At 44.7% G+C, this 72,089-nt stretch overlaps 1 protein-coding gene across 2 annotated transcripts; it reads right to left on the bottom strand.

Annotated features, from left to right (window-relative positions):
* Window positions 1-28,634: 28,634 nt before the first annotated feature.
* On the bottom strand, window positions 28,635-61,913 carry gars1 (glycyl-tRNA synthetase 1). Of its 2 annotated transcripts, none has more exons than XM_060899899.1 (17): window positions 61,635-61,913; window positions 54,227-54,328; window positions 53,812-53,914; window positions 53,505-53,646; window positions 52,553-52,641; window positions 47,670-47,746; window positions 42,602-42,747; window positions 42,279-42,428; window positions 42,021-42,183; window positions 41,515-41,679; window positions 41,321-41,427; window positions 40,634-40,780; window positions 40,432-40,517; window positions 33,415-33,524; window positions 33,221-33,314; window positions 32,929-33,119; window positions 28,635-28,955 (listed from the first exon to the last, which is right to left on the bottom strand). In XM_060899899.1, the coding sequence occupies exons 1-17, from the start codon at window positions 61,887-61,889 to the stop codon at window positions 28,830-28,832; spliced, it is 2,253 nt and encodes a 750-aa protein (XP_060755882.1). In that variant the 5' UTR covers window positions 61,890-61,913; the 3' UTR covers window positions 28,635-28,829. The 2 variants fall into 2 exon arrangements, with proteins under 2 accessions (XP_060755882.1, XP_060755883.1); XM_060899900.1 differs by having other exon boundaries at window positions 61,654-61,742.
* Between the last annotated feature and the right edge of the window lie 10,176 nt (window positions 61,914-72,089).

Below are 72,089 nucleotides of genomic sequence, written 5' to 3'. Positions count from 1 at the left end.
TGTCTGGTATTTGTTCATTGGGGGTTCGGTGTGAACGGGTGGGTGGATGTGTGAGTGCGTGTTTGGGGATGGTTTCGTCGGGCCAATAGTGGGCTGGTCCAGAGGAAAAATGCCAGGGCCGAAATTTGTTCCCAGTCTGACCCTGCTTCAGAGAGAACCAAACTTGGTCATTGTGATGTTTCTGTAATTCCTTTACCCCCCCCCGGTCACTAAAACAAACAGCTGATCACACTGAGGTGCTTGCTGACCGCCAATATTAGTTTAGCCCTGCATTTCCATTCCTTCACAACATAACATTCTTCTCACTTCCTGTTACTGTAGTCAGTCTTTCACATTTCATTTGCACACTCATGTCTTCCATTTTTCTCTCCTGTTTCAAATTTGTATCACAATGCCTTGCACAAATGGGGAAAGCCCACCACATTATGCATGACATAGTATCTTGAATTGGGTCATGATGAAGCGGGGGGGGATTTAGGGCCATGTGGCCCCAAATACATTTTTTTTTTTTTTTAAATGGAGAGTCAGATTTGAATTCTGTAGCTTTCGATCCACTAAACAAATAACTGGGTGTCAGGGAAGATTATGACCTAAACTTGAAAAATATGAAAAAAAGGCAGTCTACCTTTAAGAAGGCTGTAGGTCAGCCTGTGAGCACCCAAATACAGCCCATCTACAAAGTCATGACCAGCCACAAAGGTTTATCATGGCCAGAGACCTGCCAGCATCCAACAAACTTTGAAGATATTTAAGCACTTGACACAGGACAAGACTGTGGGTCCAAGGACTGATCTGAACACCATGCAGAAGAAAGAATGAAACCTAGCTTCCATCTGTTGTCCTATATGCTGTTTTGATGGGACACATTCAGAACAGTGTCCTGAACCCCTTGTGAACGATTCATAAGCTGTCGCTCCACCCCGGAGGCCATACACAGTTTCAACCTCTGGGTGGGAATGCCAGATGGAAGCACAGCACCAACCTAACCCCCCCCACATCGTGCATGTGGAGAGGGTCCACACCTTCCGGTTTCTCTGCGTCCTCATCTCCGCCGACATTTCCTGGTCAGTAAACATCACAGTCATTAAGAAGGCTCAGCAGCAGCTACACTTCCTGAGAGTCCTCAGGAAGTACAGCCTAAACTCCAACCTGCTGCCGACCTTCTACAGCTCATCCATCGAGAGCCTGCTGACGTACTGTATTACAGTATGGTACAGCAGCTGCACTGCTGTAGACAGGGAGAGGCTCCAGAGGGTAGTTAAGGCAGCAAAGATGATCATTGGCTGCCCTCTCCCCTCCCTGATGGACATTTACACCTCCCACTGCCTTAGCAGAGCTAAGAACATTATCAAGGACAGCTCCCACCCTGGCTTTGATCTGTTCGACCTGTTGCCCTCAGGGAGGTGCTACAGGTGCATCAGGACAAAGACAAACTGATTCAAAAACAGCTTCTTTCCAAAAGCCATAACCTCCCTGAACTATTATGCTCTGACTTTATAGTCTATTTTACTATGTGACTTTCCTTGTGCAATAATTTATAGTGTGCAGTACTTTATAAGGGACTCACTCTGTGCAATACCTCACTCCATAATGTGAAACACATTCACCTCACCTCAGGACTGTGCACCTTACATACAGCACATGCACCTCAGGACTGTGCATCTACCTTACAATACTTCGTAAATGTGTAACCATTTTATAATGTGACCCTGTGCAATAATTTATGTGCAATGAGCAATACCTCACTCCATAATGTGCAACACCTACACCTCAGGACTGTGCACCTTACCCCCCCCTTCTCTCTCCACGCTGTTTGCACTGTTATTGGAGATACTTTAATCTCATTGTACATGTGTATAGTGACAATAAAGGCATTCTATCCTATTGCAAAGGACAGTGTCAAGTTGTTAGCAGGGACCACGGCTTGGATGGTAAGCGAGAGGCAATTAACAGGACTCAGCAGCCCATTTCCTGGATGCAAGTGAGAGTCATCCAGATGAGAGCAGGAGGAGGAAAGGCATAAAGCAGGCAGTTTGGCCATTCCGGAGCCAGGGTGTCCTGGCCCAGGCTCGTCCATCTCCGCAAACCAAGATGGGCACTGTGACAAGTGCTGGGCAGCAAACAGATCTACCTCTGCTTTGCCATACATACTCCACAACATCTGAGTCACTTCCTTGTTGAGACACCAGTCTCCTGCATGTAGACCTCCCCAAAAGAGGATGCCTGCTGTGCTGCTCTGAGAGAGCAGGTGCCTGTCTGCCCAGATGAGAAACTTCCATGTCAGGGCCAGACTGTCTGGGTCCTGTGCCCCCACTGAAGTGTTGTCAGTCTGAAAGCAACATGCCTCCCCTTCAGGCTGGCTTGAAGTGACAAAGTATCAAGCACACAGCCATCAACTCCAGCAGATTTGTGCTGCAAGCAGAATTCCAGCCCTCAGCTAGCCCATACATCACCCCATCCTATTACAGAGATGTCAGTCATCATTTCCCACCATATTGGTGGTGGGGTGGGGTCTAGTGGCACTCCATGCAGCAAAAGACTGATGCCATGGCAGTAGTGCCCTGATGCTACTCTGAAATACAGACAAGCGTATACCTGTGCCATGCTGGTGAGAGCCACTTGGGTTTTAGCCAGTGCTGAAGAGGACACCGATGCAGAAGCCCAAGTTTCCCAACTGATTTTGCTATAGCTAGAATCCTTGCAAGGTGAAGTAGGGTCAAGTAAGGCAAGTGATAACCCCTGCAAACCAGTGCAAGGGTGCCTCTGGTGGCAAGCTCTCTGGCTGGAGTTAGAGAGACCAAGATCTGCCTGGAATCTAGGTTCATGCCTATAAAATTCCACTGACAGGAGTGAGGGAACCCTTTGCCCAGTTGATGCCCCAAGGCAGTCACATGATTTAATAGTTTGGGAGGAGTATCCATCATCTGTTCTGGAGAGTGTGCAATCAGCAGCCAGTCATCAAGGTACAGTAATACTAGTTTATCCTTGACACTGCAAGGGAACAAGGGCACTCTGCATGCAGCAAGGGCAATCTGCACACATGAGCTAGAGAGAGGCCAAATGGGAAGATGTAATACTGATGTACTCTCCTCCTGAAAGGCAAACCTGAGAAAGAGCTGATGTTTTTGGGCAATAGGCATGTGAAAGTATGCATCCTTCAGGCCCACTAAAGTGAACCATACAGGAGGTGTAACTGCTTGCAGGACATCCTTAAAATGCACAGCATGCAAAAGGGTAGGCATTTGAGGCAACAATTCAATCCCTTCAAGCCTGAAACACTGCCACAATCCTTCCTTACAGGGAAATAGGTTTTACTCTTCCTATCTGGGTGAACCTGGATCTATGTGTTCTATTGCACTCTTCTATAAGAGCTTGAGGATTTCAAATGTGTCTGTCTGGGGTTGTGGACCACTATGCTTTTTTTTTTTTGGGGGGGGGGGGGGGGGGGGGGTCGTCAACAGCAGAACTGGGCCCTGTACTATGAAGCGGGTTTTCTGGCTTACCAGGGTAACTTCGAGAGTAACTTGATCACGTGCAGCCTAACTTCCCGATTAAGCCAACTTTCGTAGTATGGGTATGTTCAAACCGAGGTATGCTGCCATGGCAACTTACGCTGCATCTCAAACCTGCTCGTCTCAGGTTATGTTCTTGGTTAACCTGAGGTTTCTGATTAACCACACCCTTTTTAAACACCACCTCTCCACCGACATTTCCTCTAGAGACAATGCCAGCGTACCTGGATGACCCGTGCGATATCGGAGCGCAGATTAGAGATGGGATTTATGGCTCTTTGATGGGATCCGCATCTTTGTGATCCGTTCTTTGAAAAGAGCCGTTCAAAAGACTGGCTCATTTGGCTCTTTTTAAATATTTATTCAGTTTTAAGAAGACAGCGTCTAAAGAAGCCAGATCCCTCTGCTTAGACAGTGACATCAATATTTCTGGACATACCTTTTATATAAAGCAACCTAGACTTGCATTATTGTAACCCCTAAACGCTCATAAATAACCATTAAAAAACAATGAGGGCTTCAATGAATGTCCATGCAGAACGGCTTTTCTGTAAAAAAAAAAAAAAAGAACCCACTCAAGAACATAGTTATCAAGAACGCAAGAATATTTTATAGAAAAACACTTGTTTTACAAAAACATTTAAGTCTGAGATACAAAATAGATACAAAAATATAACACAAGAACTAGTTATCACACAAGAACATTTTAATAGAAAAAAAACAAACTTTCTATATTAAAAATATTGAAATTGTAATAAAAATAGATACAACTAGACAAACAAATAAAATACACAAAAATAGAACAAACAAAACGACGATAGAATAAATTAAATGAACGTCCGTGCAAAGTAGTTTTCCCACAATATTATCATTAATATCACACATTATAAACTATATACAAAACAATTTGAACTATTAGGCAAACAGATAAAACTTGAATAAATAAAAGGCAAATGAATGCTTGCTTGCACGCGCGCACACACACACCCTATTATGAATGATGTTTTTATATTTCATTTTCACCTGTTGCCAGGTGCGTTTGGCACTGCTGTTGCCTCTGAAATGTTCACAGGACATACACCAACTTAGTCAAAGGGACTGAACAGTCAGTCATCCTAATTCATGTGACTCTGTGCACATCAGCTTAAGTAGGTTACTCCATGAATTTACCATACCAAATTTTATTCAGGATTTTTCGGACATTAAACAAGCTATATATGACTGGGGCCCCGTCGAAGGACCATTTTCTGTGACTTGTGATTGATCATGAAGCTTTCTCTCATCCTATACTTCTGTTCTGGAACATGTAGAAGGGAGAATGTACTTGCGCATTTACCCGATCGGCAATTCGTTGCCAACATGCTTGCCGCTCCTTATTGGCAGCTGCTGTGTTAGATTTTGCTCTTAATGTTTTGAACTCCTCGTAGCTTTGCATTATGACAGCGCATTCTTCCTCCGTGAAGTACGGCGACCGTGCCATTGTGAACAGTGGTGATTTGCGCTGATAACCTCCCCTTTAACGTGAACGCGCATTAACCCTGATTAGGTTAACACAGGTTCAACAAATCAACTTCATAACTGGCGTCGTAGTACTGTTTAACCCCAAACAAGATAACCAGGTTTTGTCAACCCCGGTTTAGCGGGGGAACCCTGGGTTGCTTCTGGGTAGGTTAACCTCCGTTCGTAGTACAGGGCCCTGGAAGCAATATCCCGAGAGAATTGTATTGGAGCCTGGGTCTAGCCCAGCTAAGCACAGGCAGCAACAGCTCCAACGACATCATGATACCGGCTGGGCATGGGCTGGTCAGTGTTTCATGCAGATGGTCAACACCCTGAGAGGATGGGCAACAGTCATGGCCATCCAACACATCCATGGTGCTGAGACACTGTACACACCAGACAGACTCCATGATAGAGTAACCTGAACTGAATCTACAAGGAGTAGCTAGCAAGTATAGCACCACTGAAGTTAATCAACTGTAGAGCAGTATTGATACTGCTAGCCGTGAGAGCAAAGCCGGTCAAACAATCCAGGGTTTCCCATACATAGACCATTGTGTGGTGCTGCGCAAGGTCCTGTTGCAAGTCAATTGACAATGTGCATTTCAGTTTTGTTCATCTTGGAGCACCCCACACACCTACCAGTTTTGACACCGATAGGTGAAACTATATACTGGGCAGAAGTCTCAATGACATGTGGAGGTACTATGGACCCCAGCTGTGTCCAGTGGACTCAAGCCTCCATCCCCAAATAGCAGTGGCCAAGACTGATATGAGTACCAAACTTCAAGAGTCAAAGTTTAGGCAATGAAATCATTACTGTCCAGGTCCAAATGGTGCTATACCAGAGGGTCAAATTGGGCATGTGGATATCAGAACCATCGTACCCTACAACCTGTGAATTTTTAGCCAGATCAGGAAACACATAATGAATTTGAAATGCTTCCTGTTCGTGTGGCATAAGTTTATTGGTTTGCCATTTCAGCATCTTGCAAATTTAACATCAGCAACATCGACATGACATACCAAATATGGCATGGATCCAACAAATCACCTAGGAGTTTGTCAAAACATGACACGTCTCAATGCAGCAAAAGCAAAAAAAAAAAAAAACCCATCTCACTTCCTGTTGAGTATGGCTGATGCAATGTATATGCAATTTTGTTTGTCTGGGGCACACCACACCTACCAAATTTGACATGGATAGGTGAAACTAACCTCCTGAGAACCAAGAAAAATCTCAATTTCTCTTTTGTTGCGATTTCCTTACTAGGAATTTCCCAGCAACCCTCCTAGTCACATGCTACATTATTGGAAAGCTCAGGATGTACTCTTTACAACACACCAGGATTCAAGTGAATAGCTTGAAAGAGTAAGAGGGTGTGCTCGTAAAACAAATGTCAGCTACAGAGGACACAGGTCTATGGGTTGGTTCTCAGGAGGATATACTGGGCAGGAGTTGCCATGACATATGGGATGCTATGGAGTAGGGCTGTGCGATACATCTCCGAAAATTGTATGAGATACATAAATTATATGGTAACTATCAAGTACTTTATGGTCCTCTGCCGACTTGCGTTTGTTTAAAACATTTTCCGGTGGTTCACTGTGGTCCCTGTCCCTCAAGCAGTAATGTGAGCCTAAGGGTTTATAAAAAACAAACAAAAAAAACCCTCGCTTGCCAATCCTGGGCGACACCTAGGTGCTGAAAGGAACTTGCGGGAAGGTTTTCTAGTTTCAGTTTACAGCACTGACTCAGTTCGTGCAATCGCTGGTGTTGCATAGGCTACCGTGTAAGCTCTGTCAATTTCAGCAACAAATTGGTTCCTAAAAGAACTAGTAAGGGGTCAGTCACTTGGCATTTTTTTTTGGATATTGCAAGGACGTGGAACAGCAAATGCCAATTTGTAAAGTGTGGAAAAAAAAAGCGCCATCACAAAAGGCAGCAACACTACAAATATGTTCCATCACCTGAAAACTCACCCAGTACAGTCTGAAGAGTCTCTTAAACTCCAAGCTACTTGCCCACGAGCTAACCCACCCAAGCTAAACAAATGACCATAGCGGCCTTGTTCTCCAAAGCCACCCCATATGTTGCAATTTTCAAGACTGTTTTTGCAGTTTGTGCTACATCTTTGTTGAATAAAAATGAAGTCTTATTTCAACTCAATTGTGATTAATCACTAACACGAAAAATTTTAAATGTGTTGTTGAAAGCCACCTGTAAAGTTAACCAAGAATGTTTAGTCTGCAGGGATTGTAGTGAAAACAGTAAAAAGTTAAATTTCATGGGGTCCTTTAGAGATGATATATCGTATATTGTGAAATGGATAAAATGTATCAGGATATTCATCCCCCCAATATCGCACAGCCCTACTATGGAGTCCCCCAGACACACCTGGGGTTAAACCCCTAAGGCAGAGTTCCAGTGTGCATGACTGATGAGTACCAAATTTCATGAGTTTTCGAATATGACGCGGTACGCGGTGGTCCGGACTACCGTTGTGGTCCGGACCACCAAGTTCAGAAGACAAATAAATTTTAAATTTTCAGCTACTTCTTCCCCTAATTTAGAATAAATTCTTTCCTTTGCCCTTTCTTCTGTTGCTTTGTAGTCTCTAGCACATTTTTTCTTATTCCTTAGAAGCTGTTCATAACCACCCTGAGACATAATGACGAAAGTTGGTAAAATTATTTTTCACTTCCCTCGTGGCAGCTCCCGCTTTTTTACATGCGTTAGAACTGGTATCTTTTATTGCGCGTGTGTTTTACGCATGCATTTCTCTTCCGGTTTGAGAAAAAATAAATGTACGACTTTGTAAAAAAACTCGTATTAAATGACAAACACAGTATGATTTTGGTAAGTTTTTATTTATATCGTAATATAATACAGCATACGGTGAACCGGACCACAATCCAGGAAAAATAATTAATTAATGCCCTCGTTTTGTATGGAAAATACGGTGATCCGGACCACCGCGTACCGCGTCATATGTACAAGGTACCATATCTGTATTTTTGAACTAGGTGGTGCTAGGAAGTTAATGAAGCTCACTAATTTACCATATTACCTCAAATTATATCATAGGACAAATGTACACGTGCAAAATTTCATGAGTTTTTAATCCATCATAAGCCCCTCAGAACAGGGCAGGAAAATTTCAAAAAATCCCACATTCCGTCCAACATGGCTGACTTCCTGGTGGGCAGAGAGTCAAATACAACCAAGTGAACTTTATCCTGGATCACAAGAGCATCGATCACACCAAAGCTCATGCTGATCAGAGCAACTTCATCTGGGGTGGCACAGTGGTGTAGTAGTTAGCGCTGTCGCCTCACAGCAAGAAGGTTCTGGGTTCGAGCCTGGCCGGCGAGGGCCTCTGTGTGGAGTTTGCATGTTCTCCCCGTGTCTGTGTGGGTTTCCCCCAGGTGCTCCGGTTTCCCCCACAGTCCAAAGACATGCAGTTAGGTTAACGTGGGGCAGCCTTGGGCTGAAGTGCCCTTGAGCAAGGTACATATCACGGGTAAATTCAGGAGCAAGATCAATGTAATTCTCCTATTTTATAGGAAACTTTGGTCAAATATTTGTAACATTCTGCAGTTTGTTTGTTTTTTTTAACCTTGTGCAATACCAGAAGAATTCAGTTGAAATCAAGCCATTTGAGGCGAATTGGTCCGCCTCTGAAAAAACTTGCCATTTGGATTTCCTGGAAAACATTGATTTGTGACATCGCGTGTGGGACGCCTCCTTCTGAATCCTACGTCAGCGCTGGTTTGTTTATGAGAAAACGACCTGGTGGTTTTCTGCAAATTTCTTCAACGTTATCGTGTAATTATTAAAATGGTTAACAGATGTATTGTAGGAGGGTGTAGCAACGCCAGCCATGATGGGATTAGTACCCATCGTTTCCCAAAAGACCGGACAATGAGAGAGAAATGGGAGCGCTTGGTCTACACAGGCTGTGCACTGAAACTGTACAAGCTCTCAGCCTGCTGGCGCTTCCGCAGATAACGTCACGAATCTGGCTCCAGACTCCCTTGGGATTTTTCCAGATGATGCATTGTATTTTTTTTTCTGCTGTAGACAGATGGCTTTGTGCAAAATTACCTTTCGGGATGAGTGTGTAAAGGGACATACTTTCATTTAAAAAAAAAAAAAGCCACACGAAATTGGTCCAGAATATGCACTTTAACCCCTGACTGCTCCCCGGGCACTCTAGTGTGGCTGCCCACTGCTCTGGGTGTGTGCGTGTTTCACTGCTTCAGATGGGTTAAATGCAGAGGATGAATTTCACTGTGCTTGAAGCGCGCATGTGACAAATAAAGGCTTCTTCATCATCATCATCATCTTAGCCACAGCCTGTTGAGTATGCTCGGGCCCTGATTACTGTAACCCACGGGGGGAGGGGAGGAGGACTCAGGCTACTTAGCTTAGCTTCCCTTCAGTCCAGTCAGCGTAGGTAAGGTCCGTTATTACCGTGAGAGCGCCTCAGACCCAGGCGCTGGGCAGACAGTCCAAACTGCAGTAATAAAAACACTGACAGTCCTGAGAGACTCGACAGCAGGGCGGCTCCGGGGTTACCCAGGCAACTGGGAGTGGAGCCGAGCAACACACGGGCTGGAACTCAAAACGTAAACAGGAGAAATGCTATCAGTGAGTGGGGCGGCACTCAAACGTTCCCACTGGGAATGTTCCCCCACTGGGAATGTCCCAGGTAAACTGAAAGTAGCCTCATTAGGCTAAACCAGGGCTTTTCAAAGTGTGGGGCGCGCCTCCTCTAGGGGGTGCCAGAGTTCTTCAGGGGGGCCGCAACGTGAGGAAAAATAAACCAGAATAAGTTACTATAGAGTGCTTTGAGGTCAGCGCAAACCCAGCGGCGGCCATATTGGAAGTCAAAGGTCACTGTATCAGTGCATCGTTCAGCGAAGCAAAAAGGGGTGACAATGCCGAATACGTGCGTCATTGTTGGCTGTAGTAGCCGGGGGGAAAAGGGTGGCAAAAGCTTCCACAGACTCCCTAAAGTCGTGACTAACCAGGGAATTGCAGCACAGGAGAAAAGCGAGCGGAGGAGACGACAGTGGCTGGCTGCCATCAACCGATCAAATTTAGGACAACTTGACTGTATCTGGATTTGTTCTGATCACTTTGTGACAGGTAGGTTAATATTGTCTTGAATTTCATAGTTACTAAAATAAATGTGATACAAACTTATCTTTTCTATGTACTTTCAGCAATGATTAATGGATATGTGTCACATTAGGTAGCTTATGTCTACTGCAGTGCATTGTTGCATCAAATGGCATTTAAGATCTAGGCTAGTAATGTTTATGTACACATGCTGTTAGTACAAGTTACATACTAGGCGTACATTTTATTCACTGACTAAAATAATTGATAATTATAATAGTTTTTCAAACATTATTTAGATTTTGGCTTCCATACTCTTGTAGTTCTGGAAATCCTTTAGTTCACAAAATGGACTTGGGTGAAACACTAGATAGTTCACAAGATCGATGTATGTCACATGTGGCAACAAGCTGGGGTCAGTTTTCCATTCCTTCTCACTAATGCCGCTTTTCCACTACAAACGCGGCTGAGTCGGGCTGAGCCGTGCCGTGCTGAGTCGAGCTGAGTGGGGCTGTTGGAGTTGCATTTCGACTACAACCGCACTGAACCGTGCTGGCTGGAAGTGGGTGGACACAATGGGTGGAGTTAGCGAAAGTGGGTGGACGTCAGGTGATGTCGTTAAGCAGCGCAAACAGTGACAGTGATCTTTTAAGCGGTAGTCTCACGACCCGAATAGTAAACAATAAACATGGAGGACATGGAGTCGTTAGTGTTGCTGGTCTTGGTGCTGTGGCTTGTTGTCACCGACAACGCCAACAGATACTGGCAAGAGCGTATAGATGAGGCGAGGCGCATAAGGCTTCAGAAATTCTCGTAATTCTTCTCCTTCCGGGTTTGCGGTGTTTACAGATCCCAGCGCGCTCGCGGGGCATGTGAGGACACTCCTCCTCACCAATCAGTGCACAGGGGAGTGTCTGCTCACGCCCCCAGCCTCACTCGGCACGCTTTGGCTCGCTTCAGCCCCACTCCAAAACGGTGCGAGTTTTAGGGGCTAAGCAGGGCTGAAGCGAGCTGAGTCGTGCTGGTTTTTGGTAGTCGAAACGCGAGCCGTGTCGGGCTGAAGTGAGCTGAAGTGAGCTGAAAAAGGGTAGTGGAAAAGGGTCATGACAGTGTATGGATCTACATTCCCAATGAAACGGACCTTCTCAGCATAACGCTCCCGTGCCTGCTTATCCAAACTTTCACAGTAGTGCTCCATCACTTCAGATGTCCAAGTTCTTAAAAAAATCCAAGCTTCTAAGCCCTCTAACGCGGAAACGAATCGGTGAATGTGTACTCTATGATGTGTACTCTATGAGCGCTCTGGAGCGAGTGACTTCCAAGATGGCCGCGCAGACCGCAGTGTTACTATTTTAGGCATCATCTCGGAGCACTCTATTGTGGACATTTAGCGAACTTCAGCTAGCCTTTGCCAGAGACAAAATGGATCGATTTTTAGTGCCTAAAGCTACAGTGAGTGAGGAGACAGTCTGGGACAAGCAAAAAAAAAAAGGAGGAAGTATGACCACGATTATTTAAAGTTTGGATTTTCATGGACTGGATCTGAAGATGCTCCACGATGGAATCAATTTTGTGCCAAACTGTTCATACAATACTTTTGAAATATAAAAAAAAAACAACAAATCAAAATACAAAAAAAAAAAAAGTCAATTTTTTTAGACTGGCAAACAAATTATTCGTGTAATCGTGCAAAATATCAGCCTATTGCTCTTCAGAAACCTTTTATTTTTGTTCCGCGTCTTTCTCAGTTTTGTTTGACGTAATTTATTTTGGTTGCGATTCCAGCTTTCTCGTTTGCGCTCCCCGACTTTTTACTTGCAGTTTTGGTACAAACTTCACGTGTGGGCGGGCTGTCCAGGAACGCATTCCCATTGGCTAACTTGTGTTTGACTGACATACTTTGTTGAATTAATTCAATATCATAGTCGCCACTGAAGTCCACTCGATCCTTGTGTACCGTCAATGGATCGGTCACTCGTCAAACAGTCCGCCAGAATCCGAGTAGGGAATGGCTGAGCGTAGCTGTCAGTCAAACACAAGTTAGCCAATGGGAATGCGTTCCTGGACAGCCCGCCCACACGTGAAGTGTGCGCCAAAACTGCAAGTAAAAAGTCAGGGAGCGCAAACGAGAAAGCTGGAATCGCAACCAAAATAAATTACGGCAAACAAAACGAGGGTTATGTATATAACCGCGGTTCTATGAGTTTCGGATGACCGCCAGAGGCGGTGCTTTCAGCACATGGATATCCATCACACGAACGTGCAGGTCGAGTAATAGTAACAACAAAGTCACGTGTGACCTGGGTGACGTCACCCCGTGACCCCGGCATAAAAGACCGGTAAACCCAGGAAGTGACCTCTTGGCAAATCTTCTCGTGTACACTCCGAGTGACTGCCAAGCTCTGGCGGTCATCCGAAACTCATAGAACCGCGGTTATATACATAACCCTCGTTCTATTTCGTTTCTACTGACCGCCAGAGGCGGTGCTTTCAGCACATGGATGACTAATACCAACCAGGTCATGAGGAGTGCCTACCCGTACCCAGTGCTGCTGCGACGGGCCTGGAATGACAGCCGTCGCCACAGGATTATGTGGGACGACATTAAGACGGTAAAACCTGGTGAAGGTGCAGCTGGAAGCCCAGGAGGCTGCGCTGCATATGTCTGAAAGGGGCACGCCCTTCAGTGATGCCCATGAGGCCACCACGCCCCGTGCAGAGTGCGCCCTGACAGCCGGAGGAATCGGGAAGCCACTGTGCCTGTAGGCATGTAATATGGCCTTGACTATCCACTTGGATAGCCTCTGCTAAGAGAGCGCCAGACCCCTCGTCGGTCCTGTGTGGCACAGAAACAGGGCGTCACTCCTACGGAAGCCCTCTGTACGTGACACGTACACCCTGAGGGCGCGAACTGGGCACAAAAGTTCCGACCTCTCACCATGGCCCGCCTCGAACGCCGCAAGGCTAAGGGGCTGGTTGACGAAGGTAGCAGAGAGGGTCTTCGGGAGGAAGAGGGGTTAGGCCACAGGGTGACCCCACTGTCGCCGGAGTGCCACTGCAGGCACTCCCCACTGACTGACAACGCGTGTAGTTCCCCGACGCGCCTCGTTGATGTAATGGCCAGAAGAAAGGCAGTCTTCAGGGAGAGCCCTGAAACGTCTGCCGTGAGCAGGGGCTCAAAACGGTGCGTCGCAGAGAGCCTGCAGCACCAAGTGAAGGTCCCATGTGGGTACCCGGCTCCGTCGGGGGGGTCTCAACCGGAGAGCACCCTTCAAGAAACGTGCCACCAAGGCGTGGGACCCCACGGTCCTTCCCCCAACTCTGGCATGCTGAGCAGAGATGGCAGCTGCATAGACCTTGATGGTGGCAGGGGTAAGACCCTTATCAAAGCAGAGACTGGCGGAACAGTCGAATGGTCGGCAGGGGGCAGCATGTAGGCTCCTCCCCCCGAGTTAAGCACCAGTTGGAGAAAAGCCTCCATCTGTTGGCATAGAGGGCATTGGTGGGGGGTGCCCGAGAGCTTGCAATGGTATTGACCACTGCCGGCTCACAAGGACCTCGCAGGGGGTCCGGCCCTTCAGCGGCCATACCCAGAGCTGCAGACGGGCTGGATCCGGGTGCCAGATCTGCCCTCCCAGCTGTGATAGCAGGTCAGTCCTCACTGGCAGGCACCAGGGGTCGCTGTTCAGAAGTTGCAGCAACTTGGGAACCACACTCGGCCCGGCCACCGGGGGGGTGACAAGCAGCAGCCCGTGGTGGTCCATCGCAACCCTGTGTAGGGTTGGCACGATCAGCAGCAGAGGGGGGGAGGCATACAGCAGTTGCCTCGGCCAAGCATGCGCCAGCGCATCCTGGCCCAGGGGACTGGGGCCGTGGAGGCTGAACCACAGAGGGCAGTGTGTCGACTCCTGGCAGGCAAAGAGGCCCACCTCTGCCCTGCCAAAACGTTCCCAGATGGCGAGAACCACCGCTGGGTTGAGTCTCCATTCTCCGGGATCGGGGTCCCGGCGGGACAGCAGATCTGCTGCCCTGTTGGCAGTGCCTGGCAAGTACATGGCACGCAGGCTCAAGAGATGTCGATGGGCCCACCGCAGAAGTTGGCCAGCCACTTCCAAGCACTGGAGGGACTTTGTGCCTCCCTGGTGGTTGATGTAGTACACTACCGTGGCGTTGTCCGTCCGCACCAGAACGTGTCTGCCGGTCAGGCCTGGGAGGAAGTGCTGTAGGCCGAGGAACACAGCCCGTAGCTCCAGCACGTTGATGTGCTGCGCCCGTGCAGCACCGGGTGGAGGTGGAGACCGTTGAACCACCTCTGAAGCGGCGTAAGTCCAGAAGTCCCAGCGGGACCAGAGAGGAGGCTGCCGTAAGCATGCCCAGCAGGCGCTGAAAGGTCTTCAGGGCGAGTGACCTACCCCGTCCGAAGCGGCCAAGCAGTAGGCGGATGTTGTGGATCCTGGTCTGGGAGGGAGTTACCATCAACGACCTCGAATCCAGGTGCATGCCCAAGAAAGTCGTCTCCTGGCTGGGCACCAGCGAGCTCTTCTTGTAATTCACCCTGAGCCCCAGCTCTACGACATGCGGGAGCACAGTCGCAATGTTGGTGCGGGCCTGAGCTGCTGACCGTGAACAGACAAGCCAGTTGTCCAGGTAAGGCAGGACACGCAAACCCCTTGCCTGAAGTAGTGCCGATGCCGCACACCCGGTGAACACACGGGGTGCCAGCGATATCCCAAAGGGCAGAACATTGAACTCGAAAGCCTGGCCCTCGAAGGCAAACCGCAGGAACTGCCTGTGGTGTGGCACAATGGGAGCATGGAAGTAGGCGTCTTTCAGGTCGAAGGTGACAAACCAGTCGCCCGCCTGGATGTGGTGTAAGACATCCACTGTACGCAGCATGCGGAATCTCATGGTCCTCAAGTGGGAATTGAGGGACCTCAGGTCGAGGATCGGGCGGATACCACCATCCTTCGGAACCAGAAAATACCTGGAGTAGAACCCACCTTGCTGTCTCTGCCTGTCGACGGGAGAGACTGCTCCTTTCTCCAGGAGGGTGGCGATTTCCTGCCGGGGGACGAGGGACTTCCCCGGATGGCTCACGGTGGTGTGTTTGACCCCATGAAACGTGGTGGACGGCGGCAGAACTGGATGCGGTAACCCTCGGTGAGGGTCACCAGCACCCAGGGGTCAACGCTCTCCAGCTTTGGAGCTGTTCGCTGGAAAAGCGGCCGACCGCCGGCGCGCTGATGTCAGCGCCGTCCAGAGCGCCCCCGTCGGTCACCATGGGGCGACGAGGAGTGGACTGGGTGTAGGGGGCGGCACCGCGGGTCCGGGAGGTGGTGGGGCGGCGAAAGTCATCAACCCGTCTGGTCTCCTGGCGGGTGCGTGGCCGAGACAGAGTCGGTGTGGGCCCCCTGAAGGACTGGGCAGCATTGCCATGGTGGTGGGCCTGGCGGGGGCCAGCGAACTGCTGTTACGCCTAGATGACCTGGGCACTCCGATCCAGGGCTTGCTGAGTGGCTTCGCCAAACAGCTCCCCAGGGACAACAGGGAGAGAGTGCAGCACACGCCGGTCGGGCTCGGCCAGAGGGGACTGTGCCCGCCATATCTGCTGGCGGCCGAGGGTGAGATACGACATCAGCCGGCCCAGTTCCCGCGACGAGTAGGCAAAGGCCTGGAGCCGCGTCACACAGCTCCCGTGATGCCGCGCTCGTCCCCTCCAGCGTCTGGGGGTCCATGACACCTGGCTGGCAGAAGGGAACTTAAATAGGGCGAGAACGCTCCAAGTAAGTAGCCCAAAATAAACTATCAGGCGGAAATAAAAAATAAACGACCGGGCGAACACACCCGTGGTCGGGAATATTAACAAGGATGGCGCCGTGCGCTACAGAACTGATAAACAGCGGCGAGAAACACCGCTTTAATTTAAATGAATGAAGACCGCTTACCTGAGCGACAACAAACCGGCCTCCAGCAGCGAGGACACGCCTCGGAGGGCTAGTCAGCTAACTCCACCGAGCGAGAGCGCTCAGCTTAACGGAGTAACAACCAATACGAATATAACACACAAGACAGCCGGCCTGTGAGCAGGCCGGAGACAAGGCTACACAAAACAAGCGGTTGATAATATTAACAAGGATAGGCACTGTGCGCCACAGAACTGATAAACAGCGGTGAGAAACACCGCTTTAATTTAAATGAATGAAAGCCGCTTCTCAATGTTGGGCATCTGCAGGAGGCCATAGGTAGGGGTGTCCTGCATTGCCGCCAGGGCCCTGCAGTCACTAGGGAGGTGGGAAGGCATCTAGGGTCCGCCCAACACCTCTGTAACTCCTCGATGTATGAGGCCGAGGGCGGAACAGACAACGAGGAAGGCTATGTGGGACCTCTGAAGAAAGCGCTCTGATGCTGGGCCACCGGGGCGTGTCCAACCCCAGACGGGCCAATGCAGCCCTCAGCGTTGGCTGGATGGATGAGCATCCGCCTTCCGACGCTGCCACGGTGCCATGGCTGGTGACCTGGGAACCGGCCGGAGAGGTGGAGCCGTGACCATCGGACCCACCGCAGTCAAAGCTCTCCGAAGCCCGGATCGACAGTTCATCCAGGCCGCGTGCATCAACGGCCGGTGACAGAAGCGGTGGTGATGGTGAACAGTCGGGCTGCCAGGCAGAAGGGGTGGCTGCGGGAACACTGCCCCCTGTGGCGGAGGCTGAAGATTCGCCAGCAGGGCCTTCATCTCCTCCAGCTCGGTGGACATCACCTCCACCTTCTGAGCCAAATCGCCCGAGCGCTTCTTTTTCGCCTTAGAAGCGAAGACGTGTGGGGGAACCCACGGCGCTTGCTGGGCCCCGCTGCTGCAGCCGACACCGTGTCCTGTCCCCCCGAGGCCCGGGGGATGTCAGACGGAGAATCCGGCCGAGCCAGCCTGGCGGTCCGCGCAGCCACGCTCAGGCACATGCAGTCTGCGCAGGCCATGTCCGTCAGCCCCTGCCGCAGGTGATCAATACCCAGGCATGAGGGGCACTCGCGGTGGCCGTCCTCCGGTTCGAGGGGGACCGGCAGTTGGCGCAGCGAGAGAAGAGGTCCATGACGCCTGGCTGGCAGAAGGGAACTTAAAAAATAGGGCGAGAACACCCCAAGTAAGCAGCCCAAAGTAAACAATCAGGCGGTAATGAAAAACGACCGGGCGAACACACCCGTGGTCGGGAATATTAACAAGGATAGGCGCCGTGCGCCACAGCACTGATAAGCAGCGGCGAGAAACACCGTTTTAATTTAGATGAATGAAAACCGCTTACCTGGGCGACAACAAGCCAGCCTCCAGCGGCGAGGACACCGCCCCGGAGGGCTAGTCAGCTAACTCCACCGAGCGAGGGCGCTCAGCTTAACGGAGTAACAATACGAATACAACCCACAAGACCGCCGGCCTGTGAGCAGGCCGGAGACAAGGCTACACAAAATAAGGCGGTTAATAATATTAACAAAGATAGGCGCAGTGCGCCACAGAACTGATAAACAGCGGCGAGGAACACCGCTTTAAATTAAATAAATGAAAACCGCTTACCTGAATGAGGACAAGCCGGCCTCCAGCGGTGAGGACACCGCCCCGGAGGGCTAATCAGCTAACTCCACCGAGCGAGAGCGCTCAGCTTAACGGAGTAACAAACAATACAACACACAAGACCACCGGCCTGTGAGCAGGCCGGAGACAAGGCTACACAAAATAAGGCGGTTAATAATATTAACAAGATAGGCGCAGTGCGCCACAGAACTGATAAACAGCGGCGAGAAACACCGCTTTAAATTAAATGAATGAAAACCGCTTACCTGAATGAAGACAAGCCGGCCTCCAGCGGTGAGGACACCGCCCTGGAGGACTAATCAGCTAACTCCACCGAGCGAGAGCGCTCAGCTTAACGGAGTAATAAATCAATACGAATACAACACACAAGACAGCCGGCCTGTGAACAGGCCGGCGGCGAGGCTACACAAAACAAGGTGGTTAATAATATTAACAAGGATAGGCGCCGAGCGCCGCAGAACTGATAAACAGCGGCGAGAGGAACGCCGCTTTAATTTAAATAAATGAAACCCGCTTACCTGAAGCGAAAACAAGCCGGCCTCCAGCGGTGAGGACACCGCCCCGGAGGGCTAATCAGCTAACTCCATCGAGCGAGAGCGCTCAGCTTACGGAGTAATAAATCAATACGAATATAACGACAAGAAGAAAGGAGTTGGTGGACTTAGCGCAGTTTCTTGGAGGGTGCATAAGCACAGCCCCAACCCTACGGGTAACGAAACTACCACAGCGCTTTGTCCAAATTTCAATCCAACTCGCAACCTGCAAACGCGAGAAGATGTAAGAGGTCACTTCCTGGGTTTACCGGTCTTTTATGCCGGGGTCACGGGGTGACGTCACCCAGGTCACACGTGACTTTGTTGTTACTATTACTCGACCTGCACGTTCGTGTGATGGATATCCATGTGCTGAAAGCACCGCCTCTGGCGGTCAGTAGAAACGAAATAGAACTGAGAAAGACGCGGAACAAAAATAAAAGGCTTCTGAAGAGTAATAGACTGATATTTTGCACGATTACACAAATAATTTGCCAGTCTAAAAAAAATTGACTTTGTTCTTTTTTTGTATTTTGATTTGTCGTTTTCGTTTGATATTTCAAAAGTATTGTATGAACATTTTGGCACAAAATTGCTTCCATACTCCACTGCCACAGTGTGTTGTCTGCCAAGAGGTGCTAGCTAACGATGCTATGAGATGTTTAAAATGTGTAAAACAAGATGTTTTCGAAAAGCACAGATGTTTAAAATGTGTAAAAGAAAAAATTAAGTGTACAACAACCATTTTTTAAAAAATACGAATGGAACATTAATTATAGCAACAACAAAAATTGTAAGGGGGCGCTGTTTATTTGCTCTCTGAGGGTGGGCTGACTCTCCCACACTTGGGAAACCCCTGGGCTAAACAACTCGAGCAACACTGAAAGCAATGCTAGAACACTCTCAAACAAAATAATAATGATGATGATGCGCGAGTGGAGCCGATCAACACACGGGCTGAAACTCAACTCACCCGGTTTGTGCGGCTCCCCACTCCAGCGGGCTGACCCCGCCCCTCCACAGCCCTGCACACCTCACAACCCAATGAAGCCGCCAGACCGCGATTTATACTGTCTTGAGGTCACGTGACGACAGAAGTTTCTACCTGTTTCTAGACCAATGAAGAATTCCACTAGTCTGTAGATTATCGCCCCTGGCGGTCTGAAATAGAACTGCATATCAGTCCATCCATAGATATCCCAGCTGACTATGGGTGAGAGATGAGGTACACCCTGGACAAGTCTCCAGGTCATCACAGGGCTGATACATACAGTAGAGACAAACAACCATTCACACTCAATCATCAATTTAGCAGGGGTCACCAAACTACGGCCCGCGGGCCAGATCCGGCCCGCCACCCCCCTTTGACCGGCCCCCCAGCCCCTCTGCCCCCCATCACTTGAACCGGCCCTATGAGGCAATCCCCAAAAGTGGTCATGGCCTATTTTTTTAAATTGCTTTTTGGCAAATAATAACATGTCTGCATCTTGTATTTTGTTGATTTTATCAATTAAAATTGATATTTAGTTATAAAATGAACTATTCATATTTTCCGAATTTTCGTCATATGCTCGCGATCAAGCAGTGACAGGCAGCGCACGCGCAGAGAACTGTCAGTGTTCAGGACAGCAAAATGGCTAGCGGTCAGCGAAAAGCTGACAGAGAGTGCAGAGTTTTTAAAGAACAGTGGACCACCGATTATTTTTTCGTTCAGTGTAAGGACCGTGCAGTTTATCTTGTATGTAAAGAAAGTGTGCCGGTTTTCAAAGAATATAATCTGCGTCGTCACTATGAAACCCGCCACAAAGAGTATGCTAGTTTGCGAGGGCAAACAAGAGAAGACAGGATTCAGAGGATGAAATGCGGACTGGCTGCACAACAGAATGTATTCCTTCGCCAAACCCAGATCAACCAGGCTGCTGTCCGAGCTGGCTATAAGGTAGCTCACCTACTAGCTACCCATGTAAAGCCGTTTACTGATGGGGACTTTGTTAAAGTATGCATGCTTGCTGTGGCCGAGGAGGCGTGTCCCGACAAGAAGGATGCGCTCAACGCGGTGAGTCTCTCCGCACCTACTGTGACCAGGCGAACCGAAGATTTGGGGGACAACGTGTATGACCAGCTGAATGAGAAAGCGTCAGAATTCGAGTTTTTTGCTTTGGCCATGGATGAGAGCAATGACGTGCAGGACACAGCACAGCTGCTGTGATCTATTGATCTATTGCTCATATTATTATAATTTCACTGTTTTTTTAAAATGTATTTATTTTATAGGCCTATTTATTTGACCTTTATTAAGTGCTGCATACAATTATTATTTATATTATTAATAATATCAACAGGCTTACCTACAATTTATAATTTTCCACTCACCTTTGCCAGTGTCAATCACCTCAAATAGACAGATGTTTCTTACCTTGACAGCTTTGATATTATTTTTATTAGAAAATAAATAAATGGAATATCAGTGGTATTTCAAATTAAAACAAAGTATGAAGACTAGATTACTACTTTTGCAAACCACTAGTAAAGATAAACAAATATGTGCCAGGAATCAAGTGTTGATATAGTAGTGTGGATACAGTAGTGGGGATGGCCGTGCCAGGCTAGTAATCTCTACTACACAATGAGGCCTGCTGGTGGTCATATTTGTCTGGGTCATACAATTCTATGTGATATAGCTGACCCGACCCCGGCCCCCATCACAGTCAGGAACGACAATGTGGCCCCCAGAGAAAAAAGTTTAGTGACCCCTGATTTAGAGCCACCAATTAGCCTAACCTACATGTCTGATTTGATTTATTAGCTTTGCCATAGCAATATATGGGCGGCACGGTGGTGTAGTGGTTAGCGCTGTCACCTCACAGCAAGAAGGTCCGGGTTTGAGCCCTGTGGCTGACGAGGGCCTTTCTGTGTGGAGTTTGCATGTTCTCCCCGTGTCCGCGTGGGTTTCCTCCGGGTGCTCCGGTTTCCCCCACAGTCCAAAGACATGCAGGTTAGGTTAACTGGTGACTCTAAATTGACCGTAGGTGTGAATGTGAGTGTGAATGGTTGTCTGTGTCTATGTGTCAGCCCTGTGATGACCTGGCGACTTGTCCAGGGTGTCTCAGCTGACTATGGTGAGATATAGTCACCATATGGGTGAGAGATGAGGTACACCCTGGACAAGTCACCAGGCCATCACAGGTCATACATACAGTATGCCATAGCAATATATATCTCATCTCATTTCATTATCTCTAGCCGCTTTATCCTGTTCTACAGGGTCGCAGGCAAGCTGGAGCCTATCCCAGCTGACTACGGGCGACGAAAGGCGGGGTACACCCTGGACAAGTCGCCAGGTCATCACAGGGCTGACACATAGACACAGACAACCATTCACACTCACATTCACACCTACGGTCAATTTAGAGTCACCAGTTAACCTAACCTGCATGTCTTTGGACTGTGGGGGAAACCGGAGCACCCGGAGGAAACCCACGCAGACACGGGGAGAACATGCAAACTCCGCACAGAAAGGCCCTCGCCGGCCCCGGGGCTCGAACCCAGACCTTCTTGCTGTGAGGCGACAGCGCTAACCACTACACCACCGTGACGCCATGTTAAATAATTGACAGTGAATTTTTTTTTTTTTAAAGGGGGAGTATAGACAGTAGACATTGTGAAAACTGTAAGGATGTTTACAAAAAGAATAAGAATTACCCTGGTGAAAAATAAATGTACTTTATTGTATTTAAAGTATATTCATATTTTCAATAGTATATTGAAAATGTACTTACACAAATTGTATTTTTTGTAAATATATAAAAAGTATACTAACATCACGCTTTCACGCTAACACTTTTAACACACTTTAAAATAATTATACTATATTACAGTTTATAGAAATATATTATGCTAAAATATACTTTAAGTGAAAGTTATGTGTAATTTAGCACATAAAAGTACACTAAATACACTTCAAGTTGCACTTTTCTACAATTTAATTACAATTAAAATATATTTAGTACAAAATTAGTTGTTCCAAAATAGCATGCCTCAAGTTAACTAATCATAAACACACTTGAAGTATATTGATGATTAGTGTGGCTTCAAGTACACAAAAGTATGCTAAATTTTAGTACACTTAGCACATTTATTTTTCACCAGGGTAATTACATAAATTAGGCAGGAAGTGTCAATGACACAAATATTTAGACTCTGGTGAACTTCAATACAAGTGTAATACATAACTAAGTATATCATAATTTTAGAAATGAATATTACATAAATACATGTAAACATTTTAATCATCAGGGCGGCACGGTGGTGTAGTGGTTAGCGCTGTCGCCTCACAGCAAGAAGGTCCGGGCTCGATCCCCGTGGCCGGCGAGGGCCTTTCTGTGCGGAGTTTGCATGTTCTCCCCGTGTCCGCGTGGGTTTCCTCCGGGTGCTCCGGTTTCCCCCACAGTCCAAAGACATGCAGGTTAGGTTAACTGGTGACTCTAAATTGACCGTAGGTGTGAATGTGAGTGTGAATGGTTGTCTGTGTCTATGTGTCAGCCCTGTGATGAGCTGGCGACTTGTCCAGGGTGTACCCCGCCTTTCGCCCGAAGTCAGCTGGGATAGGCTCCAGCTTGCCTGCGACCCTGTAGAACAGGATAAAGCAGCTACAGATAAGGAGATGAGATGAGATGAAGCGTATTGCTTTCTTTTGCAATTTGAAAATCCTACTGATATTAAAGCCCCAGCTCAGAAGTCCATACATTACGTGTGGCTGAACAAGAGCATTGTAGATAGTAAATAATGTTTCCTCAGGCAACATTGTTTTTAACCTATTTAGTACACCAATGGTTCTGGAAATTTTATTTAACACTTTGTGTACATGAGCATTCCATTTCATACATCTGTCTGAAGTCACGCCCAAAAAATTGAAGCTTTCAACCCATTCTATAACTGTGCCATACAAAGCAACATTAGGAACATGAACTGTGCATGAACAACATCAATTTTGTTTTACCTATATTTAAAGACAGCTTACTGACTTCCAACCAAATACTTATTTTATGCAATTATTTATTACTTTAGTGCTTTCTGAGAAGGCTGAGGAAGTTTGGTATGTCGCCCAAGATCCTCAGCAACTTCTACAGCTGCGTGACTGAGAGCGTCCTGACCAACTGCATCACTGTGTGGTACGGCAGCGCTATAGCTATGGACTGTAAACGCATGCAGAGGGTGGTGAAGACTGCTGAGAGGATCACCAAAACTCCACTGCCCTCTCTGCAGAGCATCTACCACCACAGAGTCCACAGGAGAGCTGCCTCCATCCTCAAAGACCCCGCCCACCCCCAGCATGGACTGTTCACACTTCTACCCTCAGGCTGGAGGTACAGAAGTGTGAAATAATAATAATAATAATAATAAGTTAAATTTATATAGCGCCTTTCAAAAAACCCAAGGACGCTTTACAATTATAAACAAGGAAAGAAAAAAAAATAAATAAATATAATAAAAAATAAATAAAATAAAAAATAAAAAGTCCACCAAGTAGGGGTCAGGATGTAATTCCCGTGGTGTAGCAGCCACAGTCCCACCAAAAGGCGCACGAAAACAAGTCCCACATCTCCAGCACCGCCGCCACGACGCCGTCAGCAACATCGCTCGAACACCACGCCGTGGATCCACAAAGCGAGCAGAGAAGCTCCGCCACGCAGATTGCTGGTGTGTCCCAAACTGCCTGCACAGCCGCCGCGACACCACCGAGCAATATCGCTCGGAACATCACGCCAAGCGTTAAAGAACAGAGCGCTGGACAACTACGATGTAAAATGAGCAACGAGCTCACTGCAGTGCACAGCTGGGAGCACAGGCATCACCCACAGCGAACCAAGGCCTGGAGGGAACCGACGCCCAAAACTGGGTCCGGAGCTACACCACAACCGGCAGACAAAACACTCAAACATCAAACTACACAAACACAGGAAAAAAAAAATAGAAAAAAGAAATAAAAGAAAAAAAAAGCTCTGGTGAGAAGTGGCAACCAGAACGCGCACGACGTACTCTCAACCGGAAATGGAAATGAAAAAAAAACTACTGAAATGTAAGACTGTCAGACTAAACTCTTTCTTTCCCACTGCCATCAGACTCCTGAACAGCTGACCGGAGTCTATAACCATGGACTACCTCCCTGTAAACTGTCCTTGACTGTTTACATCTGTTTGTGTTTGTTTGCACATATTTGCACATTAGTGCCCTTTTTTTTGCTGCTACGTCCGATCATTGCCTTATTTTTGTATTATACTGCCTATTTTGCACTACATTTACCTTTATTTTGTACTATACTGGGTTCTTTTTGGCCTTTACTTTGTATTATTTCTTCTGCCTATTTATTTATTTGTGTTTGTAATTGGCATTCATGGTGGACAGCAAACTAAGAATTTCATTGTGCAAGAGGACATGCCCTTACTGTGCATATGACAATAAACACTTTGAACTTGAATTAATGTGTGCCTATTTTGGGTTGTATCATCAACATATAAAATAAAGTTGAAAATATCACTCGCTGTCGAAATATCATTCATATAAATGATGAAGAGAAGTGGGCCCAGAACAGACCCTTGAGGAACCCCAGTAGTTATATCAGCCATACATGATTTACAATTAGCAAAATCAACAAACTGTTTCCTGTTTGTAAGATAACTTCTTGTCAGATCATTTGCAGTCCCTGTAACACCATAGAAAGATAATTTTTCTAAAAGAATAGTGTGATCAAGAGTGTCAAACGCCTTGCATAAATCCAAAACGATGGCTATGATCCCAATATCCATATCTCCCTTATCCATATTATATTGAATCCTATCAATTATTTCTAGTGATGCCATTTCTGTAGAATGTTCATAACAAAATCCGTATTGGCTTTTATATAAAAGCAGTTTTAATTTGAAGTCATTGTACATTTGGTTAAACATTATCTTCTCAAAGACTTTTGATATAGCAGGTACAAGAGAGATGGGTCTATAATCATCTGCAGCTGTATTGTCACCTTTTTTTGAATACAGCTATTACTCTAGCGATTTTCAGTAGGACAAGCTGAAGGCCACTATCAAAGCAACCTGGGCTTTAGTAACACCTCAGCGGTGCCACAGGCTGATCGCCTCCATGCCACACCACACTGATGCAGTAATTTGTGGTAAAGGAGCCCCAACCAAGTATTGAGTGTATAAATGAACATACTTTTCAGAAGTTGGACATTTCTGTATTGTAAGTCTTTCTTTGATTGATCTTAGGAAATATTCTAATAATTTGAGATACTGGATTTCTGATTTTTATAAGCTATAAGCCATAATCATCAAAGTCATTACATGTAATGAATATAGAAAATATGAAAGTTTACCGGCGGCACGGTGGTGTAGTGGTTAGCGCTGTCGCCTCACAGCAAGAAGGTCCTGGGTTCGAGCCCCGGGGCCGGCGAGGGCCTTTCTGTGTGGAGTTTGCATGTTCTCCCCGTGTCCGCGTGGGTTTCCTCCGGGTGCTCCGGTTTCCCCCACAGTCCAAAGACATGCAGGTTAGGTTAACTGGTGACTCTAAATTGACCGTAGGTGTGAATGGTTGTCTGTGTCTATGTGTCAGCCCTGTGATGACCTGGCGACTTGTCCAGGGTGTACCCCGCCTTTCGCCCGTAGTCAGCTGGGATAGGCTCCAGCTTGCCTGCGACCCTGTAGAAGGATAAAGCGGCTAGAGATGATGAGATGATGATGATGAAAGTTTACCTTTTGAATGAAATTATGAAAAAAAAAAACCTTATGATATTCTAATTGTTTGAGATGCACTAGTTCCACTGATCCCCTACCATGGTGGGGGATGGCTGATCTTAAAGGAATTAGAAAAAACACCTCCTGTTCTACTTGATGAGGTTCAGGAATCAAGAATCTCTCCTGACTCTGGATCTTATCAACAAACAAACGTTTCTTCTTTCTAGCAAGTTTGTCCCTCATCCTTCAAACATTCCCAGCTCAAATAGTCCTTATCTTTATTTCAATTTTCTGCTGTCTCAGTGGGTCCCCCTGTCTACATAGTCTTTACCCATCCAAGGGGTCAGTGTGGATGTGGTAGAGGAATACAAGTACCTGGGCATGTACTTGGATAATAAACTGTACTGGACCAAAAACGTGGGCGTCGTATACAAAAAGGGCCAGAGCCGTCTCTATTTTCTGAGACGGCTGAGGTCCTTCAACATCTGCCGAACGATGCTGCGGATGTTCTATGAGTCTGTGGTGGCCAGTGCCATCCTGTATGCTGTCGTCTGCTGGGGCAGCGGCTTGAAAGTGAAGGACACTAACAGACTCAATAAGATCATCAGGAAGGCCGGCCATGTTGTAGGCGTAGAACTAGACTCTCTGACAGTGGTGCTGGAGAACACTGTCCAAAATTAAAACAATCTTAGACTGTCCTTCCCACCCTCTACATGAGGAGCTGATCAGCCACAGGAGCACATTCAGTAAACGGCTGATTCTTCCACGCTGCACAACTGAGAGACGCAGGAAATCATTCCTACCTGTTGCAGTCAAGCTGTACAATGCCACTGTATAACTGTGGTACACTGTCTTACCATGTATGCTGTACCCTTCACTCAGGTGCAATATATGTATATAGGAATCATTGTATATAAAATCACTTCTTTTTGCTTTTTACTTAAATTATTGAACTTATTTAATTTTATTTATTCTTTTTTCAGACGATTTTATCTTCTTTTTTAAAGAGATGTTTACTACTCTGATTCAGGAGCTTGGTAGCAAATTTGAATTTCCCTCTGGGGATTAATAAAGTAATTCTGATTCTTAGAGCTGCATGATGAACATGAGTCTCTCTCAACAATAAATGAATAGCAGGAGAATTCACACTTTATGGGTTTTTGGGAGGTTGGAGGAAACTGGAGGATCCAAAGGGAACCCAGATGCATGAGAACATCATCTGAAGTGCTGCCTGATTACTTTATTTTTCCAACTTTTCTGAACCCCCATGTCAACATGATCTTAGTTTTGTATGATGAAGTATAGCAAACATTAGTTTGCTGGGAACAAAACAAGTTTGAGCGTGTAGCTTGACAACTACTTGTTGGACTCTGAGGCACAGAGTTCTTGAGTCTTATGCATGCCAGTGACCTATCACTTATCCACCTGATCTAACTGACTTAGCTGACGTACAGGGTGGAATTAAAATGTTAACATTTACATAGACGACACTACAAAACTAACTGTCATGTGAACACTAATAAAACACAAGGAGGTTAGTTTACTAATTAACAGAATATAAAAAGGTAACAGCAATAATAGTACCGTAAGGAAGAGAAAACTAAAGAAAAATGCTGCCGGTTAGTTTATCACCCTGTATTTTTCTTTGCGATTTGAAATTTTGCTCAATTTTATTCCAAACACAATAGCTATACATTTATTAGGGGGAAAAAAAAAGATAAAAGACAATACTACAAAATCATCTACATAGAGTGACAAAGGAAAAGAAGATGCACTCTATCAGCCTCCGAGTCCAATAGTAAGCATCATTCTAGAAAACTGATACAAAATCAACTGCCAAATTTATATTTCTACAACTTACACAATATGCACAAGGAAATTGATAAATATTGATAGAAATATGGGCAGCACGGTGGTGTAGTGGTTAGCGCTGTCGCCTCACAGCAAGAAGGTCCTGGGTTCGAGCCCCGGGGCCGGCGAGGGCCTTTCTGTGCGGAGTTTGCATGTTGTCCGCGTGGGTTTCCTCCGGGTGGTCCGGTTTCCCCCACAGTCCAAAGACATGCAGGTTAGGTTAACTGGTGACTCTAAATTGACCGTAGGTGTGAGTGTGAATGGTTGTCTGTGTCTATGTGTCAGCCCTGTGATGACCTGGCGACTTGTCCAGGGTGTACCCCGCCTTTCGCCCGTAGTCAGCTGGGATAGGCTCCAGCTTGCCTGCGACCCTGTAGGACAGGATAAAGCGGCTAGAGATAATAGAAGTATAAATATTTTTATACTATCTCAAGAGAACAACATTTTTAATTAGAAGCTAAAAAGGTATTACTAAATAACTGCTTAGGGCCATGACCTCTCGTAAATTGTGATTGGTCACCCTGGTGCTCTCCAAGTGGTACAGTCTGGGATGAGTCCAACATAAGCGAATCTACAGCAGACCCCATATTATTTAAATAAATAAATAAAAATAATACACCACGCGCACACACAGTGTTAGAGATCCAGAAAATGCTGGCTTTGATTTATTGAACCAAAGATGCATTTCAGATTTCTAGCAATTTCTTAAACATGAAATCCATCATACTTGAATTCCAGTTTTCCCTTTTAAACCATGTCCTCTTATTGAACCGTGACAATAACCACCATTTTTACACTGTCTCAATGGCTGTAGAAAGATATTTTAATGATTTGAGAAGACGGTTGTAATTATAACAACGACCAAGTGCATCATTTACAATACAATGATCATTAATATTGTACAGGTGCAATTAAATTGTTCCTATTGTTGCTAGGGTAAAAAATGTGCATGGTTGCCTTGCGTGTAGGAGGCAGGACGAGGTAAGGCAGCTTAATCTACTCTTCTGATGTGTCCTTCTTGCTGGTCTCCTGACCTTCAAAGATGGGGTACTTGCTCTCAATCTCAGCCCATGTGGTGGTACCGTTGGCGAGGTCTCGGACAATCTCGGGTAACTCACGAACCTGAAGGTATTCATCAAAAGACACACAACGTTAAGAAAAATACGTTTCCTAATAAAGGCGAAAAAATTTAAAAATAAACAGTGTCAGTTGATTAGGCACATATCTAGTACATAGTGATAAACAGGTACAGTGGGGCAAAAAAGTATTTAGTCAGCCATCAATTGTGCAAGTTCTCCCACTTAAAAAGATGAGAGAGGCCTGTAATTTTCATCATAGGTATACTTCAACTATGAGAGACAGAATGGGGGGAAAGAATCCAGGAAATCACATTGTAGGATTTTTAATGAATTAATTGGTAAATTCCTCGGTAAAATAAGTATTTGGTCACCTACAAACAAGCAAGATTTCTGGCTCTCACAGACCTGTAACTTCTTCTTTAAGAGGCTCCTCTGTCCTCCACTCGTTACCTGTATTAATGGCACCTGTTTGAACTCGTTATCAGTATAAAAGACACCTGTCCACAACCTCAAACAGTCACACTCCAAACTCCACTATGGCCAAGACCAAAGAGCTGTCAAAGGACACCAGAAACAAAATTGTAGACCTGCACCAGGCTGGGAAGACTGAATCTGCAATAGGTAAGCAGCTTGGTGTGAAGAAATCAACTGTCGGAGCAATTATTAGAAAATAGAAGACATACAAGACCACTGATAATCTCCCTCGATCTGGGGCTCCACGCAAGATCTCACCCCATGGGGTCAAAATGATCACAAGAACGGTGAGCAAAAATCCCAGAACCACACGGGGGGACCTAGTGAATGACCTGCAGAGAGCTGGGACCAAAGTAACAAAGGCTACCATCAGTAACACACTACGCCACCAGGGACTCAAATCCTGCAGTGCCAGACGTGTCCCCCTGCTTAAGCCAGTACATGTCCAGGCCCGTCTGAAGTTTGCTAGAGAGCATTTGGATGATCCAGAAGAGGATTGGGAGAATGTCATATGGTCAGATGAAACCAACTTTTTGGTAAAAACTCAACTTGTTGTGTTTGGAGGAGAAAGAATGCTGAGTTGCATCCAAAGAACACCATACCTACTGTGAAGCATGGGGGTGGAAACATTATGCTTTGGGGCTGTTTTTCTGCAAAGGGACCAGGACGACTGATCCGTGTAAAGGAAAGAATGAATGGGGCCATGTATCGTGAGATTTTGAGTGAAAACCTCCTTCCATCAGCAAGGGCATTGAAGATGAAACGTGGCTGGGTCTTTCAGCATGACAATGATCCCAAACACACCGCCCGGGCAACGAAGGAGTGGCTTCATAAGAAGCATTTCAAGGTCCTGGAGTGGCCTAGCCAGTCTCCAGATCTCAACCCCATAGAAAATCTTTGGAGGGAGTTGAAAGTCCATGTTGCCCAGCGACAGTCCCAAAACATCACTGCTCTAGAGGAGATCTGCATGGAGGAATGGGCCAAAATACCAGCAACAGTGTGTGAAAAACTTGTGAAGACTTACAGAAAACGTTTGACCTCTGTCATTGCCAACAAAGGGTATATAAAAAGGATTGAGATGAACTTTTGTTATTGACCAAATACTTATTTTCCACCATAATTTGCAAATAAATTCTTTAAAAATCAGACAATGTGATTTTCTGGATTTTTTTTTCTCATTCTGTCTCTCATAGTTGAAGTATACCTATGATGAAAATTACAGGCCTCCCACTTAAAAAGATGAGAGAACTTGCACAATTGGTGACTGACTAAATACTTTTTTGCCCCACTGTAACTTATCTAGTACTTGTTACATTTTCGAGAAAAAAAAAATTTACAAAAGGGCCTCATTTATCAAGTTGTGTGTGTAAATAATTCACAAGAAATGCATATTCATGAAAATCTAGTTAGTTTCACAAAAACATCCATATCCTACAAGTTTGTGTAAATTTATATGAATTTAACAACTCGCAAGTCATGTATCCGGTGTACTGTGAGTTACTGAAAATTTATATACTGATTAAGCTCTCATTCGTGGCGACACGGTGGTGTAGTGGTTAGCGCTGTCGCCTCACAGCAAGAAGGTCCGGGTTCGAGCCCCGTGGCCGGCGAGGGCCTTTCTGTGTGGAGTTTGCATGTTCTCCCCGTGTCCGCGTGGGTTTCCTCCGGGTGCTCCGGTTTCCCCCACAGTCCAAAGACATGCAGGTTAGGTTAACTGGTGACTCTAAATTGACCGTAGGTGTGAATGTGAGTGTGAATGGTTGTCTGTGTCTATGTGTCAGCCCTGTGATGACCTGGCGACTTGTCCAGGGTGTACCCCGCCTTTCGCCCGTAGTCAGCTGGGATAGGCTCCAGCTTGCCTGCGACCCTGTAGAACAGGATAAAGCGGCTACAAATGATTGATGGATGGATATTGGGGGGGGGGGGGGACAAAAAAAAAACCACACAAACACCCCACAATTTCAGACATTTGTCCTTGCTGTGATTTTAACCCTGTTTGGATCCATTCCAAAATCTAATCGGTCCATCTGCTGGTTAGGATAATTCTATATAGAATCCTACAAACATTCAATCACTTGTTCTTAAAGCGAGACGGCCTTTCAATTTCATAAAAATCAGTGAAAATTTAGTTCCCCCTGAAATTTGGTCATTGTGATGTGTTTATTTCTGTAATATCTCACAAAATATCAGACCGTTCTGTAGCTGGGAAGTTATTTAATTTGAGGGGATTCCTGAGCAAATAATGTGCATGAAATCGCTCGCTTCATGCAGTTAGGCAGACTGAGGAAGTTCGTGTGCGCATACGCAGATTTACCTGTTTCTTCTTCTTTTGGGTTTTACGGCAGTTGGCATCCACAGTGTTGCATTACTGCCATCTGCAGGTTTACCTTTGATGGTGCACTGACAGTTCCATCATTTTGTCGCTAAACGAACAGCTGATCACACCGAGGTGCTCGCTGACTGCCGATATTTATTAGTTTGGTCCCGTGTTTCCTTTCCTTCACAACATAACGTCTTTTCTTCTTGCTTTCCATTACTGTAGTCGGTCTTTCACATTTCATTCGTGTCCTCCATTTTCCTCTCCTGTTTCAAATTTGCATCCCACAATGCCTTGCGCGAACGGGGAAAGCTCACCACATGATGCATGACGTAGTATCTTGAATTGGGTCGTGGTGAAGCAAGAAAAAATAGCGGAGAATTTAGGGCTACGTGGCCTTAAATTCATTAATTGTTCTATTTTAAAAAATAAAAAATAAAAAAAAGCTAAAAAAAAATTGGAAGTCTGTGATTTAAATTTCGTGGCTTTCGGTCCACTAAACAAAAATAATTGGGTGTCAGGGAAAATTCTTTTCATGACCTACACTTGAAAAATCTTAAAGGCCGTCTATCTTTAAGACAGCCTGCTGAGAATCTCAGACAACCCATAAACACAATGCCTGCGCCACCTACTGGCCGAGGCATAAATATAAACTGGCAGCTAAGTTCAAAATGTGCATGAATAGAGGTCTCATCTCATCTCATTATCTCTAGCCGCTTTATCCTGTCCTACAGGGTTGCAGGCAAGCTGGAGCCTATCCCAGCTGACTACGGGCGAAAGGCGGGGTACACCCTGGACAAGTCGCCAGGTCATCACAGCGCTGACACATAGACACAGACAACCATTCACACTCACATTCACACCTACGCTCAATTTAGAGTCACCAGTTAACCTAACCTGCATGTCTTTGGACTGTGGGGGAAACCGGAGCACCCGGAGGAAACCCACGCCGACACGGGGAGAACATGCAAACTCCACACAGAAAGGCCCTCGCCGGCCACGGGGCTCGAACCCGGACCTTCTTGCTGTGAGGCGACAGCGCTAACCACTACACCACCGTGCCGGCCCATGAAAAGAGGTGGATATCAGAAAAAGAATTCCTTTAACTATTATCAACATTAATAAAGCTCACTGGGGTTTTATATAAAAAGTAAACGAACAAACAAACAAAAAAAAAAACCACAGACAAAATAAGACTTAAATATTAGATGCACAGTTACATTACCTCAGCTCTGATCTGTCTCATAGTGTCACGGTCTCTCAGAGTGGCTGTATGTGGTGTCTTGTTCACAGTGTCAAAATCGATAGTGATTCCAAACGCCACACCGATTTCATCCGTTCTGGCATAGCGCCTTCCGATGGAGCCTGAGGAGTCGTCCACTTTATGGGACACGCCAAATTTGGTCATGGCTTCGGCTGTGGAGAGGCCACAAGGTCAATGAATTCCATTTACCAATTACAATACAGTAACATGCTTAGTGATCACACTCAAAACAGTAAAAGGTGTGTACACTCACATAGTTCACGCACAAAAGGCATGAATTCCTGATTCTGGCTCAGAGGGAGGACGGAGCATTTATAAGGTGCGACAACAGCCGGGAAGCTGAAATACTGACCACAAAAACAGTAATGTTAATTTTGCTCACAATAGTTTTCTTTCACAAGCATGAGGTGTGCCAGATTAAGAACCGTTTCATCAAAACGCATTTACCGTTCTTTGCTCATCACCCTCTCTGACATGGAATGTGTGCTCGAAAATGGAGTACATGATTCTGCCGATACCAAAGGAAGGCTCGATGACGTTGGGAGTGATCTCTTCAACTGATAAGAAACACAAACTCATTTTTAGGATTTTAGTACAGGGAAATTTCAGAATCCATTTACACCTGGTTGTTTCAGGAGTCTTATAGCTTGGTGTCCTGATCAGATCTGATATTACACTTGTAATCAAATGCAACTCGATTAGCTCATTAAAACTGTTTCAGGATTCTACAACTGAATTCTGGAAAACAGAGAAAAATGATCAAGAGTGCTCAGTAATGTACTTTGACAACTCTACTTGTTTATTTAAAAGATAAATACATTTCACCAAAAACGTGCAGGATTTTTTTTTATATTTAGGATACGTCCAACATTGCCTTCTTCTGCAAGACGCCAACTTAACAAAATCTTGCTAGCTAAGTCCCCATTTCCTCACAATTTGATCCATTTTTGGAAATTTCTATGCCATAAGCCCATTCTGTACAATGTGATCAGATATGAACTGTCAAAATAGCTACAACGCTCCTCTGCTGACAAATCATAATCGAAACATAGAAGAGCGCTTAAAGCATATACGCAGAACCATGGCCTCACTTTCGTTTATAAATGCCTTGAGACTTCAATAATGGCACAGGAATAGTTTTAAGCGCCAACAATAAATCTAATATAGTAATTTTTACAATTAAAGTGATTCATATAGGTAGCGGTCTGAGTGAATGACGTTGACGTCCGTAATATCACAGCAGGAAGTCTATCGGTCTCATCGCCATTTACGCTAAACTAAAACACAGAGCTGACTGCAACTCTGATCCTCCATTTTGAGCTAATTTATCACTATGCCACGTAGATGTGCCAGGAACACGACAGAAGGTGGATTTACGTTGCATTCATGGCCCAAGAATGTTCAAACTGCAAAGATTTGGATGCGTTTTGCGAGAAGTTCACGGGCACATTGGGCGCCTACGAAGTGGTCTCTCCTCTGCTCTGCACATTTTACTGAAGACTCGTACGAGACCTCTGATCTGTTGAGGAGCGTTGGCTATCAGCCCGTACTGAAAGAGGGTGTGGTACCAACAATTAAGTAAAACTACAAGAGAAAGAAAGCATTTATTTTATTTATTTTTAAAAAGGAAAGTAAGTTCAGTTGCACCAGTCCTCCCGGAGTGTGAGCCGAGGGTTGTTGCTAAAACCCGGGACGGGACATATCGCTCGGGCCGTGACTTCCCCGTAGCTGTTGCTAAAACCGGTGACGTCCCGTTCCGTCCCGTGTTTTAGTAATTGCCTGAGCTGAGCAGTAATGGCGGAGTACTCAGTATGGAGAAAATGAAGAATTAGTGGACCAGCCGTCTGATTTCTAAACTGGATATTGCTGCCATCTCGCCCTTACGTGGAAGAAGCGAATGAATGGAGAACTGAACGAACAACTGAAAGTCAGATTGTTTCAAAACAATCGGCCACAAGATCGGCCTTCACGAAGCGAGAACACAGACGGGTAAGCTCCGACTCTCATTTGGATATAAAACAACACGTTGTTTACCTGCATTTAGATTAATACATGTAACTTGTATTGTGTGTTTAAGTTACTGGTATAAGATTATTTAATTTGCTTCAGAATGTGATTCTCATTTCATCTGATTACTTAATTAGCCTTTTACGTTTTATCAGTGAAAATGCATGCATGTAGATGTATGTTGCATAAGTTATAACACCCATCCTGTTTTAATGAGAGTCAACCCACAACCAATGAAGTCAAATCAGTCTTAGTTGAGCGAGTCGGTAACGGTATTTCTTACCTTCACCATAAATTTTTATTTATATGACTTTGGCCTATAGCTGTCAAAGGCCTCGGCCTTAAAACCGGTTCCTGCTGTGACGTCACGCGCTCAGGGCTGGCTGGCTCAGCGGGGCAGCTTGAATGGCAACTTTGCAGTCGATTTTAACTCTCAAAAATATATTTTTTATTCCCATTTATGCAGCATGTAAGAGTCAAGGGTGGAGATACTATCCACTCAGAAATTTATTTAAAAATAAAGGTTCTGCTTTAAAGACAATACCAATGCCAACAAGAAATGTAGGTAACAGAACAGAAGAGAGTGAATGCCTCAGTGATTATTTCCCCACCAATGATCAGTTGAGTGACGAGACAATGATGAGAGGCTTGTATTTAAACAAACAAACATCACACATGACTTCTCAGGTGATGATGGATGTGGATGATGCTGATAATGAAAGTGAGAACTCATTTCCTGTTGTAAATGGATAATTTGTTCAAATTTGGCAACAAGAAATCAATTTGCGGAGGCAGGCAGGGCAACTTTCAGCCAAGCCAAGAAGCCTTTATTTGTCGCACGTACACTCAAGCACAGACTTAAGCACACAGTGAAATTTAACCTCTGCATTTAACCCATCTAAGGCAGTGAACATGCACACACAAGTGAGCAATGAGCACACACACACACACACACACACACACACACACACACACACCCAGAGCAGTGGGCAACTATGCTACAGCGCCCAGGGAGCAGTTGGGGGTTAGGTGCCCTTGCTCAATTTAAAGGGGAGGCTGAGAGTCTCGACTCCTGGCCGGCCAGGTTCCCTACGGGGATGACAACCCTAGCTTGCTTCCGTACGGGCTGTGAAGGGGGAGACCCTGTTTCAGCCCCAGGAGCAAGTGGCTGTGGCCCCTGGTTATATTTGGATTGGGTTAACTGCCCAAGTCATCTTATCTTCTTGTTACTTTGCAATTAAGGAAAGCTTCAAAATGGACTGATTACATGTTGATGACCTTTCTGATTGAACTTATGATATTACTAATGATTCTGTCACTTACCTGTGGTGACATCCACCCAAACCCAGGCCCTCATCAAAATAACTTTACTGCTCGTCTCACAAATATCAGAGGCCTACGAACCAATTGGGACAACCTGGAACATGACCTACTTTCGACACAGCCTCATATTTTCTGGGAGCGCAGGTGGCCAAGTGGTTAGAGCGCTTGACCGCTAAGCGAACGGTCCCTGGTTCGAGCCTCGGCTCGACGGGGATCTGGGGCTCGCTCCCTGTCCACCCAGCAGTGAATGGGGACCTGGTGGAAACACTGGGGAAGTTAAAGGCGGCGAGGAAAGGAACTAGCCACCCTACCTCACTATGCCGATGGCCCAGGACAAGTGCGTTCTCTAACAGGCACTCCCCCAATGTACGAATCATATATGGGACTCCCCTTTGCTTTTGCATATTTTCTGTGTGTCTGAAACTTTCTTAAACAGTAAAATAGACAATGAGCTACTTGTTGTACCAGGTTACTCCTTTTTCAGATGGGACAAATCCAATGATTCTGGTTAGGGCGGGCTTGTAGTATATTAGAGTGATGTCATTACTGCTACAAGATTGACTGACTTTGAGCACCCATGTCATGAAATGATTTGTCTGAAACTAGTCCTTCCAGGTCGTATGATTTTCATGTTTTGTGTCTATAGACTGCCATCAGATGATGACTCTGTATGATATCATATCTGAGAATATTGATCATATACAAGAACTCCACCCAAGATCTGAAAATCATTGTTCTTGGGGATCTCAATGCCCACCATGAAGACTGGCTAAGTAGCAAAAAGACTGATGTGCATGTAGAATGTGCATATGAATCTGCAATACTCAACAACCTCCACCAACTCGTTGAAGGACCTACCAGGTTTGGTAACAATGGCAACTGTTCCAAACTGGATCTCTTCCTTACTACTTCCCCAGACAACCATTAGCCCTCCTCTTGGCTCCTCTGACCACTGTGTGGCATCCTCTGTGGCCCATTACAAACTACCAACACAGAGCAAACCCGGCAAACGCAAAATTTGGAACTATGACAAAGCTGATTGGGATGGCATGCGATCATACCTGGCTGAAATCAAGTGGTCCTTTCTTCTGAAAGGGCAAAGTGCAAATGAAGCGTGGTCTTGTGTTAAGGAGAACATTAGTGATGCCATGGACTTTTTCATTCTCTCCAAAACTACCAAACATCGGTACTCCGATAAACCCTGGTTTAATGACGGGTGCAAACTAGCAGTCCAAAGGAAACATAATGCATTCAAAAACTGGCAAAATGATCGTATGAAAGATTCTTGGGCTTTGTACATGGATTCTCAGTCTGAATGCCAGCGTACATTACGCCATGCTCGCATGCAGTTTTCACAGCATCTAGAGCAGAATTTCAACCATGCAGACAACAAGCAGTGGTGGAAACTTGTCAAATCTGTGACTGACAGTAACAAAACCTCTTCTGTCCCTCAACTTGTAAGCACTGGTCAAGCTGTAAGTGAGGTGAAAGACAAGGCTGAGCTGCTGAATAGGACCTTTGCTGCTAACGCTCACTCCAATGACAATGGCAAGAGTCCTCTGAAGCTATTACCAAAAACCAATGCAACTCTTTCCACCCTGAAATTTCGGCCTAAAACCGTACTGCAGAAACTCCGTAGTCTGGATGCCTCCAAGGCCAATGGCCCTGATGGGATCTCAGCAACAGTCCTTAAGAAGTGTGCTCCTGAGCTTGCTCCAGTACTTGCCAAACTTTTTTCAGATTTCTTTTGACTCCAAGACAGTTCCCTCTAACTGGCAGTACTTAAAAAGGGAAATAAACAAGATCCCTCCCCAACTACAGGACTATTTCATTACTGCCTATAATATCTAAGGTCATGGAAAGCATTGTCTGTGACCACATTCGTAAACATCTGGACAAGCATCAGCTGCTCTGTGATAGCCAGTATGGATTTTGTGAGAGGAGATCGGACAATCGACATGCTTTCATACATTATTCAGTGGTGGAACAATGCCCTGGACTCTCAGAAAGAAATCAGAGTTCTTGCCCTTGACATCAAGAAAGCGTTTGATCGTGTATGGCACCGTGGTCTTTTGTCCAAATTGACTTAATTCGGTATCCAAGGTGACCTAAACGGCTGGATCTCATCCTTCTTAGCTGGCAGATGCCAATCAGTTGTACTTGACGGGTTTACCTCTTCATCAATGCCCATATCTACTGGAGTTCCCCAAGGCAGTGTTCTAGGGCCTTTGCTTTTTATGCCTCCGCCACCGTAAGGTGCAGGAGGCATTATGTTTTCGGGTTGTCCGTCTGTCCGTGCGTCCGTCCCGAAACCTTGTGAACGTGATCTCAAAGACTAATGAAAGGAATTTCACCAAACTTTCACCATTTGTGCCCTTTGGGACAAACATGAACTGATTAGATTTTGAGATCAAAAGGTCTAAGGTCAAGGTCACTGTGAGGTCAAGTGTCTGTCCGAAAACCTTGTGAACACAATATCTCCAAGGCTGATACAAGTAATTTCACCAGGTCAAGATTACTGTGAGGTCAAATGTCCATCCCCAAATCACAACTTAATAAGGCGTGTAGTCTACCGGGCGGAGGCGTCCCCATCGACGCTGTTGGCGTCGAGTTCTATCTAGTTCTTATGTATATTGATGATCTCGCCTCACACTTGGAGAATGACCTTCACGTATTTGCTGATGACTCAACACTGCACATTGTCATAAAAAATCCAGGTGTAAGAAGCATTTGTGCTGACAGCCTACAGCGTGATCTTGACTCAATTGAAAAGTGGGCTTCTGACTGGTGCACAACATTTAATGCAAGTAAAACTGAGGAGATGATCATAAGCAGAAAGCAGACTCAGAACCACCCTCCTCTTTATTTCATGAAAGAAGAGCTAAAGCCCACACAAAGTATAACTCTCCTTGGTGTAATCATTACCAACACACTGACTTGGACTCCATACATCAAAGGCCTTGCCAAAAAGACTGCTAAGAGGTTACGTATCCTTGGGTGCACCAGAAACCTCCTCCCTCTCCAGTCACGGATCATGGTCTACAAGGCTTATATCCACCCCCTTATGGAATATGCTTCTCCAATATGGAGCGGAGCAGGCACAACAGCTCTAAAGCTACTGGACAGGCTTCAGAGGTAAGCTCTGTGCCTACTCAAAGTCAGTGACCCACAAAAGGCGGGCATCCTCCCACTGGAAAATAGGAGGAAATTTGCAACTGTCAGCACTTTCTACCGCCACATCTTCCTGCAACCTTCTGTGGAGCTTTCAAAAATCTTGCCTGCTCAAGCACCTAGAGCACGAGTAACTCGAGCATCTACGAGTGGTCACCCATACCTTGTCAGTGTACCCAAATCTAACACCCAGCTCCATCTATCTTCATATGTCCCTAGAGCAAGCAGATTTTAGAACTCGCTCCCAGTCTTTGTACTTCCCAACACTGTCAATGTGGACAGATTCAAGACTGCTATAAATGCACATTTCTAGAAGTCACTGTAGATACATGTAATTATATTTGTACTGCTATTAACGATAGTCAGATGACAATGCGATTGCGATGTAATTTATATTACTATAAATTCCTAGAGCCGCTTTTCGTCTTTTAGATGGCATCAACAGGCTCAGAACTCAGATGTAAAAAAAAAAAAAAAATGTTTTTAATCTAACCGCATGTCTTTGAATGGTGGGGGAAACCAGAGCACCCGGAGGAAACCCACGCAGACACGGGGAGAACACGCACACTCCTCACAGAAAGGCCCCCCATCAACTGCTGGGCTCGAACCCAGAACCTTCTTGCTGTGAGGTGACCGTGCTAACCACTACACCACCGTGCCGCCCCATTGGATTTGGATTGGAATTAAATCTTAAAGGAAGGAAGAAAATTGCATTTATTCACTTTTGAATGAAAAAGATTGCTAGAACTTTCCTTCTGTTTCCCAAGCATGCAAAAGATAAAATATTTCCCGTCAGGACTATATAAAGGAGAAAACGTCAAACATTTGACCACATGAAGGGTTTTCGCAAGCTGACACCTGTATACTGAATCCCTACCTGGATATGATCCTGATACTCAAGAAACATGAAACAACCAGGTATAAACAGGACATGGTTTAAATCTCAAAGATCCTTTATCTCACCATGCAGCGTTTTCTGGAACCTCTTGACGCTCACCATGTCCTTTGTGATTTTGAAGGTCTTGCCTTCAGTCTCGATGGTGAACTCACTGCACAGAGCAACAACATACTCAAAGGACATCGCACCCTGTTTTCCCACTGATCATCACTACAGTCAGTCGATCTGTTTAACCCCTTAATAGCTCAGCATAAGACTGATTCTCACCCATTCTCACTCAGCAGCTTCTCCTGATCTGTGATATAACACTCATCACACACGGCAAGGTACTCCATGACCAGCTTGGCGTCTTTCTTGTATTCTCTGCCGATGGCTCCCTTGTTCGGGTCAAACTGCACCACACTGACAACTTTGTGGAAAGCAGTTAAGAACAAAATCGATTAAATATAAACCTGATCAAATTTTAACAAATCCCATTTACAGGGATGCAAACAGCGCGCCTTTTGGCGGATGCCGCCTTTTTCACGGCTGAATCGCGCAGATCTGATTTTTTGGGGGGGGGGGGTTGGAGTATCCGATTATAATTTCAAAGTAAATTCTGTATTAAAATTACTAAATAAGCAAATGCGGTTACAGTCCATGAAACATGGGAAGTATAAGTATGAGAAGAAAACAGTAAATCAGAAAGCTGCGCACGTTTGCGCGAAAGCTGCGCAGCTTTCTGATTTACTGTTTTCTTCTCATACTTATACTTCCTATGTTTCATGGACTGTAACCGCATTTGCTTATATACAGAATTTACTTTGATGAAATTATAATCAGACACTCCAACCCCCCCCCCCAAAAAAAATCGGATCTGTGCGATTCAGCCGTGAAAAAGGCGGCATCCGCCAAAAGGCGCGCCGTTTGCATCCCTGCACAGAATAATGCCTGATGTTTCAATCCAAGGATATGGGTTCCTTCAGAGGTTTCTCAGCAACCAGGGGGACCTTGGTAGCCCGTGCGTGGCATGTGAGGTCATAGCATGAGCGGTCGGCACAGCCCACAATTTCAATCCAGCCCTGCAAGCCAACAAACGAATAATAAACCATGACACTTCAGGGTAATGACTGCATGTATCGGAATATTTCACAGCTTTAAGGACATACGTAGGAGGTTTTGGCTTCGGCGTCCCAGCAGTCACAGGCGTAGTGGGCCATTTCGTTGTCCATGTGCTGACGGAAACGCACTTTGTCTTTTGCCAGACCGACTTTCGTCAGGTAGAGGTAGATCCTCCCGATGAAGTAGCCCAGAACAGAGTTGTTGATAACACCCTAAAATCAGGTGGAAGTGTCAACCAAACTAAAAACTTTTCAAGGCGCTGGACATTAATGAATTTTTTGATTGAGACCTGAGCATTGCTGTCAGCAATCTTCTTATCAGCAGCCTATATACACCAACACTCAAAACCCCTCTAAGAGCAAGTGTACCCAATCAGCAATACTTCGGTCTTAAAACACATGAATTTGGTTAGAGAAGCTGGTGTACACTGAGGACAAAAACGATAAAGAAGAAGCAGGAATTTACCGCGCTGCTAAATGACAACACGCAGTATTTTCTCTCTCTCTCTCTCTTTTTTTTTTTTACTGGAAATAGGTGCATAATAATTCCTCACCTGCTCCACTGCATCCCCCAGCTTCATAATCTGCGCTGACTGACCACTGGTCTGTGCTTTGGATGAGTACAGCAAGACTTCCAGATCAGCAACGTTGGAGAACTTGGAATGCACCTTTTCATTTGGGTCGACAAAATGCTCAATCTCAGCCATCGTGAACTCTCTAAGAAAGTTGAAACACACACACACACACACAAATGAATCCTACACTCACAACATGAAGAGATAATGGTTGGTAATGAACTGCAGCTCATCTACCTGACACGAATAAGGCCCGAGCGAGGAGATATCTCATTTCTGAAAGAGTTTCCGATCTGAGCAGCAGCAAATGGCAGCTTGCCCTGGTTGAACTCCAGCAGGCGTTTGAAGTTAAGGAAGATTCCCTGAGCAGTTTCAGGCCTCAGATAGCTGCAGAAATTAAACAAATATAATAAATGAGTAAGAAAAGGCTTGGTGTATCATGAATTACTGTTACCATCTGATGTTGATTTATTTTCCAATAAAGAGTGCTGTGGCATAACTGCTTTTAGAGGAAGCTGTATTTTCAGCTCTTTGGATGTTTGGCAGTTGGCTCGACTCACCCTGGCATGTTACCTCCAGGACCGATGGAGGTCTGGAACATCAGGTTGAATGAGATGGGTGGTGTGAGGTCATTTCCTGTGCTGGGTGACTTCACGTTGTATTTCACAAACAGATCAGCCAGCTCCTGCTGAGTGTAGTTGTCCATCTGTAGAGACAAACAGTAAAGCGTAATCAGTTATAATGGTATTTTCAGCTATAAAATCATGCACTTCCTATTCTAACCTACAGATGGCACTTCATTCACACGGCTCATTTTCCACCTCACATTCCGTTTAATATAAATGACTGCGGGCGGCACAGTGGTGTAGAGGTTAGCGCTGTCGCCTCACAGCAAGAAGGTCCGGGTTCGAGCCCCGTGGCCAGCGAGGGCCTTTCTGTGCGGAGTTTGCATGTTCTCCCCGTGTCCGCGTGGGTTTCCTCCGGGTGCTCCGGTTTCCCCCACAGTCCAAAGACATGCAGGTTAGGTTAACTGGTGACTCTAAATTGACCGTAGGTGTGAATGTGAGTGTGAATGGTTGTCTGTGTCTATGTGTCAGCCCTGTGATGACCTGGCGACTTGTCCAGGGTGTACCCCGCCTTTCACCCGTAGTCAGCTGGGATAGGCTCCAGCTTGCCTGCAACCCTGTAGAACAGGATAAAGCGGCTACAGATAATGAGATGAGATGAGATAAATGACTGCGGGCGGCACATTGGTGTAGTGGTTAGCGCTGTCGCCTCACAGCAAGAAGGTCCGGGTTCGAGCCCCGTGGCCGGTGAGGGCCTTTCTGTGCGGAGTTTGCATGTTCTCCCCCGTGTCTGCGTGGGTTTCCTCCGGGTGCTCCGGTTTCCCCCACAGTCCAAAGACATGCAGGTTAGGTTAACTGGTGACTCTAAATTGAGCGTAGGTGTGAATGTGAGTGTGAATGGTTGTCTGTGTCTATGTGTCAGCCCTGTGATGACCTGGCGACTTGTCCAGGGTGTACCCCGCCTTTCACCCGTAGTCAGCTGGGATAGGCTCCAGCTTGCCTGCGACCCTGTAGAACAGGATAAAGCGGCTACAGATAATGAGATGAGATGAGATAAATGATTGCGTTTTCTGAAGCAAAGATTTCAACCACAATATGTTGCAAACAAGGTCGTATTTAGGCCGCAGCTCAAGCACGAAGCTACACAGAAGGGTTTTCGATATAATACAGTTTTTATTGTTGTTTTAATTTTTATTCATTCTTTCATGTTACGTACCTCAAATTTGTTTGTTAAATGCTTTTTATTTGTATCATAACTAGGCATGTAATGATATATTGTTACAATGCGAATTGATAAAATAGAAAAATTAATTGTCATTATTATTGGGCTGCATAAACTCAGTTTTTCTTAGCTGCAATTGCATTGTTTAGACAGCAGAGGGCTGAACATCATACAATACCGGGAATGCACGCGACTTCACCCAAGGCAGAAATAACACAGCTCTAATGCTGTGAAACCCACTGAGCTGTATATAAAATCTGGAGAGCTCATAGCCTATTCCCCGCTGTAGAGAGGAGTGAAGCCATCTGGCCGCCACCTTACCACTCACATAGCATGTGTTTGGCTTTTGTGTTAAACCGTCGTATCCGATCGACTTTGCCCCAAGAAAAGTATCTCCTGACTCCCCTCCCCCCTTCACTACCTCCTTTTATATTTTCTCACCTTTACCCCCATTCCTTACATATCTTTATAGCACTCCCCTTCACTGTTATTATTTTTTTCCCTTTTCCAGTTCAGTCTCATTTTTTTTGAATGGCTCTTTAACTACTATAATTACTTCAATGGAGATTATTTAAGCTTTTCTCTTATAGAGTGCATCGTTCTCTTTTGTATATTTCTTCTCCCTTTTTATCTATCTATTATACCAACACAAAGGCTATACAATACTTGCTTTCTGTTTAGGACAGTTGTTGAAACAGGATTATTTTCTCATGTTATTTGTCATTTTCACTTCATTCTCAGTCATGTCTTAACAGTATTTATTGGTCACAAGCTGCATGAATATTGTGACAGTGAATTATGTGACCAATAAATACCATTAAGACATGACTGTGAGAATGAAGTGAAAATGGCAAATAACATGAGAAAATAATCCTGTTTCAACAACTGTCCTAAACAGAAAGCAAGTATTGTATAGCCTTTGTGTTTGTTAAATAAAAAAGAGAGAGAAAAAAAAACTATACAAAAGCGAGAGATACACTGTATAAGAGAAAAATTGAAATAATCTCTCGAAAATAATTATAGTAGTAAAAGAAACATTCAAACAAATAATCAGAAACTGGACTCGAAAAGGAAAAAAAAAACTAACAGTGAAGGGGAGTGCTATAAAGATATGTAAGGAATGGGGGTAAAGGTGAGAAAATAAGGAGGTAATGAAAGGGAAAAATGTCAGGAGATACTTTTCTTGGGGCAAGTTGGACTGGATACGACTGGGGTCGACCGATAATCGGCCCGGCCGATATTCTGCATTTTTAGGGTTATCGGTATCGGCCATAATTTCCACTGATATGCCGAGAACATGCCTTTTTGCAGCCATTTTGTTCCTAACGCGACCGTCACTGCACGTCCTTTCCTGCACTCGCCTCTCCGAGTTCAAGAACACGGTCCCGCCCACCACAACATCTGATTTGTTTGGCACAAGAGATATAGCCAATCGACACGTGTAGCTAAACGCTGTGAACTGTTTCAAGGCGGCCGTACGGGCACTCGGGCAGAAGCGGCACAAGGGATACAGCCAATCAACACGCGTAGCAAAACGCTGTGAACTGTTTCAAGGCGGCCGTACGGGCACTCGGGCAGAAGCAGATCCCACTTCAAGGTAAGGACACGCTGCTTCCGCCGCAATAAGTCACAAACACACAAGTTACAAAAGCACAACATCATTATATGTTTACATTCTTCATCTACTACTCGTTAAAATTGTCCATTTGCATCTGTGTAGCCAGGCAAACTTAGCTTACGGAAGGAAGCACTTGAATTAGCCTACAACCAACTAGTCTTGCTGAAACTACGGCCAAGTTTACATTAGACTGTATCTGTCTCGTTTTCTTCGCGGATGCACTGTCCGTTTACATTAAAACACCTGGAAACGCCGGGAAACGGGAATCCGCCAGCGTCCACGTATTCAATCTAGATCGTGTCTGGTCCGGTGCTGTGTAAACATTGAGAATACGCGGATACGCTGCGCTGAGCTCTAGCTGGCATCGTCATTGGACAACGTCACTGTGACATCCACCTTCCTGATTCGCTGGCGTTGGTCATGTGACGCGACTGCTGAAAAATGGCGCGGACTTCCGCCTTGTATCACCTTTCATTAAAGAGTATAAAAGTATGAAAATACTGCAAATACTGATGCAAATACTGCCCATTGTGTAGTTATGATTGTCTTTAGGCTTGCCATCCTTCCACTTGCAAGTGGTAAGTGATATGCACTGAGATCACACACACAGCGGCTCAGTCCCGAATCACTGCTTGTGCACTTCACTCGCGCGCTCTGTGAGCTGCGCAGGGCCGGAGTGCGCACCCTCCAGAGGGCACTCGCTGTTCAGGGCGGAATGATTTGGAGCGCAGGATGCCTGCGGAGCCGAGCGTATCCGTGTATTGGTGTTGCTGTGTGCACACTAATCGTTTTAAAAACGTTAATCTGATGATCCGCTGATACGGTCTAATGTAAACCCCACCTACATGTAATGCTTCCTTCACTACAATATAATCCTCCTAAATTGGGAATATTAGGCTTGGGCATTAAAAGCATTAGAATGTAGATGGTTACTTGTTAAGTTGTTACATAATAGGGAGTGATCACCTACTTTATGTTTGATTTTACTTTTTAAAAAATGCTGCAGGCAGCTCCCTACACTTGATTTGTTATTTAAAAACTACTTGAAGTTGGTAAGTCTTACTTAGTTCTTAGTGTAAAAGAATCCAGAGTGTATTTTCATTTATTTTCCACTGAAAATGATGAGCTGTAATATAGTAGGGAGTGATTTATTTTTTTAATCGGTGAATATTTATTTTATTATTATTTTATTTCTCATTTTATTCTAACTAATGTTTGACTTTATTGTACAAATGCTGCTGGCATCTCCCTGCACAAAATTTCATGTTCAATTTTACAATTAAACATACATTTTATGGATATGAAGGTCTGTGTCAGTGTGTGCTATGTTTAATTTCATGTGAATTATAATGTTTACATTTAATCGGTTGCACATATCGGTTATCGGCATCCCAATTCCATAATAATCGGTATCGGTCCTGGAAAAAAAAAAAAAAACATATCGGTCGATCTCTAGATACGACGGTTTAACGCATCAGCCAAATACACTCTGGTATTTCAAGTGGTAAGATGGTGGCCAGATGGCTTCACTAATGACGAGCCAATGAGCGCTCCAGATTTTACATAGAGCTCAGTGGTGAAAACACAAAAAGCAGATGTAAAATGGGAAAGAGTTGTTGCGTGATTGACTATACAAATAAATTTAACAAATAAGCTTAAGTTTGCTCCCTAGCTAGATTAGCTTACAAGTTATTTCTCGGCAGCATCGTATCCTTCGTATGTATAACAAACTATTATTGCATGTTTAACAATAAATCAGAGCTCTCTTTTTACAGACTGCTGAAAGGTGAAGAGAAGCAAATGGGGGCAGTACAAATGTTCATGAAAGTTTATTCAGAAAAGGCCTATTTGTTATCAACTTCTTCATTTTTAATAAAAGGAACATTTTAGTTAACAGGCTGTTATATTTCACTCCAACCTTTACAAATGTGGGTCAATTATTGTTGGTTAATAAGAAAATAAATCAAAAGGATTTCCTTTTAATTTAACAAAAGGAATATTTAAGTTGGTAAAGAACATGAAAACAACTTGTGTGGGGTTTTTTTCCTTGGGTAATCAATTTTTCATTTAATTTTTTTAGTTTTCAAAAAAATATGGGAAAATCCAATCATGAACTGAATATCACGAATCAAATCAAATCATGAACTAGATGAATCGTTACAGTCGGTGAATCAGAATCAATTGAACTCAGCTCTGATGGGAAATAGGATTGCAGGACTTACTTGAGTGATGACGTCATCCATTTCACTCTTCTTTTCCTGTGTGCACTTCTTGTCACTCATCAGCTTCTGAAGATGAGCTACATCACATAAAACACAAATATGCAGGGATGAGAGTGGGTCCTGATGAAAAAAGCAGAAAGTCTGTAAAATGTCCTGAGGGCGCCAAAGGCGCCAGAAGTAATAAGGGGGGTCCAGGGGAACACCCCCCGTGAAATTTTTTTTTTAAATGAGACTTTACACACCCCATTTCCTGCAATCTGAGCTGTAGTTAACACCTGATGCCTATTTTCATACTTATTGAAATAAAAACACCATTATATAGAACAATATCTCATCTCATTATCTCTAGACGCTTTATCCTGTTATAGAACAATATGTATCAAAATCAATGCGTATTGCATTAATTCAAAATAATATGTACATTTTATGGGGACTGGGTATTACTCATTGTCAACATCACTTGTTTTTCTAAAAAAAGTCCATTAAAATCCATAGTTACAGTTCCATTAATAATTCAAATTTTCATATATTCAATATATTGAGTTAAATAAAAACATTTATACAGTGGGGCAAAAAAGTATTTAGTCAGTCACCAATTGTGCAAGTTCTCCCACTTAAAGATGAGAGAGGCCTGTAATTTTCATCATCGGTACACTTCAACTATGAGAGACAGAATGGGGGGAAAGAATCCAGGAAATCACATTGTAGGATTTTTAATGAATTAATTGGTAAATTCCTCAGTAAAATAAGTATTTGGTCACCTACAAACAAGCAAGATTTCTGGCTCTCACAGACCTGTAACTACTTCTTTAAGAGGCTCCTCTGTCCTCCACTCGTTACCTGTATTAATGGCACCTGTTTGAACTCGTTATCAGTATAAAAGACACCTGTCCACAACCTCAAACAGTCACACTCCAAACTCCACTATGGCCAAGACCAAAGAGCTGTCAAAGGACACCAGAAACAAAACTGTAGACCTGCACCAGGCTGGGAAGACTGAATCTGCAATAGGTAAGCAGCTTGGTGTGAAGAAATCAACTGCCGGAGCAATTATTAGAAAATGGAAGACATACAAGACCACTGATAATCTCCCTCGATCTGGGGCTCCACGCAAGATCTCACCCCGTGGGGTCAAAATGATCACAAGAACGGTGAGCAAAAATCCCAGAACCACACGGGGGACCTAGTGAATGACCTGCAGAGAGCTGGGACCAAAGTAACAAAGGCTACCATCAGTAACACACTACGCCGCCAGGGACTCAAATCCTGCAGTGCCAGACGTGTCCCCCTGCTTAAGCCAGTACATGTCCAGGCCCGTCTGAAGTTTGCTAGAGAGCATTTGGATGATCCAGAAAAGGATTGGGAGAATGTCATATGGTCAGATGAAACCAAAATAGAACTTTTTGGTAAAAACTCAACTTGTGGTGTTTGGAGGAGAAAGAATGCTGAGTTGCATCCAAAGAACACCATACCTACTGTGAAGCATGGGGGTGGAAACATCATGCTTTGGGGCTGTTTTTCTGCAAAGGGACCAGGACGACTGATCCGTGTAAAGGAAAGAATGAATGGGGCCATGTATCGTGAGATTTTGAGTGAAAACCTCCTTCCATCAGCAAGGGCATTGAAGATGAAACGTGGCTGGGTCTTTCAGCATGACAATGATCCCAAACACACCGCCCGGGCAACAAAGGAGTGGCTTCATAAGAAGCATTTCAAGGTCCTGGAGTGGCCTAGCCAGTCTCCAGATCTCAACCCCATAGAAAATCTTTGGAGGGAGTTGAAGGTCCGTGTTGCCCAGCGACAGCCCCAAAACATCACTGCTCTAGAGGAGATCTGCATGGAGGAATGGGCCAAAATACCAGCAACAGTGTGTGAAAACCTTGTGAAGACTTACAGAAAACGTTTGACCTCTGTCATTGCCAACAAAGGGTATATAACAAAGTATTGAGATGAACTTTTGTTATTGACCAAATACTTATTTTCCACCATAATTTGCAAATAAATTCTTTAAAAAATCAGACAGACAATGTGATTTTCTGGATTCTTTCCCCCCATTCTGTCTCTCATAGTTGAAGTATACCTATGATGAAAATTACAGGCCTCTCTCATCTTTTTAAGTGGGAGAACTTGCACTATTGGTGACTGACTAAATACTTTTTTGCCCCACTGTATATCTTATCAAGATCTTATCTTATCATCTGACCTTTTCCTAATGTCCACATTACTTGTATACGATTTCTTCACAATGTCTATTTAAACTTTAAAGTTATACAGTTGGGTGGCACGGTGGTGTAGTGGTTAGCGCTGTCGCCTCACAGCAAGAAGGTCCGGGTTCGAGCCCCGTGGCCGGCGAGGACCTTTCTGTGCGGAGTTTGCATGTTCTCCCCGTGTCCGTGTGGGTTTCCTCCGGGTGCTCCGGTTTCCCCCACAGTCCAAAGACATGCAGGTTAGGTTAACTGGTGACTCTAAATTGACCGTAGGTGTGAATGGTTGTCTGTGTCTATGTGTCAGCCCTGTGATGACCTGGCGACTTGTCCAGGGTGTACCCCGCCTTTCGCCCGTAGTCAGCTGGGAAAGGCTCCAGCTTGCCTGCGACCCTGTAGGACAGAATAAAGCGGAGCACCCGGAGGAAACCCACGCGGACACGGGGAGAACATGCAAACTCCGCACAGGAAGGCCCTCGCCGGCCACAGGACTCGAACGTAACTAGGACTATAAATCTAATTTAGTTTACACAGAGTACTAAAAGTACAACCACAGACTCAATCACCCAGGATTCTCTTTAAATGTTGACTAAACAAAAAACAAAAAAAAAAACCCACAACAACCCTTTTCATTTCCCAGATATAACACACATAATAAACAGTGTAATGGAGTCAGACCAGCAGTTTTACATTAGAAGACCTGCTTCGAGGGAATGTGTGCGCTCAGGACAAGGTAGGAGGTTCATTATGGGTCACAAGCACCCAAAGTATCTCGACTAGCTTCCTTAATCACACAGTGTCCCTTTCGCTCTGTGCAAATTAGGTATGACACGATAAAGCAGCAACTACCTCAAATTATTCTTCAGACCTATGCGGTGTGGTCCGAGCTTTCTTCAGTCCCACACTCAGAACTTTAGTTCTAACCTGAAAGTAGTTCCTATTTCCTGTTTGACAGGGAAGAAAGAAGATGAATACTGTTTCATGTCATCTTGTCTAATATGGTTGCTTGTTAAATCTGTGTAGTAAAAGTAGTGAAGGATGCATCAGAGACCGTTGATGATCTGGCGAGTGTATGTAGTTAGGACAGTCAAATTCCTTCGCGAATCTGACAAAGGAGCTAGCACATAACCGAGCATTGAACTGTGAAGCAAATAGATTTCAGGATTTAAAGCTCACTGAGGAAACCGCACAAGCTGGTACTTTTAAACAAGAGTGCTCTGAGAGCACAATATCCCCCGCTGGTAACTCAGCCATAACTCTGGTAAAATGCGACTGAGTTGAACGAAATTGCAATATGCGTATTACTGACATATAACCAAGGATCCTGCCAAGTTTCGTGAAATTCCTTGAAAAATCATGAGAGGAGTTCATTTCAGAAGGTGAGCACCCTTCCTGGGACGGACAGACGGAAGGACATCGCCACGACATAATCCCGCTTCGGGCCTTTCAGCCAGCAGGGAATAATAAAAATTGTGAGGGAAGTTGATTTCAGAAAGCAAGCACACCTTGATGAAATTGCCAAAGTACAAGTTTGTTAATAATCAAGGATATAACTCTGGTCAAATTTGCCTAAATTAAACGAAATTTCGAGGGCACGGTGGTGTAGTGGTTAGCGCTGTCGCTTCACAGCAAGAAGGTTCTGGGTTTGAGCCCCGGGGCCAGCGAGGGCCTTTCTGTGTGGAGTTTGCATGTTCTCCCCGTGTCTGCGTGGGTTTCCTCCGGGTGCTCCGGTTTCCCCCACAGTCCAAAGACATGCAGGTTAGGTTAACTGGTGACTAAATTGACTGTAGGTGTGAATGGTTATGTGTCTCTATGTGTCAGCCCTGCGATGACCTGGCGACTTGTCCAGGGTGTACCCCGCCTTTCGCCCGTAGTCAGCTGGGATAGGCTCCAGCTTGCTTGCAACCCTGTAGAACAGGATAAAGCAGCTACAGATAATGAGATGGATAAACAAAATTTCAATATACGTATAACTGTCATATAACAAAGCCTTTTGCCAAGTTTGGTGAAATTCCTCCACAAATTGTGAGAGCTGTTGATTTCAGAAGAACGTACACCCTCATGAAATTGTCAAAGTACAAGTTATTTAATCAAGGGTCAAAACTCTGGTCAAATTTTCACAAACGAAATTAAATCGCAATATGCGTATTACCGTCATATAACAAACTTCGAGAAATTCGTCCAAAAATCGTGAGAGGAGTTGATGTCAGAAGGCAAACACACCTTCATGAAATTGTGAAAGTACAAGGTTGTTAATCAAGGGCTGTAACTCTGGTAAAATGCGACCGAATTGAACAAAATAACGTGTGTACTACTGACATATAACAAGGCCTTTTTTCATGAAATTCCTCCAAAAATCGTGAGAGGAGTTGATTTCAGAAGGAAAACACACTCATGAAATTGTCAAAGTATAATTTTGTTAATCAAGGGCTGTAACTCTGCTAAAATGTGACCCAACTGAACGAAATTACAATATGCGTATTACTGACATAAAACAAAGAAGCCTGCCAAGTTTCGCGAAATTCCTCCAAAAATTGTGAGAGGAGTTGATTTCAAAAGGTGAGCACCCTTCCCCAGGCGGATGGACGGAAATCACCACGACATAATCCCCCTTCGGGCCTTTCAGCCAGCAGGGGATAAAAATGATCTGTATACTCGAGTGTGTGTAAAGAGACAAACCCTTCAGGAGATGATCAGCACGGAAGCACTCTCCGTTCTTCACATCTTTCACCATGTAGTCGGCGAACTTGTCCACGTGCCCTGATGTCCTGGAAGAGAAACAACATTTTTTCTGTAGTTATTTTTTTAATTGCACAAAGTACAACTGTATCCGGGCGGCACGGTGGTGTAGTGGTCAACACTGTCGCCTCACAGCAAGAAGGTCCGGGTTCGAGCCCCGTGGCCAGCGAGGGCCTTTCTGTGCGGAGTTTGCATGTTCTCCCCGTGTCCGCGTGGGTTTCCTCCGGGTGCTCCGGTTTCCCCCACAGTCCAAAGACATGCAGGTTAGGTTAACTGGTGACTCTAAATTGACCGTAGGTGTGAATGTGAGTGTGAATGGTTGTCTATGTGTCAGCCCTGTGATGACCTGGCGACTTGTCCAGGGTGTACCCCGCCTTTCGCCCGTAGTCAGCTGGGATAGGCTCCAGCTTGCCTGCAACCCTGTAGAACAGGATAAAGCGGCTACAGATAATGAGATGAGACAACTGTATCCAGGAGCTCTGCTTTTTCTATCCACTGTATGACTGAGTAAAGCACAGATAGCAGTCCTTGTGAATTAGTCGTTACTACGGTATGAAAATATTTAACTCGAAGGAATTAATTAATACAAAGCTGTGATTTGCCTTGGAGCGGACACTACAGCAATCGGCAATGAGCAACACACTGTGACCAATCAGGAACGACTAACAAAACTGTCATCACTGTGATCGATGTCCTGATGGTCCTGATCACCAGGACTGTTTCCACAACTGGGCCAGCAATACCATGCGACCATTTTTTCTGGAAAGCTCCGCCTCCCAAACAGGTAACAACGCAGTTTCGGTATTTCCTGTGAATTTCTGCAAAAAGCTCTGCCATAAAGTACTTTGTGATGTACAGTATAAGGATTTAACAGTGTACAGTGAGCGCTCACTTGAGGACGGGCTCGGGCGTGAGCATCGTGCAGTCAATCTCCAGAATCTGCTCCTCGTGGATGAAGTGCTGCCTCCATGCCTGCAGGATGTTGTTCTTCAGAGCGCAGCCGACCGGCCCGAAATCGTACAGACCGCTCACACCTGACACACACACACACACACACACACACCAAACCACTTGTATGCGCCCATTAAATTAAACGTCATGTCATTATAAGTGCCCGACTTTCCAGCTGCTGTGTACAGTTCCGCATGTTGATCAGGAGTGCGTTAAACGGTGAGAAGCTCGGTGTGCCGAAACCTCACCTCCGTAGATGGCAAACGCTTGGTCGTAAAAGAAGCGTCTCTTCAGCGTGTCCTCCATCTTCACTCTATCCACGAGGTCATCTTTAGCCTGCAGTGAGAGCTCCTGGAACAATGCGAGAATAAACGTGGTGCATATGGAGGGATGGAGAAAATCAAACAGTAGCAGATGATCAGGTCTAAAACGTAAGTGTTTGTCAGAAATGCAGCATTTGTCATTTAAAGAGCTTGTGTGAATAAAGACGTGACCATGGGAACTAGATAATCAAGTTATTAGTGTAAACTGCTAGATCTTAAGTCAGCTTAACCCTCAGGTGCTTAGCTTTTTTCTTTCAATCCTACTTAGACATTAGCAGTCCAAAAAAAATAAAAGTGTTAACTGAATAGTGATTGCACATGATGAAATAACAGCCCACACCTTCGCCTCGAGGAGCTTCTTCCTTGCTTTGAGCTCCGCCACAGCTTTGGTGATGTCCACGTCAGGAGCGCCATCGGCTTTCATCTGACGCACCAGGTCGCCCTGCGCACCAGGAGAAAACACAGCAATCACACCTCGAGCTGCAGTAACTAAGGGCCTCTGCATGCTCTTGCGACAAGGCTTTCGCAGATAGCTTTTCGCAGACAGTTGTAATTTATCGTTGAGCGGGGAGTAATAGGCGTGCGCGATGTTATTCACCGCCACAACGCAAGGGGGCGCGAAGTCGCGAAATCGCTAGGAGTAGTTGGTGGGTGTGGTTAGTGGAGTGTTTATCCTCCGGTTACTGATAATGACTAGAACTGGAGTCGTATAGATGTACGTACTTCCTCACTTCCTCGATCAACCGCTCTTTGTGCTGCTCCATCTTCTCTCGTGTTTTTAAAAATGGCGGTCGTGAAAACAAAACAAACCGGGAAAGTAGGGAAGCGGAAGTGCGTGTACAGCGGATGTAGAGTGGACCAATCAGAGCCCTCTTGTCTGCGACGCTATCTGCGAGGCTTCTGCGGTGGAAACAATTTTTGGGAGGTGCGCGCAGGGCGTCTGCGAAGGTGGGGGGCTACGCAGACACTGTCTGCGACGCTATCTGAGAGGACTGGGTTGTCAGCATAAATTGGCCTTAAGTGGATGAGAAGCGAGAAGCCAAGGCACTTCTCCAAACCGTTCGGTCTTCAGCACTGAGACGAAATCCAACTGTTTTGCATCACTCCACCCTTCTCACGAGAGCTGAATCTCAAACGACGTCTACAAAGTGCAGAGTGTAGTGCAGTAAGCAGATGCCTGCTGTTTGCCATCCTCTGGTTGTTACGGTGCCACTGATTCGCAACGTATAATCAAAAACAGTTATGCCATGATCTGCTCCTCACGTAAACACACGTTACAATGATACCTCCTCAGCTTCCGCTCGTAGCGTGTTCCGAACTTTAATCGCACAGAAGAACGTTATGACAACTGATTAGAAATAAACAAAAACAGCAATCTATTTTTCAGCAGCAATTCACATTCGTGCAGCAGTCCGATTTCGTTTTTGGCTCGGAACGCCACCTTTCCTCACAGCTGATGTCTCTTTCAGCTTCTAACGATGACGGGATAAATTTGAATTTGTCACGTACACAAATCATACAGAGTACGGCAAGCAGTGAAGTGCTCACTACAATGATCTACAGGTCATGAAGATAGTTTGGGGCGGGTAGTTAAAAAAAAAAAGAATGTAATAAATAGAATAAAAAGTGTGATGATTGAGTGCTCTGCAGAATGTACACAATGTGCAGAATACGTATGAATACAGATCGCTCTGAAATATACACAATATACACTTAAACTTGTTTCCTTGCCGATAAAAGCATTTATGTCGTTATGTATGCACATATCTGATGCAACCAGAAATAAAAAAAAAAAAACCGCACACTTCTGTAGTCTGGCCCGGTGTCTCACCCAGAATGTTATTGGGTTGCTTGAGACTTTGATGACGCATCGAGTACAACCCACCAACACTTTGCTTTGTCTCTTTATCCCCATGTCCCGCCCACAGCGCTATTAGCCTGGTGGAAATGTGGACCAAGTGTCAAGTAAATCCGATCAAACAGGCTTTTCAGTGTTTGTAAGAAACATTTGAAAGAAGCAGCACCTGCGTTTGATGAAAGGGAAAAACACGCCGAGGTTGAACAATGCAGTCGGCAAAAGCACAACGCACTCCGTCGTATAATTTCACTTGCTCACTCTGACACACCTTGAAATGACGACTGATGTCAGGATAGTTTTTGCACAGCTTATATACACTACCGTTCAAAAGTTTGGGGTCACCCAGACAATTTTGTGTTTTCCATGAAAAGTCACACTTTTATTTACCACCATAAGTTGTAAAATGAACAGAAAATATAGTCAAGACATTTTTCTGGGCATTTTGAGCATTTAATCGACCCCACAAATGTGATGCTCCAGAAACTCAGGCCAAGTTTACATTAGACCGTATCTGTCTTGTTTTCTTCGCGGATGCGCTGTCTGTTTACATTAAAATGCCTGGAAAAGCCGGGAAACGGGAATCCGCCAGGGTCCACATATTCAATCCGGATCGTGTCTGGTCCGGTGCTGTGTAAACATTGAGAATACGCGGATACGCTGTGCTGAGCTCTAGCTGGCGTCGTCATTGGACAACGTCACTGTGACATCCACCTTCCTGATTCGCTGGCGTTGGTCATGTGACGCGACTGCTGAAAAACGGCGCGGACTTCCGCCTTGTATCACCTTTCATTAAAGAGTATAAAAGTAAGAAAATACTGCAAATACTGCCCATTGTGTAGTTATGATTGTCTTTAGGCTTGCCATCCTTCCACTTGCAAGTGGTAAGTGATATGCGCTGGGATCACACACACAGCGGCTCAGTCCCAAATCACTGCTTGTGCACTTCACTCGCGCGCTCTGTGAGCTGCGCAGGGCCGGAGTGCGCACCCTCCAGAGGGCACTCGCTGTTCAGGGCGGAGTGATTTGGAGCGCAGGATGCCTGCGGAGCCGAGCGTATCCGTGTATTGGTGTTGCTGTGTGCACGCGAATCGTTTTAAAAACGTTAATCTGATGATCCGCTGATACGGTCTAATGTAAACCCCACCTCAATCTGCTCAAAGGAAGGTCAGTTTTATAGCTTCTCTAAAGAGCTCAACTGTTTTCAGCTGTGCTAACATGATTGTACAAGGGTTTTCTAATCATCCATTAGCCTTCTGAGGCAATGAGCAAACACATTGTACCATTAGAACACTGGAGTGAGAGTTGCTGGAAATGGGCCTCTATACACCTATGGAGATATTGCACCAAAAACCAGACATTTGCAGCTAGAATAGTCATTTAGCACATTAGCAATGTATAGAGTGGATTTCTGATTAGTTTAAAGTGATCTTCATTGAAAAGAACAGTGCTTTTCTTTCAAAATAAGGACATTTCAAAGTGACCCCAAACTTTTGAACGGTAGTGTGTGTGTGTATATATCAGGGCTCGAAATTCATATATTTTTTCACCAGCCAGCCGGACTAGTTACCTTCCAAAGTAACTCGCCAAACAGAAAATCAACTTGCCAAAATTTGTTCATGTATGAATTTTACTTCTGTCAAAAATAACACAAAAGAGAGTAGTTACCATTGTTCATGACTAATGTGCATTTATTTCAAGACCCGAGTATTTTGATACTGGGTTGTTTTTTTTTGCACACTTTACAAACTGGCATTTGCTGTTCCACGTCCTCCTCGCGATATCCAAAAAAATGCCAGATGACTGACCCCTTACTAGTTCTTTTAGGAACCAATTCGTCCGCTTCCATTTTTAATTTGTCGCTGAAATTGACAGAGCTTACACGGTAGCCTGTGCAACACCAGCGATTGCACGAACTGAGTCAGCGCTGTAAACCGAAACTAGAAAATCTTCCCGCAAGTTCCTTTCAGCACCGAGATGTCGCCCGGGATTGGTTGGCGAGTGCGTGAGGTTATTGTTTTTTTACCCTTAGGCAGCCTCTCACGTTACTGCCTGAGGGACAGGGAGAAAACCACCGCGAAATGTTTTAAACAAACGCAACAAACACAAAACAAACGCAAGTCGGCAGATGACCATAAAATACTCGATACTTACGATATAATAATTATATGCATCTCACACAGAATTTTCGGAGATATAGGAGTATATTCGATATATCGCACAGCCCTAGTCTGAATCTTCGCTTCATATATATTTTTTATTTTCAACTAGCCAGCCGGGCTGCCTAGTGACAGGAATTACCCGCCAAATGACAAATTAAGTCGCCTCGGGCAACCGGACCACCGCGAATTTCGAGCACTGTATATAAAGGTTCTCACATTAAATATTGTTAATTCTTGTAAATTTTCAAACTGCAAAACAGCAAAATTATGGTCAATGAACATCAGCCGCAAATATCAGTTTTCAGTGTCCTCGCTTACAAATAATCAGTATCTATGTCGCCCCTCAAATAAAGCATATCGGTATCAATCCCTAATAACGTCAACTTATTAAATATTAACTTTTTAATCCACTCGTCCACTTGTCGGAAAAACAGCAAGATTTTTCACTTATCCTGACCATAACCTTGTTATTACTATATATTTACTAGTTCAATGAAAGGAAAGTGGTTCACAAAGTTTATCAAAAAAGCAGATATAGTTATGATCATCATTATGCTTTAATGATTAAAAATTTTCAATAAAACTCAAACTTTAACAATAAACAAAAACTATCCAAAGCCCCGTTACGGTGCGTATGTTGTTACTTTTATAACCCATCGCCTGATCTGCAGTTTTAAGAGTCGGGATTGTCGTCTGAAAACAAGCTGGACGTGAGAAGGGCGACAGAATCACATTGTGAATGAAAAACCGTGAGTTAGTTAAACACTGGCGTAAAATTCCTGCAAAATATTTTACGACATTTCTGATGGTTATCATGAATCATACAAAAGAAAAATACAATGAATGTCCGAATGAAATGAAGATTCACCACGGATATTTATTTTATTGTAGTATTTGATTGCCATTTCAATGAAGTCTAATAATCGGTAATTAAATATGACGACGTGGTTATATTTACACACACACACACACACACACACACTGTACTCGGCTCCCCTGGAATTTCGCAAACAATAACATGGCCGGCTCACTGAAGGGACTGAACTAGTTTCGTCTGTGATTTTTAACAAAATATTCAATAGGCCATTTGCAGGAATTGGTCACGTGTCAATTTTCCCCATAGCAACAAGCCCGTGGTGGGCAAGCTAACTTGACATTAGCTTGGAAAAAGTTTGTGGTTTTAACTTCTGTCGTAAGTTAAAGCGAATCAACTTTTTAGGACGTAAAATGGCCTCAAATGCGAATAAATCTGCTTCTTATCAGCTAAAAACACATCTACAGATATATCTATTTATTTTCAAGAATCTTCACACATTAAGCGAATAATAAAAAAGGTAGAAAAGGAGAAATAATAAGTTATAAAACATACCTAAGAACTCCGCCATTTCGCACGTGAATTTCTTTCAGCGTCGACCAACTTGAGTCCAAAAAACTCTTTTACCGCAAATGAGTTGCTTGAACTTACGACAGAAGTTAAAACCACAAACTTTTTCCAAGTACAGACGAAAATTCGGGTCAAACAAACAAACAAAAAAGACAGTAGAAAAGGTAAAAACAGCTATTATAGAAATGGATCGCTTCGCATCGCCAGTCAAACTCTTATGGCTGTCAAGGAATGTCAAGTTAGCTCACCCACCACGGGCTTGTTGCTATGGGGAAAACTGACACGTGACCAATTCCTGCAAACGGCTTATTAGTCCTGTCAGACAGGCAGGGCCATAGCCAGCATTTTTAAATCACTGAGGTCTGTGATGCGTGCGCAAAGCGCGCGCCGAAAAATTTGACATATTTAAAGGAGGGGGTGAATGGAAGTGCGCTGATGGTTACCATGCACATGCTCTAGAATGAGCGCTTGCAGTGTCTAGAACTGCGTTCTTTTGGGGGTCGCACTCGCACACTCTCATAGCCTGCCCTATCTTGTTGGGGTTTTTTTTCTGTTCTTCCTCTCCCACGCACGCAAGATACAGACGCAGAGGACCCAACCCCACCAAGATCCTCTTAAGTTGAAACTTTTCACTTTATTGCTTTGGCTTATCGAATGATTTATTTTAAAAATCACAAACAAGGTAGGCTACAACTGCGCTGCTTCGAAAATGCAAATTTAACAGCTTCATGAAAGTGCGCTGATGGTTACCATGAAAAAAAAAAACATGTCTCCTGCACTGCGTTCCTCCCCCGAGTCACACACTCATTCGTTTTTGTGTTCTTGGTCTCAGAGCCGCGCGCACAAAACAGACATAATTAACAATGCACTTTTTACAGAGCCGTTTTAATGTTATTCTTTTTTTTATCCAGTTGAATATTTAGCGTACAAATGTATTTTCAGCCCCCCCCCCCAGCATCTGACATGTCACCCTCACAGTTCCCCCCCAACACACACATACTCTCAACGTTCATTAACACACTGAACTCAGGGACTGCACATTTCGCTTTACCTCGTTCATTTGCACTATTCCGCACTACCTCACCTTAACAGCTATTAGTTTATTGTTGATACTGCTTATTTCATGTTTACCTGCTATACCTCAAGTGCCCTTGACTGTTTATTTGCTCCAATTTATATGTGTGTATGTGTGTGTGTATATATATATATATATATATATATATATATATATGTGTGTATATGAGTGTTTAGTCTATGTCTAGTTCTTATCTAGAGTGTTTATACTGTTTATATTGTTTATTTCAATTATTCTATTTTTATTTATTGGGGTGTAGTGATTAGTGCTGTCGCCTCACAGCAAGAAGGCCCGGGTTCAAGCCCCGTGGCCGGCGAGGGCCTTTCTGTGCGGAGTTTGCATGTTCTCCCTGTGTCCGCGTGGGTTTCCTCCGGGTGCTCTGGTTTCCCCCACAGTCCAAAGACATGCAGGTTAGGTTAACTGGTGACTCTAAATTGAGCGTAGGTGTGAATGTGAGTGTGAATGGTTGTCTGTGTCTATGTGTCAGCCCTGTGATGACCTGGCGACTTGTCCAGGGTGTACCCCGCCTTTCGCCCGTAGTCAGCTGGGATAGGCTCCAGCTCGCCTGCGACCCTGTAGAACAGGATAAAGCGGCTAGAGATAATGAGATGAGACAATAAAGTTGACTTGACTTAAAAATGACCGAGGTCCGGATCTCGGTGGCCTCATGCAGACAGGCAGGTGAGGATTTGACTTGTCCAGACCAAACATTTGGTTGTCCCGGACAGTCGGACTACCGTTAATATCGAGCTCTGAATTGTGATACGTTTTTGGTTTCGAGAAACCATGATCTTTCTACACCACACCATCATACCGTCTAGAGTCAAACCGGAACAGCCGTAACATGCAGGCTGTTGGAAGTGAAAGTGATTTGTGACACCGCCTCATCAAACACAGCACTGCAGCAAAGTGAAATGAAAGTGGGATACAAGTGCAAAAGAAATTATGTGGGGAGTTAAAACAGGGCTGTAAAGGAGGAATCTGGCACCCAGCCCGTGATAAACGTGGCAATGCAGAAGCAATAAAAATCTCTAACCGAGCTGCTGATGCTGTTATAAAACCACTGCATATACACTTCCGGTTTTATTCATCTCACATCTGGTGCATTAGTATCATTCATATGAGTGGACATTAATGAGTAAAAACATTCATAAGTGAAAAAGAAATCACATCCATCCATCCATCAATTCATTCTTGAGCATCTCGATGACTAAAGCAGATGCAAATCAGGTTTAAGCTGCACCCAAACGAGCCCTGTGTGCTCTCTCTGACCTGCTCCTTCACTGCTTGCCTCAGTGGAGCTAAAACCTCCTCCATGCTGATGTCCATGTTTTGTCCTTCACGCTGCTGCAACCACAGACTTCTCTTCTGCTTAGTTCTGCTCAAACAGGCCGTCAGAGAGAATCGTCTGATGATAACACGTGAAGCACAGAGCGGCTGAGGCTTGGTTTTGGTCCCCGGGAGGATGAAAAGGACTGAAAGCTCGGATCCGGACCGCAGCGCTGCTGATGTCGCTCTGCGCAGCATGTGGAAACAAACCGCCTTGATTTTCCTCTCCTACCCGTATTCTGGAAAAATCACGCCTCCTGAGCGCGGATTGGTCAGGTCTGGTCAAGTCTCCTGTGTTCGGATTGGTAGGTTAAGACCCGCCTCTTCACTCGGATTTGCTGGTTTGGGGACACAAGCCAGGCTCTGATTGGACACATGTGAAGTCGGTCAGTACACCGGTAAGAAACGGAAACAGAAGCAGCTCAAGCAGGGTTTTTCAATCAGGTCACGTATTCACTACTGAGCTAATAAGATACAACAGTCTGTTATTTTCTGAGTTTTTCTTAACTATATTTAAAGACTTAAAGAGTGTTTCCATTTCTAAGGAGAACAGAGAGAAAGAGGGTTGTAATTTTTGCCATTTTTGTTTATGAACAAAAAATTTAACTTGCAAAATAAAAAAATTCACAACATCCAGGGACTTTTTTTAAGGATTTTCATAATAAAAAAAATATCTTTGATACTGTATGGGCGGCACGGTGGTGTAGTGGTTAGCGCTGTCGCCTCACAGCAAGAAGGTCCGGGTTCGAGCCCCGTGGCCAGCGAGGGCCTTTCTGTGCGGAGTTTGCATGTTCTCCCCGTGTCCGCGTGGGTTTCCTCCGGGTGCTCCGGTTTCCCCCACAGTCCAAAGACATGCAGGTTAGGTTAACTGGTGACTCTAAATTGACCGTAGGTGTGAGTGTGAGTGTGAATGGTTGTCTGTGTCTATGTGTCAGCCCTGTGATGACCTGGCGACTTGTCCAGGGTGTACCCCGCCTTTCGCCCGTAGTCAGCTGGGATAGGCTCCAGCTTGCCTGCGACCCTGTAGAACAGGATAAAGCGGCTAGAAATAATGAGATAAGATGAGATAGGCATCAAGTACATTTTACATTTTGGGCGGTTTTAAGTGCATTTTGAACATATTTTGGGCTGGAAAACGTCAGCAGTATCTGGCAACACTGGGTACACCCTGGACAAGTCGCCAGGTCATCACAGGGCTGACACATAGACACAGACAGTCATTCATACTCACATTCAAGTCAAGTCAAGTCAAGTTTATTGTCAAATATGCTATACATGCTCGACATACAGCACAGATGAAATATCAGTCCTCTCTGACCCACGGTGCAAACTGGCAATGCAATAAATAAAAATAGAATAATTGAAAAAAACAAACAATATAAACAGTATAAACACTCTAGATAGGAACTAGACTAAACACTCAAACAATATAAACAGTATAAACACTAGAGTGATATTATGCACTGTAGATGATGATATGTTCAAACTCTTTGCAATTTTACACTGTCGAACTCCTTTCTGATATTGCTCCACTATTTGTCGGTGCAGAATTAGGAGGATTGGTGATCCTCTTCCCATCTTTACTTCTGAGAGCCACTGCCACTCCAAGATGCTCTTTTTATACCCAGTCATGTTAATGACCTATTGCCAATTGACCTAATGAGTTGCAGTTTGGTCCTCCAGCTGTTCCTTTTTTGTACCTTTAACTTTTCCAGCCTCTTATTGCCCCTGTCCCAACTTTTTTGAGATGTGTTGCTGTCATGAAATTTCAAATGAGCCAATATTTGGCATGAAATTTCAAAATGTCTCACTTTCGACATTTGATATGTTGTCTATGTTCTATTGTGAATACAATATCAGTTTTTGAGATTTGTAAATTATTGCATTCCATTTTTATTTACAATTTGTACTTTGTCCCAACTTTTTTGGAATCGGGGTTGTAGAACACTAGTGCCATTAGCCGATACAACCGGTTCCAGAATTATTTGTACCCTTGAGGATCTCATCTCATCTCATTATCTGTAGCCGCTTTATCCTGTTCTACAGGGTCGCAGGCAAGCTGGAGCCTATCCCAGCTGACTACGGGTGAAAGGCGGGGTACACCCTGGACAAGTCACCACACATAGACACAGACAACCATTCACACCTACGGTCAATTTAGAGTCACCAGTTAACCTAACCTGCATGCCTTTGGACTGTGGGGGAAACCGGAGCACCCGGAGGAAACCCACGCGGACACGGGGAGAACATGCAAACTCCGCATAGAAAGGCCCTCGCCGGCCACGGGGCTCGAACCCAGACCTTCTTGCTGTGAGGTGACAGCGCTAACCACTACAGCACCGTGCCACCCCACCCTTTAGGATATTGGACAAAATTATTAAATTATAAGCTTTATAATTTAATTAATACTTATTACTTTATAATTTAATTAAAATCTCAAAGTATACAATGAAAAAAGTTTTTTGTATTTTCCATTCAAAACACATTCTTGGCCAAAAGTATTGGCTAACAAATATCTGACAGTATCTTACAGCAACAGTGCCATTCAGTTATTTATGTCATAAACCAGTTCTTTACTAAGATTTAAAACACATAAAAACCAGTCTTTTCTGCCAGCATCATGACTTATAAGGATCTGTCTCTATATCTGTGTCCTCTACATGTTTATTTTAGTTATGTTTCATCTGGGAGGCACGGTGGTGTAGTGGTTAGCGCTGTGCCTCACAGCAAGAAGGTCCGGGTCGAGCCCCGTGGCCGGCGAGGGCCTTTCTGTGTGGAGTTTGCATGTTCTCCCCGTGTCCGCGTGGGTTTCCTCCGGGTGCTCCGGTTTCCCCCACAGTCCAAAGACATGCAGGTTAGGTTAACTGGTGACTCTAAATTGAGCGTAGGTGTGAATGTGAGTGTGAATGGTTGTCTGTGTCTATGTGTCAGCCCTGTGATGACCTGGCGACTTGTCCAGGGTGTACCCCGCCTTTCGCCCGTAGTCAGCTGGGATAGGCTCCAGCTTGCCTGCGACCCTGTAGAACAGGATAAAGCGGCTACAGATGATGAGATGAGATGTTTCATCTGAATTATTATTATTATTATGATTATTATATCTGAGAAGTATGTGTACAGTGCCCTCGAGCGCCTTGTACTGTAGTTAGCTACAGTCATTGGGTTTATCCTCCTCATCTAGTCCACACTAGACATCAAAAATACTTTTGGGGAAAAAAATTAAACCATGTATAAGTCTTAAAGGCATAATTTACAGCCCAGCTGACAAATCAAAAGCGAAATGACGCCGAACAGTTGTTTTATTTTGTTCGACATTCATCCTCCTCTTCACTTCCGCCCTTCTCCACCGCCCAATCACAGAACAGATCATGAATATGAAGTATTAGCCAATCATAGCACAGGGGCGGGGTTTGTCCGAATGCGGGTAGGCAAAATAAAATAAACCGCATCTGTATGATGAAATAGCTGGAAAAACGTACACGTATCTTCTGCATTCACTATAACACTTTCGCCATTCTGAAAACGTGTTATTTTAATTTGGATCAGTACTGCAGATTCGTCACAGACGTGGCACATGTTCAATGACGGAAGAAATTCGGAAGACAGTTGGATATATGAGCCATTCCACCGAATCAGTGCCATTTCCGTCCCTAGAAAATTATATGTATAAATGCACATAAAAATGTACTTTAAAATACATTTCCTTATTACGCAGAATGTCCTGCACATTGATCTGATTTCAAATTTAAGATATTTAATTGTAAGCATTAATAAAAACTACCTAAAACACTGAAAAATAGCATGTGTTACCTGTCCCCGCACTCTAACTTTATACTTAACTATGAAATATTATGATTAAAATCCTTCAGAAACAGTATTTCTTTTGCACTGTTGTGTGACTCCATATCCTATCCATGGTTTAAATATATTTTTTTTTTCATAAGAAATCCACAATATCTTAGTTAAAATACACATTTTATTCGTGTCCCTGGGTTTTCACTCAGTCCTGTTACCCAAACATATTACCCCTTCTGACAAGAAGGCCATAGGAAGACCAAAAGTTAGTTCTCTCATTTACTTTTCTGTATATTTGATGATTTTTTTAACTTTGACTGATAAGGTCAATGTCAACATACTGTCCTGTTCCTTAAATTATTATTAGATGATATTTGTTTATTTTAAAAATACAGATTTTTGGTAAATCACTAGAATGTGCTAAGTGTGGTCATGCTATTAGCGATGACACCATGTGGCTTAATTCCATGTATTAGCTAATCCTAGGCTAAAAACTCAGTCCTGTTACTTTCAGAGTTTTGGTAACAGGACTGAAAAAAATGCAGCCATCTTTGACTTCCAAACCTTGTAACGTAGCCTGAGGTTGACCAATACACATTTTGAATAGTTAAATATGTGTGTTATTATAATCAGTGTTGAAAAGATATAACAAATTAAGTGTAATTTGGGAGTGGTACAACAAGCAAATGGCACCCAGTCAATGGAATGTCCCATATAGACATTCCTAATAAAGCAGTGCTTAAGTGTTACATTTTCTGCAGTTGTGTCTTGCTTATTAAACACACACACACACACACACACACACACACACACACACACACACACAAGTCGTCGGGTTCAGGAGAGAGCTCTCTTCCTCTGCTCTCTCTCTCTTTATATAGGGCGCGGTCACTGGGAAGACACACAAACACAGGTTAATTGACATCAGGTGTAGTGATTCTGCCACTTACCTTCCCTGACTCCACCCTCCGGTCACAGACCGGCGCTTGACCACGCCCCCGCTGCCACATACCCCCACCGCCCGACTCAGGCCGGGCAGCCGTCCGGCCTGCAGCCGACTCCCCCCCCTTGGCGGGAGAGAAAGTCCGCCACAACCATCTGCGCATCACCTTGAAGTTAAAGGGTTGGAGTGCCAGATACCAATGGGTGATCCGCACGTTGGCATCCTTCATGCGGTGGAGCCACTGGAGGGGCACGTGGTCCGAACAGAGGGTGAAAGGGCATCCCAGCAGGTAGTAATGGAGGGCGAGGACCGCCCACTTGATCGCGAGGCACTCCTTTTCGATGGTGCTGTAGCGCCCCTCGCGTACCGACAGCTTTCTACTGATGTACAGCACTGGACGGTCCTCCCCCTCCACCTCCTGGGACAAAACGGCCCCCAGCCCTCTGTCCGATGCATCCGTCTGTAACATAAAAGGGAGAGAAAAGTCAGGGGAGTGTAACAGTGGCCCCCCGCACAGTGCAGCCTTCACCTCAGAGAAAGCCCGCTGGCATTGCTCCGTCCACTGGACCGGATCTGGTGCCCCCTTTTTAGTGAGATCAGTCAGCGGGCTGATGATGTCCGAATAATTAGGTATAAACCTACGATAGTAGCCAGCCAGCCCCAGGAACTGTCTCACCCCCTTTTTGGTCTTGGGCCTCGGGCAGGCCGCAATTGCTGCTGTCTTGTTAATTTGGGGACACACCTGCCCGTTGCCCAAGTGGAAGCCCAGATACCATACTTCCACCCACCCAATCACATACTTCTTCGGGTTGGCTGTGAGACCCGCTCGCCTCAGTGACCTAAGGACGGCCGTCAGGTGTTGTAGGTGCTGTGGCCAGTCATTACTATAAATAATGATGTCGTCGAGGTATGCCGCCACATAGGTGGCGTGGGGGCGGAGGACCCTATCCATCAGCTGCTGAAACATAGCGGGCGCCCCAAACAGCCCAAAGGAAGTGTGACAAACTGGTGTAAGCCGAACAGTGTGGAAAAGGCCGTTTTTTTCTCGGGATAATGGAGTCAAGGGGATCTGCCAATAACCCTTTGCCAAATCCAGTGTCGAGTAAAAGCGAGCCGTGCCTAGTCGATCGAGCAACTCATCAATACGAGGCAATGAGTACGCGTCGAATTTAGACACCGCGTTGACTTTTCTATAGTCTACACAGAACCAGACCGACCCGTCGGCCTTGGGTACCAAGACCACCGGGCTGCTCCAGTCATTGTGGGACTCCTCGACGATGCCCATTTCGAGCATGGCCTCGAGTTCTTCCCGAACCACTTTTTTCTTGTGTTCGGGTAGCCTGTAAGGGCAGCTACGCACTACCACCCCCGGGGGCGTCTCAATGTGGTGCTCTAAGAGGTCAGTGCGGCCGGGCAGGGGTGAGAACACGTCCGAAAACTCAGTCTGCAACTGGGCAACCTCCACGAGTTGGGTCGGGAAGAGGTGGTCTCCACAGGGGACTGGAGAGGTACGTGATGCCAATGCTCCCTTTTGAACCTCTGACCCCAGCTCCGCCTTCTCCAGAACCACCGACACCAATGCCATGGGGACCTCCTCATTCCAGAGTTTGAGTAGATCGAGGTGGTAAATCTGTAGCGCCCCACCCCTGTCCGTTCGCCTCACCTCGTAGTCGACGTCCCCGACTCGCCGTCTGACCTCAAAGGATCCTTGCCACTTGGCGATCAATTTGGAGCTCGATGTGGGCAACAGTACGAGTACTTTATCTCCCGGTGCGAACTCCCTAAGGCGCATACCCCTGTCGTACAGGCGGGTTTGCCGTTCTTGGGCCTGCCGCAAATTCTCCTGGGTTAGGTGTGTGAGTGTGTGGAGTTTTGCGCGCAGGTCAATAACATATTGAATTTCGTTTTTACTTGGTGAAGGTCCCTCCTCCCAATTTTCTCGCAGCACATCTAGAATGCCGCGCGGCTTACGCCCATATAATAATTCGAATGGGGAGAATCCCGTGGAGGCTTGGGGGACCTCTTGCACTGCAAATAACAAGGGTTCAAGCCATTTATCCCAATTACATGCGTCCTCACTTACGAATTTTTTTTTGACATGTATTTTTATTATTTCAAAAGATATATATGTCACAGTACAGTATTATATTACACTCAAAGTCCTTATAACCCATATCCCACCCACAACATTCCTGCCGGGAAAGAAGGAAAAAAAAACCACACAAACAACAAACAAAAATCACACAAGAGGGGAGGGAAGGGCTCAGTTGAAAGTGTATAGTTAGCACTACACTACTGGGTCAAGCTATGAGGAAGGCAATGTGGTAAGTTCGTCAAAGTATGTCAGTAAAGGGTCCCAGGTTTTAAAGAACTTCCCTGTTGACCCTCTGAGGGTGAACTTAATCTTTTCAATTTTCAGAAACATCATCATGTCAGAGAGCCATGTTGAAGCTTTTGGTGAAGTTGCTGACTTCCATTCCATCAATATACGTCTCTTTGCAATTAAAGTAGCAAAAGCAACAATGTCTTCTTTGCGATTAGGCATTAAATAATCTCCACTCCCTGTGACCCCAAATATGGCTGTTATAAAAGTAGGTTGTAAATCTAAATCAAAGGCTTCATTTAAGATATCAAATACTGACGTCCAGAAGTCCTGAAGTCTTGGACACGACCAAAACATATGAGAGAGGTTTGCTCGGCCTTGTTTACAACGGTCACATAAGTCAGTTGTATTGGGATATATTTTTGCCATCTTGACTTTACTATAGTGCAAGCGGTGTAGGACTTTAAACTGAATTATATTTAACCGTGCGCAAGAAGTTGTCCCATTCACCCAACACAAAGCTCTGTCCCATGCTGCCTCTGGAATTTTTGTACCTAGTTCCTCTTCCCATTTTATTTTAATGCCATCCATAGAGACCTTGTTAGCTGCCATAATCAAATTATAAATTTTTGAAATTTGACCTCCAAAAATTAGAGGAATTTCCAATATATCCTCTACATGTGAGGGCGCTGGCAATTGAGGAAATGATGGAAAATGGGTTTGAATGAAATGACGTATCTGGATATACCTGAAAAAGCTAGTTCTTGGAAATTGAAATTTGTTTACCAGCTCAGTGAAGCTTAGGAAAACCCCCTTTATGAAGAAATCTTTGCAAGTCTTAAGGCCCATGTGTTCCCATTGTTTGAAAGTGCCATCCAGTCTGGAAGCTGGGAAAAGAGGGTTATCACAAATAGGGCTAAGCATGGAAAGCTCAGTCAAATGGAATGTTTGTCTAAATTGCATCCAAATTCTAAGCGTTGAAGTTATCACTGGGCTAAAACAGAAGCGTGAGGGGGAAAAGGGGAGTCTTGATGTAAGTAAAGCAGTGAGAGATGACCCTTTACAAAATTGTGCCTCAGCACGGCACCAGTCTATATTAGGGGATTGAAACCAATATAATATTTTTTGCAAATTTGCCGCCCAGTAATAAAACATAAAATTTGGAAGAGCCAGTCCTCCACTTTGCTTAGGCCTTTCAAGGAATATTTTACGAATTCTTGAAATTTTACCTCCCCATACAAAACTTAAAATTAACCCATCTAGGGAGCGGAAGAAAGATTTCGGGAGAAAAAATGGAATACTTTGAAATAAGTATAAAAACCTTGGCAGCACATTCATCTTGATACAGTTAATTTTCCCAGCTAATGACAAATAAATAGTGCTCCATCGTTGAAGATCAGATTTTAATTTTTCAAGTAAAGGAGTGAAGTTGCCCTCATACAGACCAGAAAATGTAGGGGTAATATTAATTCCCAAGTATTTAAACCCAGATTCAGAAACACTAAAAGGTAAGTCTGCCTCTTTGATTGTATGAGTTTTATTATTGATGGGGAAACACACGCTTTTTGAATAATTAATTTTGTATCCTGAAAATCTACTGAAATCCCCCAAAATACTCAAAATCACTGGTGTACACAATGAGGGGTCTGTTACGTAAATTAGAAGATCGTCTGCATATAAAGAAATTTTATAATCTGTATCCATTCTTCTTATACCCTGTATAGACTGCATGGTTCTGAGTTTTAGCGATAAAGGTTCTATTGCCAAAACAAATAGCAATGGGCTGAGAGGGCAGCCTTGCCGTGTTCCTCTGGATAAAGGAAAATATTGAGAACAAACTTTATTAGTGACTACTGCAGCTTTTGGAGAGGAATATAACAGCCTCACCCAGGACACAAACTTGGGTCCAAACCCAAATTTAGTCAATACATAAAACAGGTAGTTGAATTCTAGTCTATCAAAGGCCTTCTCCGCGTCCAGGGAAACAACCGCCTCTGGTGTGTCCCCAGACGACGGAGAGTATACTACATTTAAGAGCCTGCGGATGTTAATGAATGAGTGACGGCCCTTAACAAAACCTGTTTGGTCAGTTGAAACTATGCCTGTTATCACTGTATTTATTCTAGCAGCTAAAACCTTGGAGTGTATCTTCACATCCACATTTAACAGTGATATGGGTCTATAAGAGCTACAGTCTGTTGGTTCCTTGCCAGGTTTCAGCAGGACTGTGATAAGCGCTTCTGTGAGAGTTTGTGGAAGGGCAGACTTCTCAAATGAATGGTTGAACAGACTGAGTAGCAGAGGTGTTAGCTGTAAGGAAAATTTCTTATAAAATTCAACGGGAAAACCATCGGGTCCAGGCGTTTTTCCGCTCTGCATTTCTCTGATTGAGTTTTCTATTTCCTGCTTATCAAGGGGTCTCTCTAGATCTTCACACTGATCCTGTGAAATTGTTGGGATATTCAAATTTTCTAGAAATTCTTCCATGAACAGAGTGTCAGGGGGGGATTCTGTTGTGTATAATGTTGAGTAAAATTCCTTAAAAGTATTGTTAATTTCCAGGGGGTCTACTATCAATTCTTGATTATTTTTCCTAATAGTGGGTATAAGACGAGATGCTGACCTACCCTTCAGCTGATGAGCAAGAAGGCGACCTGCCTTTTCACCATGTTCATAAAAATATGTGCGTGACCGTAACAAGTTATACTCTGTTTTCTCTGTGGATAATAACTCATATTGAGTTTTAAGATTTAGTTTTTCTTTATATAGTTCTGGCGTTGGGGTCTTGGAGTATTGATTATCAATGTTTGAAATAGAATTAATTAGCCTTTCCTGTGTTTGTCTTCTATCTTTATTGCGTGATGCTGAAAATGATATAATTTGGCCCCTCAAAACAACTTTTAATGTTTCCCATAATAATGATGGTGATATAGAGTCAGTCTGATTGGTTAACAGAAAATCATCTATTGCTTTGGAGATGAACTTACAAAAATTTTTATCTGAAAGTAAAGCTGTGTTCAGCCTCCAGGTTGGTCGTGAAGAGTAATTAAGTGTAATGTTAACGTCAAGAATTACAGGTGCATGGTCAGATTCCACCATTGCTAAATATTGTACAGATTTAATAGAAGGTAGGAGACACTTGTCTATGAAAAAATAATCTATTCTTGAATATGACTGATGTACATGAAAGAAACAAGAAAATTCTTTTTTGCTGGGGTATAAAAACCTCCACGGATCTACACAACCTATGTGAGTCATGAGGCTAGAAAGGGCCCTGGACATCTTTGATGTGGGTATGACCCTGGGGTTTGAACGGTCCAGGGAGGTATCCATGACACAA

Source organism: Neoarius graeffei, chromosome 19, assembly GCF_027579695.1.
Source record: "Neoarius graeffei isolate fNeoGra1 chromosome 19, fNeoGra1.pri, whole genome shotgun sequence".
NCBI lineage: Eukaryota > Metazoa > Chordata > Actinopteri > Siluriformes > Ariidae > Neoarius > Neoarius graeffei.
This window is presented reverse-complemented; position numbering and strand designations above follow the sequence as displayed.

Excerpts from the sequence above, each read along its gene's own strand:
- gars1 (XM_060899899.1), bottom strand. The coding sequence starts at position 61,889 with ATGCTGCGCAGAGCGACATCAGCAGCGCTGCGGTCCGGATCCGAGCTT. Across the intron at positions 41,680-42,020 it reads TGGGGGATGCAGTGGAGCAG|GGTGTTATCAACAACTCTGT; the intron begins GTGAGGAATTAT and ends ACCTGATTTTAG. Across the intron at positions 40,781-41,320 it reads GAGAAACCTCTGAAGGAACC|CAAAGTTGTCAGTGTGGTGC; the intron begins CATATCCTTGGA and ends AACTGCTTTCCA.